Source organism: Notolabrus celidotus, chromosome 19, assembly GCF_009762535.1.
Source record: "Notolabrus celidotus isolate fNotCel1 chromosome 19, fNotCel1.pri, whole genome shotgun sequence".
Lineage (NCBI taxonomy): Eukaryota > Metazoa > Chordata > Actinopteri > Labriformes > Labridae > Notolabrus > Notolabrus celidotus.
The window spans coordinates 17,415,297-17,486,125 of NC_048290.1; the positions used below are offsets into that span (position 1 = coordinate 17,415,297).

Consider the following 70,829-nt stretch of genomic DNA (forward strand, 5'->3'; position numbering starts at 1 on the left):
ATTGAGTATGGACATCTGAAATCTTCCTTTTTAGCTTTGAGTTCAGGAGGAACTGAGCTATACAGACAATCATACACTTGTTATGTTATATGTGCAGCAAAAACACAACCACAAAGCCAACCTGGAGATTAGGATCCCACCTGTCACTCAAAGAGGCTACACCCCTAATTATGTAGAACTGTAAGCCCGTTATATAAGTGTAATATGTGAAAGTTGTCATGAAGACAGAAATGAGCTTGTACCAGGCTGTACACATGTTTATTTCTACTGTAAAGTTGAGTATTTTAACATTGGACTCTATGGGGACTGAGTCACTTTTGGGGGCCGCCTCCAGGGGACACTTGAGGAACAACAGTTTTTAACTTTGGCTTTATTTTTCAGCCCCAGAATTTCCCACTTGAACTGGTCTTGCTGAGTTTCCAAATATCTGAGTGTTTCTGCCCCCTTGTGGAAGTATCTTAAAATACACTTGCATTAGGTAATCCTACATCTGGCAGCTTTTATCTTCATGAAATGTGCAAACGACATCATCTTCACATTATAATCATGATCTGGCTTCTTTGGTTACTTTTCATGAACAGTTAGCTTGAAAAGCTGCTTTGACTTTGTTAGAGGGATTTATTTCCACTGATATAATGTCCATTATATAACGAGTGAAGAAAGATTGTTGCATAATACCAAACTGCAGCTACAAACATAAAACTTACATTTATTCAGTTGCTCTCCCTTGCATTAAATAGCATCACTAACATTATTAGTCCGTCGTGTTATCCTGTTTTGTTATGACTCATCAAAACTGCTCTCTTTGTAAGCATTGGTGGGCAAATTAAATTAGCGGTAGTTAATACCAACAATATCCTCTCAGTGAAAAAGAAAAAAGACATATTTCTAGAGAGTGACATCAGCAGATGATTGTTTTATACATAAAAACTCTACGAGGTAGAGTGAGGTTTGAGTGTAGACTGCACTGACAAAGATTTCCCAAACTGAAGAGGACAGGAGTTGGTTGTTTACAGCTCTATACCACACTGCCCTCCTGTGGAATCATCACAACACTGCAGGACCTTGCAGCTCTCCACTGTAATGCCCACAGAAGCAACAAGAGTACCAATATTTTTAACAAGTGTTAACAAATATTTTTTAGAAACAATAACCATGAAATAAGTGTTTTTGATTTTGATGTGTGCGATTTTTTTTAATGTATTACCTTCATTGACTTTAACTGGCCAATAATGTTTGTGTAAGAAAATCATTTTTACTATAGACTTAGTTCAAAAGCAGTGGTGTTTTTCATTTGTTATGTTTTTTTCAAAGCTAGGATGGAGATTTGTTTTTAGACATGAATGGCAAAAATTTGTATTCATGGAAAAACCACAAGAAATGCTGAAGATCAAAGGTCTATGAATAGAGTTATGTGGCCTACATGACATAAAATATGTTTGTAACATTGTTCATGGTCCCTTCACAAATAAATGAATACATAAATCTTGAAAAGCTTTCATTCGTAATATTTTTAATTTGCTTCAATTTGTTTTCACGACTTCTATTTCTTGATCATTATGATCAGCTGTGGCTCAGTGGGTAGAGTCGGTCATCTATCAATCTGGAGGTTGGCGGTGTGATCCCAGCTCCGGCAGTCACATGCTGAAGTTTCCTTGAGCAAGACACTGAACCCGAATTGGGCCCTCTGTTGTTCAAAGGTGTGTGAATGTAAACGAATGACATTAGCTAACACTGATGGTACCTTACTAAAGCAGCCTCTACCATCAGTTAGTGAATGGGGATGAATGGGTGCATGTGATGAGTACTGTTAAAGCGCTTTGAGTGGTTGAAAAGACTAGAGAAGCGATTTCTAAGTACAAATCCATTTACCATATTTATTACTTTAAATGTAGTTAAAAGTAGATTAGCTAAAATGTATTTCTCTTACCTGATATTAATTCATTTGTATTTCTGGAAAAACAGTACTTTAATACAAAAATGTTGAATACATATATGATCATTTCTCTTAAGAATACTACATACTTCATCATTTCTGTAATTTAACTTGTATTATATATTTTTTTCATTCATAAATCAGAAGATAATATTTACTTTAGAAAGTCTCTAATAGGGTAAATCGTATTATTTGGTTTTCTATTTTTTGTACAAGTTATTCATTTGCTGCCTAATTATTGTTGCAATTTATTTGTTTCTGTTTTTCACATATTTTCTCTGTTTTTTATCAATTTAATTAATTCATTTGTTATTATTATTATTATTATTTTTATTTGTATGTATTGTAAAAAACACAATAGCAGTTCTTTTTTTTTTAAGTGAATAACAAAATTTTACTTTTTTAAGTCTTGTGAACTTTAAAGACTGATGATCTGTGTCCATGCTGCTATATTAAGGCAGTGATGTTACCGTGTTCCGCCAGCACACGGCGCTGATGTCTCTGCTCCGCTCAGGAAAGCAAATAAGGAAATGACGTCAGCGCTCTGCAGAGATGGTCCCAAATAAGGAAATGAACGTCCAGCGCGTCCAGAGATGGTCCCAAATAGAAATCTGAAGCAGTGACACCAGGACCGGGGTCTGAGAGGGTCTGAGAGGGTCTGAGTGGTTGAGGAGGGTGCGGGGACCTGAAGCTGAAATAAACGAGGTTAGTTTGGTTAAATGAATAACTTTTAAAGGATTTTATAACACCAGAGAAGTAATAATGTCACATTTAAAGAGAGAGCTAGCATGGTGGCTAACTGATAGTGACAAGTTGGCACATGGAGGGGCCCTGAAAGCGTCTTTAAAGGTTCATAAAGGCTCAAAAGTGTTAAATATGGAGTTATGTGAACGGTATTAAAAGCTTTTTCAATGTACTGTTAGAAGCTACAGTTCCTAAAAATACCTAATTTAAAGTTTTACTGTTAAAACTTCACACTTAGGCTGTAATTTGAGCTCTAACAGCATAAAAATATATTATTAAACAACATGTAACCGTGTGTAAGTCAGTTTACAGTGATTAAATTACCAAGGTATCAGTCTTTTAACAGTATGAGTATAGTTTGATTTATCATAGTAGGATTTATAAATTATATTTTCATCTTCAACATTTTCCAAACTATATTAACTGCTTTGACACTTTTGGAGTTAAAAACAAAGCCAAAAATTAAATCAACAACAAAAAAACAATACTTAATTCTTCCAGAGAGTTATACATTTTTTAAATTTGGTTAAACTTTATAAAAACACAAGTGCCATGTGCAAATGTGCCTAAAATGTAAATATCTAGCCATAAAACACTTTTTTTATTGTTTTATTTTATTTGACTGATGTTTTATGTCTCTAATAAATAATAAGAATAGTCTTTGAAGTGCTTAATTTAAACAAGATGAGATGTAGGATTATAATCTAATCCCCTTCATGAGTGTTGGTCTGATTCAGTCTGTGCTCTCTGTAATGTTGGTCACAGCCCAGGGGGAATGCGTGTCCTCCTCTGCTCCGTCACATGATGAGTGCTGACAGCTGAATTACTGAGGCCGAAGTCTGTTACCCAAATTTGGCTGACCGAGGGTGTGTGTGTGTTCCATGTGTGTGTGTGTCTAAATAGCTGCCAGGTGATAGACCCCCCCCTTCCTTGATTTAAAACATGGCTGCAGTAGATCTAGAAGAATGTGAGATGAACTGTTCTCAAAGAATGTTCCTGATATATCATCCATAGACTTCCATGTATTAATGTAAGTGCCCCTTGCTGTGGGTTAACTGTCCTTATCTGTGTACCATGTCAGGTGGGGGACACTAACAGAGGTGAGGGGCGCTTCTACACCAACGCAGAGGACTACTGGAGAGATGTGGCCCCCCACAGTGGATGGCATGCTGGGAGGATACGCAGCATCTCCAGCATCGACATCAACGGCTCCAAAGCTTTCCTGAAGAAGTTCCTGGGTGTAAGAAACTGTTACTAATCTTTGGTGGTCACATGTATATGGAAGAATTGATACTCTGAAAAGTATGTAAAAATAGCATACATGTGTTTGAATGGCTTGTTATAAAATATTTAAGTTTCAGAAAAGGACTTGAACAAGACCTCGGTCATGACTTGGAACTTGACTTAAGATCTATTTGTCTTGGTGAACGGTCTTGATTTATGTCTTGACGTCGGACTTCAATGTCTTGATGAGGGACATCAAGGTCTGACTCGTGACCAGCAATATGTTTGGGTTGAATTGTATAAACTTAATCTTGACTTCAGACTATTGTTGTTTTAAGTATGTACGATGTAGACTTGATACTTAATTTGGTACTTGGATATCTTGAATAAAGACTTGAGGGTTGCAAGGACTTGTAACCTCTGTTGGGACTTCAGGGTCTTTATTAAGGACTTGGTAATATCAAACAAGTGGCTTAGGACTTGACATTCAGGCGTAGACATTGGGCTTTACTTAGGACTTGTCATTACTTATTACGGACTTGTTGGTCTTTCCTCAACTTGTGAGTTATTGAGTCTTGACTTGGTACTTTTATGTCTTGACAAGATATTTCAAAGTCTTGCAAGAAGCTTGACCAAAGTTGGGTTTTGTGACATGGGACCTGTCTCAGGATTTGGCCTGGTATTATTTTGAGACAAAGGACTTGTTCTTGATCAAGGACTTCTGACATATTGAGCCTTGTTGGTGTTAAAACGTGTAAAGATGTTGACTTGGGACTTAAATATCTGGACTAGAGACTAGAGGACTTGGGGACTTGTCATTGTTTACTTGGAACTTTACGTTGGGTCCATTTTTCTTGATTTAGGACCTAACTTGACTTGGAACTGTAATTGGGAGTTGTAAGTCCACTTGGGAATTAAATGTCTTGACTAGTGATGTTGAGAATAAGAATAGTTCTTCTTGAATTGGGACTTGTTCTTGTCCAAGAACTTGACTTGTACTTAATATTGACTTAGGACTTTTGGTGTTTAAAGGGTAAAGATGTTGACTTTGGACTCAGATATCTGGACTCAAGACCAGAGGGTTGTTAAAGGGACTTGAAGCACAGCTGAGGACTTCAAAGTCCTTATTAAGGGTTCAAGGCATCACTTGGGACTTTTGATTCGAGTAAGAAGATTAGAGCTCGACCTTGACACATAACTTTTAATTTTGACTTGGAACTTGTTGGTTTAGACTTTGGACTTGACTTGGAGCCAAGTCTTTGCATGGGACCTTTAATGTCTTGATTTGGGACTACAAGGTCTTGCTTGTGACTTGACTATGGATGGAAGACTTAAACGTCTTCATTAAGGACTTGAAGGTATTGCCCTTTGGACTAGGACTCGAGTGACAAGCTTAGACCTTTGAGATTGGACTTGTCATTGTCGATGGGACTCTGTGTAACAGCTTTTGTTTTCTTTCTTCCTAGGAAGGTGAGGGGAAGACCGGGGCGACCTGTGCTCTGGACTGTGGCGCCGGCATCGGGAGGATCACCAAGCGTTTGCTGCTGCCTCTGTTCAAAACCGTGGACCTGGTGGACGTGACGAAGGAGTTCCTGGACAAAGCTAAGACATACCTGGGAGAGGATGGAAAGCGGGTGGGGAACTACCTCTGCTGTGGGCTGCAGGACTTTGTACCAGAGAGTGGACGCTATGATGTCATCTGGATTCAGTGGGTCATTGGTGAGTCTCAGTGCATCAATGGGTTATAGACTTGATGGTCTTCACTGCTGAGTTTTGGGGGGCTTGTTGGAATTGATTTGAGACTTAATTGCTCTTGACTTGGCTTTTTCTTTAGGCATATAGGTCCTGACTTTGGTCTTAACAGGAGACTAAACTTAGAACTAGTTGGTCTCACCTAAGGACACTACTTAGGTTTTGTTGATCCCTTCTTACTACTTGAAAAGGAACTTGATTTTGGACTTGTGGAGCGTGACTCTAAGACTTGACTTAAGATTTGTTGGTACTGACTCAGGTTCTTTTATTGTCTTGACTCAGTTTTTACTAGGGACCTGTGGGTACTTACTTTAGTCTTGAGGGGGGCTTCACTCAGGACTTGTTGATCCTGATTTTGGTCTTAACTTGAGACTTTCGAACCTTGACTTTTCGCTGCTGGTGCTGACTTGGGACTTGTTAATCTTGACTTTGGTCCTGTCTTGGGACTTGACTAATAACATGTTGGTCTTTCTGATGCAGAGTTTGGTTTGACATAGGACAAGACTTGGGACTTGTTGGTACCAACGTAGGACTCATTGGTCTTGATTTTGGCTTTACCATTGGACTTGTCTTCTGACTGAATGATCCTGGCCTTTGACTTGACTGGTCACTTATCTTGGGACTTGTGAACCTTGATTTTGGACTCAACTCAAGACTTGTTGGTACTGACTGGGAGCTTGATTAGGGACTTGTCAACCTTGACTTGGGATTTAATTTAGAACTTGCATAACTTCACTTTGAGGGATTGACTTGAGTCTTCTTCATCTTGACCCTGGTTTGACATAGGACTCAAGACTTGTTGGTCTTGCCTGACGGCTTGACTAAGGACTTATTGATCCTTAATTTGGTCTTGACTTGGGATTTAATTTTAAACTTGTTAGGCTTGACTAGGGACATGACTTGGGTCTTCCTAATGCTGACTTTGGTTTGACATAGGACTTGTTGGTACTAACTTAGGCCTTAATGGTCTTGACTTTGGTCTTAACATTGGACTTGTTGGACTTTTATTTGGACTTAACTCCGGACTGAATGATCGTTAATTGTCACTCAACTTGGGACTTGCAAAAATTGACTTTGGACCCAACTGAGACTCTCAATGAGAGACTTACTGATCCTAATTGTGGTCTTGACTTGGGTCTTTTGGACTTGTTGGACCTCACTTTGTTATTGCCTTGAACTTTAACTCAGGACTTGAAGGTCTTTACCGTAGTCTTGACCTAACACATGTTTGTCTTGATGTGCGACTTGTTGGACTTAACTGGGGACTCGTAGGTCCTAAAAGGGGGCCTGACTCGAGTAGTATCGGTCTTGCCTTCTGTCTTGTGACTTTATAGGTTTTTACCTTCGACTAAATTTGGGATTGTTAAGCTTCGGTTTGGGTCTAATCACGTCCCCTCTGTCCTACCTCCTTAGGTCACCTGACGGACGATCACCTGGTGGAGTTCCTGCGGCGCTGTCAGAAGGCGCTCCGACCGAACGGTCTCGTTGTGATAAAGGACAATGTTTCGTATGAAGGCGTGGTCCCTGACGAGGTGGACAGCAGCGTGTGCAGAGACCTGGACATCGTTCACAGTCTGGTGAGCAGGGCGGGTCTACGGATCGTCCATGAGGAGCAACAAATGGACTTCCCGAAGGAGATCTACCAAGTCCACACCCTGGCTCTCAGATAGAGGACTGAGGGGGGTCAACGAAGGGGGTGACGTTTGCAGCCGTACTCTGCTGTCTGCCTGTTTCTGCATCTTGATGACGCGTACAGGAGGAACTCTTATATCTACCCAGAGCTCTGTTTGACATATATATGACGTCTTAATGACTGATAGGTACACGGCGTATAAAGTGTTCTGACAGCGTGATCAAAACCAGACTTTCTGACCGACTCCAGCCACCAAAGACATTGGATTTCTCCTTCATTTAGCACAAAAATCCTCCCTTCAAGTTCTCTCTTTGAGGCCACCAGACTCCTTTTTAAAACAGTTTCTCCTTCTTAAGCTGCTGTCCATGCACCGCCTTGTTACCTTTGAAAACGCAGCACAATAGCTTTAAAAAAAAAAAGGCACAAATTGAGGTCACAAGAGGTCCCTAGAGGTCAGCGACTCAAGAACCTACTTGGTAAAATCACAGTTTTATGAAGGGAGTCTGGTGTGTTTGTAGAGAGTGATGTAACATCTGTTTCTGATTATAAACATCATCCTCCTCTTCCTCCTAAAGATCTCTCTCTGCAGGGATTTCTCCTCCTTCTATTGTCAGACTCTTGGAGCCTGTCAGGGACAAAAACAAGAACTGTTAGAGGAAAGATGGAGACGATTGAGCTGTGTTTGTTTTTGTCTGCAGGATAACTTAACACCCATCAGTCATTAAGACTCCAAAATATGTCAGTAAGGTTTAAACTCACAGGTAACGTTCAGCAACCATCAGAAGTCTCATTTTGGCATCATGTCGTCACCACACTACACCTGCGGCATCACTCTGAACGACAGTTTGTTTATTTATTCCACACGTGTGAAGTGTGGCGTCCTGTTCTGTATCTACGTGTGATCGATCATTGGACTGAAGGAACCTGAAAGCAACAAGCCATTGCCAAGATGTTTTGCTGATCATGGTTTTAATTCGAGGTGTTTCTGAAAATATGTGTACCTGCAGAACCTGAGTCTGATATTTTAAATCTCTGCTGAATTTCTAAAATCATCTCGACTGAAACACTGAAGTTAAAAAGATGAGTTTTATAACCTGATGTGATTCTTATGACACAGATGATTTTAACTGGTAAACATGAGACGAGGCGAGAAATGATCAATCAACAATCTGATGTCTTTAAATCATTGTTTATTAATAATTACATTTCACTTTATCAATCACGTGTGCTGCATCGTTATTGGTCCTTCAAGTAAAGAGTTCAGTCACCTCTCTCTGGTAACTAAGTGTACTAGGCTTATATCATTTCCTATGTGACAGCTTCAGACAACCAGAAAGTGCATCAAATAAAAAAAGAACTTCCTTTTTTTAAAGACAGGTGAACGTTTTAAAGCATGTGATATGCAGCTAATGACAAGAGGGTCATTTATTTGAGCTTTAAAGGGTCAAATCTAGAGTTTTGGCCAAATTCCACCAGATCCGTGTCCAGTCCATCTCTAAACCGCCACAGCACGGGATATGATAGGCTTCTATTCTAGTGTATGTGTTAACTTCCACTGGATCCGCTCCGTTGCGTTCCGGCTGCGTCTCTTCTAAGACTTCTATTTTTGCCTAATGCCAGAGCACGACGCATCAATCTCAACAGAGCAGATGGAGCGGGACAGGAAGTCAGGCACCAAAACAAAATGAAAACATCCGGTTAATTTTCAGAATAAAACACTGTTATCACCAGATCGTATTTCACTTAACTACAACAACAAACCATCATGATGAGCGGAGCCAGGCCTGGAGTCAACAGGTCAGAGGTTTTCAGAGGACCAGAAAGACAACATGGATGAGGAGAGGAGGAGGAGAATCCTTGATTCAGTGATTACTGATGGAAAACCTCGGTCACATGACTCCAGCTGGAGGTCCTGCTCAGTGCTGCGTTCCAACAAATGCAACCGGTGGTTGTAGACGGATGAGAGAGCACGGAGCCGCAACGGATTGGAGACTCACCGGACACGGATCTGGTGGAAGTCCCATGTTTGGGTAGTCTTGAGTAGTCTGAGGAAGGTCTTTGTCTATTTTAAACACACTAAAGTTGCTAAAATAATCACAGACAGTTTAAAACTGAATTTTAAACAAGTGAAATTTGAAATTACTTGGAAAAAAAGTAAGCTTGTTGGAGTTTGGCAGAGTAGAGGAAAGCTTTCTTGATTATCAGTCGTTCTGAGAAGGCAATATTCAAAGTTTTACTCTGTCTATGGACAGAAAAAAATGTGTTCAAACAAATGAATCTTAAGCTGAAAGTTTCCCTTACTTGGTGTCAAAGACAGAAACAGGAAGTCATTAAAAGAGAGAGGATGGTTGGACGATACTTCCTCCTCGTCTCACATCGGGTCTCTCGTGATCTCACAGAAAGTGGATGATCCCTTTAGATCCCATCATTCAGTCAAAGCAGCTTCATGTGGCTCTGAGAAGGTGTAGAGAGTCGTGTGATCAGGACCAGGTCTCGCTCTGGAACCGTGCAGTCTTCTCCATGACTTCCAGCATTTGCTCCGCATCCTCGGAGGACAGGCCCCCCTCCTGCTGGAAGACCTCCTTCAGAGCGTCGCACACGCTGCCGGGCATCTGTTTGGCATTACTGCAGAAAATATAGAAGACAAGCATGAGACTGTTTCTGTTTCTTCAAACACACTCCCACATCTCGAGTCAGCGTGAGGATGTGAGAGTACATGAAGCCTCTTTATACAAACCTGGACTCTACCTGACTTCAAATCCTCTTAAGGCTACACACTCACATTTGAAGTAAGTGTGTTGAATGCATGTTTGCACCTTCACATCAAAGAGCTCATAGTGCCCGATTACCCCTCTAGAACACTACGCTCCAAACATGCAGGCCTGCTCATCGTACCTAAAGTCTCTAAAAGTAGTATGGGAGGTAGAGCCTTCAGTTATCAGGCCCCTCTCCTTTGGTATCATCTACTAGTCAGGGTCCAGGAGGCAGACACCCTCTCTACTTTTAAGAGTAGGCTTCATACTTTCCTTTTGGATAATGCTTATAGTTAGAGCTCGATAAGGCTTGGACCAGCACCTAGTTATGCTGCTATAGGCTTAGACTGACACACTCGGATCCTGTCATTCCCTCTCTCCTCTCTCTTCCTGTCCCATTAAAGTTACTAACCATAGACCTTTCTGGAGTCCCTGAGCTCCCTTGTCTCGTAGGTTCCTCTGGATCTCTGCCGTAGATTCCTTTTTTGGGTCTGTCATTAATTATTTCTTTCTTCATTTCATCCCTTCTCTCTTTTTTCTTCTTTAATTCATTCCTTCTTTTCTCTTTCCTTCTTTCATTCCTTTCTATGTTTCTTCCTCCTTTATGCCTCATTTTCTTATCTCGCCCTTTCCTAAATGCTACAAAGTGCTCTGCTCATGGTGGATTAAGATGAGATCAGACTGGGTCCTGTGTAAGATGGGACTGGATCTTATCCTGTCTTGATGTTGGGTCTTTGTTAATAATAGAACATAGAGTACGGTCTAGACCTGCTCTGTTTTGAAAGAGTCTGAGGAGAACATTTGTTGGGATTTGGCGCTTTATAAATAAAGATTGATTGATGGTCTCACCCTGCAATGTAGAAACAGGCGTTCTTATTTGCGATCAGGTCCCAGAGGAGCTCTGCGTTCTCCTTCACACGGTGCTGCACGTACACCTTCTCCTCCTGGCATGAAAACATCCTCTTCATTAGGGAGCTGCAGCTGAGGACTGCGTGTATCCATGAATGATTATCAAAGTCCTGTGATGTGTGGCGAGTGTTTGTGTCTGACCTGATCTCTTGAGAAGGCGGTGAGCAGCGTCAGGTGTCCCGCCTTCATCATCTCCTCCCACTCGGACCTGAAGAAAAAGTCTTTGGACTCAGAGCGGCAGCCAAAGAAGAGGACGTTACCTGGAACACGGAGAAAGCATGAAGCTTTTATATTCAGAGAAGAAGAGGATCAAAGTCAGAGAGGTGAAGTCCTCCTCACCATGTTTCCCCTCAGCGTTCCTCTCCTGCAGAGCCGACCTGAACGGAGCCACACCTGTCCCCGGTCCCACCAGGATCACAGGTGTGTTGGGATCTTTGGGAAACTTCAGAGTTCCCTTCTTCACCCACAGAGGAACGAAAACCTCCCCTGAGAAAGAAACATGCAGAACAACAAAATAAAAACTGACATGCTTTTAAAAACGTGTGTGATGTTTTTATCTTCCTCTTTGTGACTCTGAATCGTTTGTTTCTAGGGATAAATATGAAAAACTTGCTCATAGTAATGATTAGAGTTACATTTCCTGTGTTGACAGGAAATGCTTTTATTTTGAAGTACCAGAATCAGGGCAAAAGTCCTGTTTTAACCCTTTCCTGTCTGCAGGTAAACAGAGAAAGTTCAGTTTAAAAGACCTCCGTGTTCTTGCAGATGGTCCTGCAGTCAAGGTGTTATCATGTCTGTGTTTGAGATCTGTCTGTAACACTCAGACCAAACGAGCATCATGTGGGTGTGAGGTGAGACCTTGATCAGGGTCCAGAGAGGCCAACCAGCTGGAGCAGAGACCTCTTCTGGGTTTGTAGAGCTTGGTTTTGTAAGAAACTACAGCGACCAGGATCTGCAGCCTGTTAGGATGAGCCTGAAGAGGAACGAGAGCAAACATTTAATCAACAACAGCAACACAATAACTCTCTGTTCCTTTGAGTCGTTTAGACACAAGAACATCATGACGATGGTCTACCTGCAGAGAGGAGGCGATGGAGAAGGAGCGAGGCTGAATCTCAGGGAACAGATCCAGCAGGTAGTCAGATTTGAGTTCAGCCGTGGTGTGAGGGAAATCTGACAACACCTGCAGCAGAACGAAAGAGAGTAAACACGCCAGATAAGACCGTCAGGTACAGTGGGGCAAAAAAGTATTTAGTCAGCCACTGATTTTGCAAGTTCTCCCACTTAGAAAGATGAGGGAGGTCTGTAATTTTCATCAGAGGTACACTTCAACTATGAGAGACAAAATGAGAAAAAAAAACAGGAAATCACATCGTAGGATTTTTAAAGAATTTATTTGTAAATTATGGTGGAAAATAAGTATTTGGTCAATAACAAAAGTTCAACTCAATACTTTGTAACATAACCTTTGTTGGCAATGACAGAGGTCAAACGTTTCCTGTAAGTCTTCACCAGGTTTGCACACACTGTAACTGGTATTTTGGCCCATTCCTCCATGCAGATCTCCTCTAGAGCAGTGATGTTTTGGGGCTGTCGCTGGGCAACACGGACTTTCAATTCCCTCCACAAATTTTCTATGGGGTTGAGGTCTGGAGACTGGCTAGGCCACTCCAGGACCTTGAAATGCTTTTTACGGAGCAACTCCTTCGTTGGCCGAGCGGTGTGTTTGGGATCATTGTCATGCTGGAAGACCCAGCCATGTTCTATCTTCAATGCTCTCACTGATGGAAGGAGGTTTTGGCTTAAAATCTCACGATACATGGCCCCGTTCATTCTTCCCTTAACACGGATCAGTCGTCCTGTCCCCTTTGCAGAAAAAACAGCCCCAAAGCATGAGGTTTCCACCCCCATGCTTCACAGTAGGTATGGTGTTCTTGGGATGCAACTCAGCATTCTTCTTCCTCCAAACACGGCGAGTTGAGTTTTTACCAAATAGTTCTATTTTGGTTTCATCTGACCACCTGATATTCTCCTAATCCTCTTCTGGATCATCCATATGCTCTCTGGCAAACTTCAGATGGGCCTGGACATGTACTGGCTTAAGTAGGGGGACATGCATGGCGCTGCAGGAGTTGAGTCCCTCTCAGCGTAGTGTGTTACTGATGGTAGCCTTTGTTACTTTGGTCCCAGCTCTCTGCAGGTCATTCATCAGGTCCCTCCGTGTAGTTCTGGGATTTTTGCTCACCGTTCTCATGATCATTTTGACCCCACGGGATGAGATCACGCGTGGGGCCCCAGATCGAGGGAGATTATCAATGGTCTTGTATGTCTTCCATTTTCTTACAATTGCTCTGACAGTTGATTTATTCACACCAACCTGCTTGCCTATTGTAGATTCACTCTTCCCAGCCTGGTGCAGGTCCACAATTTTCTTCCTGGTGTCCTTTGACAGCTCTTTGGTCTTGGCCATGGTTGAGTTTTGAGTCTGACTGTTTGAGGCTGTGGACAGGTGTCTTTTATACAGATAACGAGTTCAAACAGGTGCCATTAATACAGGTAACGAGTGGAGGACAGAAGAGCTTCTTAAAGAAGAAGTGACAGGTCTGTGAGATCCAGAAATCTTGCTTGTTTGTGGGTAACCAAATACTTATTTTCCACCATAATTTACAAATAAATTATTTAAAAATCCTACAATGTGATTTCCTAGATTTTTTTTCTCATTTTGACTCTCATAGTTGAAGTGTACCTCTGATGAAAATTACAGACCTCTCTCATCTTTCTAAGTGGGAGAACTTGTAAAATCAGTGGCTGACTTAATACTTTTTTGCCCCACTGTACATGTTTAGAGATTATTAAAGGTTGTGATATTTTGAGTCTGCAAGACTATTTCTGCGAGCGATGCAAAAGAGCAACTTGCAAATTCTTAGACCGTCTGAGTTCATTGATTTGAGCAGAAAAACATGCATCAATCAGAGTTTAAATCTGAGTCGCAGGACAGTTTTGGTTACCTCCAGCGCGGTACGTCGGGGTCGGTTGCAGTACCCGTGCAGATCGTCCTGCCCGGCCGCTGAGCTGAACTCCTGCAGCTTCTCTCTCTCCAGCTCGTTGGAGGAGAACGTGTACAGGAGCTCAAAGAAGGAGCGGCGGGGCACGGCGGCGATGTCCAGGTACGTCTCCACCAGGTGGCGCACAGAGCACGGCTGAGGGAGCCTGGACGGGACTGAAGACAGAGTTCTTGAGGAAGCTGTGGACCGATTTCTTTAAGTAAACGATAAAGCACTCCGTCTCCTACCTGCTGCGTTGTCTGAGGCTCTGAGGGTGAACTCAGCCTCTGGGTCTAACCTCAGCAGCTGACAGAACTGCTCCACATCCTCAGGTAAGTTCTGAGGATGCATCATCACCACGTCCCCGGCTGCAAACCTGCACAGAAAACACACGACAAGTTCAGGACGCACATCCAGAAGTCTGACTTCACTGAGTCCAGGTTCACGTCCTCGTACTCACTCGATGTTGGACCCGCTGATGTCAAACTCGATGAGCCTCACTTCCTGAAAGTGAGACTCGTCCGTCACTCTCCGGTTGGACACCAGTCTGCAGGGAGAGGGACGAGGCTCAGAGGAGGCGGGGCGACTCTGCAGCCGGTCCTCCGTCTTCTCGTTCACGTCGTCCAAGAAGAGGAAAGTGTACGACGGAGGGAGCCTGCAGAGAAACAAGTTTAACACCTCGCTGTGAAACGCTGCGATGTGAGGCGGAGAGGAAACTCACGGCTCGTCCTCCCTCAGAGGAACCACGTCAGACAGAGACGGGTACACGGCCAAGACCTTCTCCCAGAACGACGTGAGCCACGGGTCGATGACAGCGTCCGACCTGATCCAACGACACAGAGCGGTTAGTTGAGAGTCTGAGTCAGAGCTGAGGGTTCATGAGAGGCATCTCTCACCCGAGGTCATGCTGGTCGTCAGCCAGTCCAGCAGGCAGCAGCGCGCTCGCTCCGAGCTGCACGAGACGTTTCTGAAGCTTCTTCGCCACAAAGTTAAACCTGAGGACGAGAAGAGTCCATGCATTTATAAAACCATGACGATGAAAACCTGCACGCTGAGGAGACTCTCAAACAGGACTGACTTTGGATAGGACGAGTCCCCCAGACCCAGCACGGCACAGTCCAGCCGACCCAGAGAGCCCGCAGGTAAAGACTTCCTGAAGAGAAACCTCCAGAAGATCTAAGGAGAGACGGACAGACGTATGCATCAAGACTGAAAGACACAAGGAGCAGCTGGGTTTGTCTGAGAGGCCATCTTTGTTACCTTCATGTTGTCCGGAGGGTCTCCCTGTCCAGTGGTGGAGCACACAAAGACCACCAGAGCCTCAGAGATCAGGTTGGCCTGTAAGATGAGAGGAAGACGTGTCACACACTCACACCTTGTTTGATTCCTCCCATCCGGACTCCTCACTCACCACATCGTAGCCGTCCAGAGGAAGAACCTGAACCTTCATCCTCCTCCTCTGAGCCTGACGGGCGATCCTCTGAGCCGTGTCCTGAGCCGTCCCGGTCTGACTCCCGTACAGGACCAGCAGAGCCGGACTCGACATGATGCCTGTAAGAGAACATCTCGTATGATACTTTAATTTCTTCTCCCCTCTCTCTGTTCTAAGTTTGAAATCACTCCCACCTCCATGTCTGCTCCAAAAAGCTGAACCATCAAAGTGAACTACCTCCAAACACAGAGACCACTTTACCCCGGTTTAACAGACCTGTACCGACTACCTGCAGGAAACTGTGCTAATGCAAAATAACCCATCGAGAACACCACACTCCCAACACGCAGGCCTGCTCATCGTACCTAAAGTTTCTACAAGTAGTATGGGAGGTAGAACCTTCAGTTATCAGGCCCCTCTCCTTTGGAATCATCTACCAGTCAGGGTCCAGGAGGCAGACACCCTCTCTACTTTTAAGAGTAGGCTTCAAACTTTCCTTTTGATAAAGCTTATGGTTAGAGCTGGATCAGGCTTGGACCAGCTCTTGGTTATGCTGCCAGAGGCTTAGACTGCTCTGGGCTTAGACTGCTATAGGCTTAGACTGTTATAGGCTTAGACTGTTATAGGCTTAGACTGTTATAGGCTTAGACTATTATAGCCTTAGACTGCTATAGGCTTAGACTGTTATAGGCTTAGATTGCTATAGGCTTTGACTGCTACAGGCTTAGACAGCTATAGGCTTAGACTGCTATAGGCTTAGACTTTTATAGGCTTAGACAGCAATAGCCTCAGACTGCTATCGGCTTAGACTGTTTTAGGCATAGACTGCTCTAGGCTTAGACTGTTATAGGCTTAGACTGGTCTAGGCTTACACTGTTATAGGCTTAGACTGCTATAGGCTTAGACTGCTACAGGCTTAGACTGCAAGGGGAATTGACACACTGGGATCCTGTCTTTCCCTCTCTCTCCTCTGTCTGCCTGTCTCTTACTTTAACTTTTCCTGTCCCATTAAAGTTACTAACCATAGACCTTTCTGGAGTCCATGAACTCCCTTGTCTCGTAGGTTCCTCTGGATCTCTGCTGTAGACTGCATGCTGTTGTTTAATTTCCCACATGTAGTGTTTAATAGATAACAAAGTGTATTGATCCTCATATATTTGTCATTGTCACGTTTCATAAGCAACAGTTTCTTGATTTGAAGCTTTATTTCCTTACAGAAGTTTATAAGAATAGCCTTTACAACTTAATATATCACTCACTTTAAAACAGTGAACAGAATTCTGCTGACTAACTCTGACTTTGACATAACAGGACTGAATGGTTAGCGGCTAACAGGCTAATTCGCTAGAAATTATGCTCACTATTTGAATTGTTTCCACTGTCAACCACACACATATCAAAATACACATTAAACACAACACTCACCGCTGCAGTCTTCGTCAATAAGATCCAGTATCGATCATAAAACTGATAGATATCTCCTCTTACTAAACCACCGTGCTTCTGTTATGACACATGAACGTTACACTTTACGGCAGCGGCCCTTGTTCCGCGCTGTGATTGGCTGCTCTGTTGGCGCTGCGTTCATGTTCCAAAAGGAAAATCAGAAAAGCAAGACTCTCAATTTTAAACACTATTGAGTCGAAAAAGACGTCAGGGGATCGCAAAATTTGTGTTTTGAAGAAAGTTTTCGTGTGAGATCTTATAATTTTAATATTGATTGTTTATATTGTGTTATTTTAACGTGTACTGATGTCTTATTATGCCAGTTTTATGTTATTATACATATTAAAAACACTAAACACCATTATATTAGTGCATTTCTAGATCTATCTGCCTCAGTAAGAACAATTTTGATTTTTCAGTCACACAAAGCTAATTTTATGATGGTAATATTTAATTTCTCAGGCATAATAACTTAATTTAGTTTATGTTTTTATGTTTCTGTTTATCTATTTGCGCAATAAAAAAAAATACACACAAAAAAGAGCAAAAATAAATAATATACAGTGCAGGAAGAGGCAGAAAACTCAGAGAGCTTATTTGAAGCCTCCACCCAAATAGTTTTCTAATATCAAAAAATAATTTAAAAATACTAAATTGACACATATAAAGACAATAGTTGATATTAAACATAAAATAACATAATAATATACAAAATCAACAGTTAATATGAATGCAGTTATTACATCAACATAATTTAAAAGTACAGAATGAATATGATGTGTAGTTTGATTAAATATAAATAGAAAAAAAACTACTTTTTTTTAAAATGTGTCCTACTTCTGTGGTATTTAAAGAGGACCTAGGAATAATAGTTTAAACTTTAGATACTGTTTTATTATTGCTTTTTCTTGCATCACTCTTTACTTCCTTAGTGAAAAAAATAATTGACGATATAATAAATGTATAATCTTAACATTAAAGACACTAAACGACACCAGCAGTAGGTTTATATTCTGTTTATTGATTTCAGACACCTGTGCCTGTGTAGGAACAGTGCATATTGTACAAGAAACACAAAGCTTTTACATCGACAGGGCGAGTACATGAAAGTGACACACAGTGTATGTTCAGGTTTATATAGAGGAGTAATCTCTTACACGTTAAACACACACATATACAAATAAGTGAAGATATTTCCTGAAACATGCTGAGATGTTGAGTTAAGAGCACTTGGTTATTAGTGATGGTTTAACACAGGGCGCTGTGTCGTTCGTGATTACACAAATGCATTGGATATAAAGAGAGAGGTCACATAGAAGCTACAGTGAGGTCTGAAGTGGATCACAGCAGGAGAATCAGACTCCTGTCCAGCGAGAGTGGTTAGCATGATTGTTGTGATGTGAGTGATTGTGGTTGTGTTAGTTGAAACAGGAATATATGCACAACCGCAGCACAAGAGCGTACAGAGGCGTAATCTGATCTGAGGCCCTCTGCTGTCTTCCTCCAGTTTCCTTCTCTATGCACGGTCCTATCCTCTCAACAGAGGCATTAAACGCCTCCAAAATAAAAACAAAGAGCTAAAGTAAGAGTCTAAATCTGTAGGACTACTTCACAACTTTAGTATTGCACATTCATTAAGCTTGAGGAGCGACTGCGACCACAGAGCAGAGGACAAAAAAGGTCAACAGGGATTATGATTTTCAGTCCTTAACAAGGGTCGGGTTATGTCATATTGAATACTACATTTCCCATCATGCAACTCAAGAGCTCTTTAAATACAATCCTGCAAGAAGGCTTGTACTGGGTTCCTTCCTCAGGCGTTAAAAATTATAGTTTGAAAAGGAAATAACAAAGAGCACAAACGAAAGATTAAATAAAATGTAGAGTTCCCTCTTTTAGAAATGGCTGATTAAAAGTGAAGCTCCCTCTGCAGCTTCACAAATACACAACAGTTATATTCCAGCATGAGGAGTTATCATAACCCAAACTATATCTCCTTTGACCGATTGATTTTCCAGCAGGTCCAGATGCCTCTGACAGAAGCAGTAAGTATAATGACAGCTTGAAACAGACATGCATTGGTGACACAAAGACGTCGAGTGATAGCACGAATGTAAAACAACCATCAGTGAGCCTGTGACGGGTTTAACAGACGATCATGCAAACAGAGCGTGTTTGGAGTTAAGTGTTCAATATGCTCAGCGCGGTCTGCAGCACATGATGGAGATCACAGCTAAGCATGGAGCAGTCTGTATGTTTAACATCCTTTCATTAAGATAGTATTATTATCATATGTGATTATTTCCCTTTCAGACACCCTAAAGAATCTGGGCTCAGGTTAAAGCTCCTGTGAGGAACTTTCAGTTTGGGGTGAGTTTGGCGCCCCCCTGTGGACAAAGCTGTACCTGCATGTTTCTAATCTGGTCCTGCTCATGTTTAAGAAGTTTCTGTTTAACAAAAAATCTCATCCAGTATTAAAATTCTGATCCCTGGTGCCGGTTGGTCTAAGGGTTTAAGTGCACGACACATTTAGAGGCCATCGTTCGACTCTCAGCCACGACTCTCCACATTTCCCAACATGTCTCTCTCAAGCTGTCCTATCTAATGAAATATAACTCTAAAATCAGCATCATATCGTCCGCAAATATCCCTCATGAGTTGGGCTCATTTTAAAGCTCCTGTAAGTGACTTTCTGTGGACAAAAGGCATTTTTCAACCGGAGGACCTTTACCCCTGAACTACATGCGTTTCGACCGGTTGACCCTAAATTTCTCAAAATTTAGTTCAGGGGTAGAAAATGTCCCCCCAAAAAGCCCCTGCTGGGGGGGGTTGCACAATCTACCCGGGACTTCAGCCCGCGGTTGAAACACACCTAAAGCCGTACCTCCAGCTCTTTTCAAATCTTGTCCTGCTCATGTTGTAGTATTTTTGTAACAAAGAGTCTCATCCTGCTGTCAGTTTAACCGTCACATGACTGAATCTCTGCCATAAAAACATAAAAAGTCTGTTCTACACCCTGCAGCTGATCACTTGGTCCCACACCGACCCTGCGGCGGTGCTTTCAGGGGTTAAAATAACATTATAGTTTGAGACTTTCTCATGAACCAGTCGAAAACTCCTCACAGGAGCTTTAAAGGGTGTTGCTTTGGTTCACGACCGACTAAAGACTTTGTGGAAAGAAGTGATTTCCATGAAAAGGCACACATCATTGAAGATCTACGATAAGGCAAAGAACAGTCTTCAGAAAGTGAGAAGTGGCTCTAAATATATAAAACAGAAACAGACGAAATGAAACAATAAAAATCATCCTCTGTTTCTGCTGTAACTTCACACAGTACTGTTTGGTTAATACGGGACGTGGCTCAGCTAGAAGCTCTTCTACACATGACGCTTTAGCTCGCAGCAGCTTTATTACCATGCATGAATACAGAGCGCTGCAGTCAGATGAAGAGGAGGAGGAAGATGAAGGTGGTTTAGCCGTGAAAGAGGCGGATACGCTGAGATATGTTGCTACGACACAGAGGGCAGTTCTGCAGGGCGTCGTTGCAAACCTGACAGCAGCACACGTGACCACACGGCAGGAAGATGATCTGAGACTGAGAGACGAGAGGGAAACACTCGTCAGTCAGTTTTTCATTTTATACACTTGAATGCTGCAGACTTTCAAGGGTTAATCAGAGCACACAGTTATGAAGAACAACACTGAGAGAGTTTCTTCTCAGGCTTGGACCAGCTCTTAGTTATGCTGCTACAGGCTTAGACTGACACACTGGGACCCTGTCTTTCCCTCTCTCTCCTTTGTCTGCCTGTCTCTTACTTTAACTCTTCCTGTCCCATTAAAGTTACTAACCATAGACCTTTCTGGAGTCCATGAGCTCCCTTGTCTCATAGGTTCCTCTGGATCTCTGCTGTAGACTGCATGCTGTTGTTTAATTTCCCACATGTAGTGTTTAATAGATAACAAAGTGTATTGATCCTCATATATTTGTCATTGTCACGTTTCATAAGCAACAGTTTCTTGATTTGAAGCTTTATTTCCCTCTGCTGCTGTGGACGTGCCAGACTCCAGCTGCTACAATCAACTACTATCTGTCTCACCACTATCATCTCTCTCTCTCTTCGTCTCCCTCTATCCCTCTTTCCAACACGGTCTCAGCAGATGTGTGTCTAACATGAGTCTGGTCCTGCTGGAGGTTTCTGCCTGTTAAAGGAAGTTTGTCCTTGCCACTGTAACTTGCTAAATGCTGCAAAGTGCTCTGCTCATAGTGGATTAAGATGAGATCAGACTGAGTACTGTCTGTAAGATGAGAATGGATCTGATCCTGTCTTGATGTTTGTTCTATGTTAAGTGGTTCTGTAGGTGTTCTTACCCCTGTCTCCATGCAGACCACGCACTCGGAGCTCCCTGGTCCCTCCACAGGGCTTGGGGCTGAGGGGGTGACAGGGGTCCCCGGGGATGGCGGAGGGCTGGGGATGTAGATTGTTGAGGCGTTGGGGATCGATGGAGGAGTGGAGGGAAACGGAGCAGAGGGGGCGACTTCCTCCTCCTCTTCCTCCATCTGAACAGCTTTACAAGCTCCAGCTGGAGGATGAGACAGTTCATGAACATCACCTATAAATATTTGATGAAATAAGAGTTACTAACTTTAACTCCTCTGTGTGTTAGCTGTTAGAGCTCAGCGTGATCGTGGAGAGTTATCTTGCATGTCTTACATCTAGTATAAATGTAATATATATGGTTTTAAACATACCTGCAGGCTTGTGATCTCGAGCCCACTTCAGGAGAGCTTTCTGGATTCCTACTTCACTGATGCCGAGCTGGGACAGAGAGAAAGAGAAGATGATTATTATTTCATATTCATTTCACATTTCTCTGTGCAGCTGAGCTGTCGTTAAAGGAGTATTGCAGCACATATTTGAGGAAACTGTTTAAGAGATGATGCAGCAGACGAACCTTCTTGAGGTCAGAGGAGTTCATGTGAAGCAGCGCCTCAGTGGTCACTCTGTGGTGAGCGAGGACCGGCAGGTAGTGCTGAGAGGACAGTCTGCAGAGCAGGTTCACCAAGTCCTTCTCCACCCCGGCTTCCTGCGATGAGAGAGAGAACAGTTCAGAGAGTTTCAAGATGTTTCTGCTAGAAAATTTCAATTTTTCATTGCTTTTACCGGTGCCTGGTTGTAATATATTATTCCCGCCAGAAGGTGGCTATAGAGCATCTTAAAGCTCTTTGCTAACTGCATTAACTAACTGAAGAAGAAAAAAACTTAAGCGGTAATCGCAGTGATGTTCTCCGTTTCTGAATCTCACACTACCACACACGTATTTCCAGCGACTGAGCATGGCTGTAAAATGTAAACACGCCACGAAGATCGAGTCCAAGGCTGTCAGTGCCCGCTACTAGCAGCACCTCGTCCTGCTGCTGGTAAACGTGACTGCCACACAAACGGGCCAGGTGTCTGTTAGTAATTTGTGGGGGGGAGGTGATTATTCGAATAATCTTTGAATACACGAATATGAATGAATCGAATAGTATTTTGGCTTGAAATGCCCATCCCTAGTTTCTGCGCCCCCCCCTCTCTGATCTGATACAGTACCTGCATGCGCAGAGACAGAGGTTTGGCATCCAGAAGTCTCTGGTACTGAATCATCCAGTAGTTCTGCTGGCTAGACTCAGACTTCTTCTCCATCTCCGCCTGAAAGACAAAAAAACGACTTGTGTTTAAAGACTGCCCACAGTCTGACAGCTCAGAAACAGAAGATGTTTCCTCACCAGAACGCCTCGCAGCTCCTGCTCTCTCTGGTCTCTCTGCTTCAACATCTGCTGCAACAAATCACTGAGAGCTGACCGCTGCTCCACCAGGACCTCCTGCACACACACGTCCACACAAACACAGCATCATGTCAGGTACAAACACACACGAGAGAATCACTGCGCTTCTGAAGTCTGCACAAAGCATACGCTGACATGGAGCAATGACGTGACTTTGCAAAACAAAAGAGAACCAACAGGAAGAAGAAATAATCGGGTTCATGTGGGAGGGCAAAGAAAGAAGGCGTGACACCCACCTGCAGGTTCTCAGCGTCCAGATTCCTTTTTTTAACCTCCAGTTTAGTCAGCTGCATTAACTCATTCTCTATCAGTTTGATCTGGGGACAGTGGAGAGGCAGACATGAAGCGAGCAGGGAGTCAGGATGAGAACACTGATGAAATGAGTCTGTCTGCTGGAAATATTAACGCCTGAGAGTTTGAATAAAACACTCTAGAGACGTGAGTAAAGATGGATTAGTCATGGAGGATGAGGCTGAAAAATAATAGCAAAAGAAACACGTCTCATGATGCAATCTTTCCCTGCTCTCTTTGAATGCTTTTAGAAAGATCATTGTAGCTGCACGAGGGAAGATAAGCACTGCTACACCTCTATCCTGAGTCTGACTCTCCCGTCCTACTGCACCATAAACAGCTGATATAAAAACATGATTCTGAATCCTGCATTTCTTTGTGTAACGTTTCATGGGATGTGCTCTGAAAGAGAAAAGAAACAGAGAGCGCTCAGTCAGCCTCCAGCCGTCAGCACAGACCTGGTTGCGGATGTATCCGTGCACAGCGTCTTTCTGCAGCTGCAGAGCCTGGAAAGCCGCTTTCTGCATCTCCTCCTGCAGAGAGACACAGAAGACAACATCAGTCACATGGTTTCTGCACAGAGTGACGGAGACTCTCAGCTACAAGATGCTGCTCCTTTGTGATTGTTTTCCAGGATATTTTCTGATTTGTGCATCTGAACTGTCTTCACACTCTAGCTGCACATCCTGTTGTCTCTCCATCCTCTACGTCAGCAGCAGGTTTCATGAAGACTCAACATAACACAACTCATGTTTTGAAATGTTTCACTCGATACTCCATTGTTACAAAAGACAATCAGTGTTAGGACGAAGGAAGCTCGCAGATGATGTAACGTTTTGCAAGAATCTCAAACTGAGAGAGTGAAGGAGGACGAAGGAGGAGCCAGCAGCACGTAAACTTTTGAAGCAGTGTATGAAACCCAGACGTCTCTCTCTCTGATCTCCTGCAGAGAATGCATCAGACAATAAACCGGGCTCGACATACCTCCTGTAGGATCTGAGCGATGGCTTTTGATTTGTCCAATACTTGGAGGGAAAGCATCTTATCGAACTTCCTGTCCAGACTCTCCATACTGTGAAGACACGAGGAGACAGAAACATGAAGTTTACAACACGTCCTGAAAGCTGTTTGTTGTGCTGCGTGTGCGTTTGTGCGTGTGTGCATGTGTCTGACCTCCTGTGGGCCTCATTGACCAGGCTCTTTCTGCGGAAGTCACTGGCCTCCTGCAGGAGACTCATGGAACAGCTGTCTGACAGCATCTTCTGCATGGCCGCTGAGACAGAGAGAGAGAGAGAGAGAGAGAGAGAGAGAGAGGAGAGAGAGAGAGAGAGAATAAGAAACAATCAAAGTGTTGGCTCTGCAACTTAAATGACAGTTACACGTGACTTCCACCACATCCATGTCCAGCCGTCTGTGACCCGCTGCGGTCCTCCTCTCCTCATCCATGTTGTCTTACTGGTCCTCTGAAAACCTCTGACCTGTTGACTTCAGGCTTGGCTACGCTCATCATGACGGTTTGTTGTTGTAGTTAAGTGAAATACGATCTGGTGATAACACAGAGTGTTTTATTCTGAAAATTAACTGGATGTTTTCATTTTGTTTTGGTGCTTGACTTCCTGTCCTGCTCCATCTGCTCTGTTGAGATTGATGCATCATGCTCCGACATCCGGCAAAAATAGAAGTCTTGTGTATCTGATTCGGAGGGCTCCGACCTGCTGGATCAGAGACACAGCCGGAAGGCAATGGAGCAGATCCAGTGTAAGTTAACACATTGACTAGAATAGAAACCTATCAGATCTCGTGCTGTGACGGAGCGGAGACGGAGCGGACACGTAACTGGTGGAATTTGGTCATTAGCATAAAAGACATCTTCTGTAAAAGACCGGCGTTGAAGGATGGAGTAAGCTTGCAGAAACTAAACAGGACTAACTTCTCTGGATCTTAAACTTCAGAGAAGTGAAAATATAACATATGTTCTTCTCGTAGAGATGAAATAAGAACTTCTTCCTGTTTTAATAAAAGAGTCAGAGCGTGTGGAGTAAAGACTGAGCTGTCATGGGCATATAGCCTCTCACCTGCCACGTCCCTCCTCCTCAGTGAGTTGGTCTCCTCCTGTGTGATGGCCGTCAGGTGCTCCATACGGATCCTGAGGGACACAAAGTCAACATCATCAGTGTTTACTCCCCGTAGTATCTGATGGACAGGCGTTTTCTGTTTTTCAAACACGTCAAGGGTTAATGAGCCGGTGATTTGCAGAGCAGTCTCTGTCTTCAGACTTTCCTTATCGACACATCACACACACAATTGAGAGTGTGATAGGATGTCACTCAAAGTTGATTAACAGAGACGTCTTTAGTTTCAAAGTTTTAAATCTGAACGATTCGTTTCAAATCAGGAGTTGGAATCTTAAAAGCTCGACCTGCAGATGGAGCACAATAAGTCGAGCTTTTGTCTCTGTTGTCCTCCTTTTTTGTGCATCCTACAGAAACATAGTTCTATAAATAGCTCCGGTCTGCTGATGGTCTGAGTGTTGCTCTCTCCAACAGATCTGGATGTTATGGATCTGTGCACTTACCGATCCTCCTCCATGGACTGAAGAAACTCTGCACTCTTCTTCTGCCTGCAGAGATCAACACAAACACACAGCGTTTAGAGACTCAGATGTCCTCCGTCATGTGACACAGATCAGAGACTCTGCTCTGTATGACTTGCCTGTTTTTGTCCATGAGCATGTTGCTGATGCGGCTGCTGATGTTGTCCTCGGCGTTTCGGACTTTCTCCAGCACCAGCAGCCGGTCGGCCTCCTGAGCACGCTGCTGCTGACAGACGCCCTGAGAGACGCGCTCCTGCTCCTGCACGGCATAGAGATTATACACACATGTGAAGCTTAGATCAACACAGAACAGAGAAACGGCTTCAGAAAACTCCTAAAGATCAACTTCTAACATTTAAACAGCAAAACAGATCCTCTTCAGGTTGCTGTTAACGTCTCTGAAGACTAAAGAGGGATCTGAAGGGTTTTAAAGCTAGATATAAGTCGTGATACAGATTCAGGTTAGAGCTGTTGCGTACCTGTCGCACCGAGTTGATGATGTTCTCCTTGCGAGACGTGTTCATGAGGACAAGCTGCGTGTGCTCCTTCTGCTTCTCCTCCAGGTGGCGCTCGAAGGCGAGTTTCTCCTGCTGCTTCTGCTCCTGAGGGACGGAGAGAGAGACAAGTCTGTTTCAACGTCTGATGCAAAGGAGCCGTCACACCTCAAGTTTCAGACAGTGAGATGAGGAATAAACAAAACGACGACTTAATCTACAGATTCACAAACTTCCACTAGAGTTGAAAATGTGATAAACGATTGTGATGCTTTGGAAGAGAAAACTGTTCTTTAGTCGCATGCATCTTAAAATCATGCAAGATTGGAAAGATAAAACACTTTTGAAATCAAAACTTGGGACATCTCAAATCTAAATATGTGCAGCAGAGAGCGCCTGAAGACGAGCTGACCTTGCAGGAGTCACTCACCTTTCTCTTCTCATAGGCACTGAATTTATTCTGCAGAGGAGAGAAGAGATACAATTCATGTTCTGGTTTCAGCATCAGTTATTGATGTTAAAGCAGCTGTGAATCATGTCCGAGTGTACCTGCCACGCCTCTTCCGCACCATCCAGACAGTCAGCGTTCTGTTTGCCCCAGTCGCTCTCCAGCACAGGGAGGAGGTACTGAGACGGGGGGCGGTACTCCTCTCCCAGCTCTGAAAACCAAGAAGTCAAACATTAGTCCCTTCTTCCAGACTCCAGCTGCTACAACTACTACTATCCGTCTCACCACTATCATCTCTCTCTCTCTTCATCTCCCTCTATCCCTCTCTCCAACACAGTCTCAGCCGATGTGTGTCTAACATGAGTCTGGTCCTGCTGGAGGTTTCTGCCTGTTAAAGGAAGTTTGTCCTTGCCACTGTAACTTGCTAAATGCTGCAAAGTGCTCTGCTTATGGTGGATTAAGATGAGATCAGACTGGGTCCTGTGTAAGATGGGACTGGATCTTATCCTGTCTTGATGTTGGGTCTTTGTTAATAATAGAACATAGAGTATGGTCTAGACCTGCTCTGTTTGGAAAGCATCTGAGGAGAACATTTGTTGGAATTTGGTGCTATATGAATAAAGATTGCAGTATTCATGAGTAACAAAGTGACCCCTCACCGCTGCACAGGAAGCGTTGGATGCTCTCTGTTCCCTCCGTGCACACAGACACCGGAGGATAAGACATGGAGGCAGCATCGAGTGTAAAGCTCTGTGAAAGCATGAACACAGGGTTGGAGTCAAATCAAAGTTCTTATTTTTCTTGTTAGTTTGATTCCAGAGTTACAAACCTCCAGCGTGCGGATGTAGGCCACAGCTTTGGGCAGCTGCTCGATCTTGTTCTCACTCACGTCCAGAGTCCTCAGGCTGCTCAGAGAACCGACGGAGGCTGGCAGCTCACTGAGATGATTACCTTCACAAGATAAAAACATCACAAACATTTACTCATGCTCATGTTCTGTAGAGTGAGCAGGGAGCAGGAAGCTTGGTACCTTTCAAATTAAGAGTCTGCAGCAGCCGCAGGTCAGCGATGGAGTCAGGTAGAGTCTTTATTCGGTTCTTCTCCACATTCAGGATCTGAGAGGAGACACCAGCACGTCCATGACGTCTCGTTCAAACTTCATCTGAGGCAGGAGTAACTTCAGAAAAGACTTACCTGGAGTGATGACAGCTTCCCGATGTCCTCTGGGAGAGAGGCAAGCTTGTTGTTGTGCAGATCCAAAACCTAATGAGGGAGAAACTTCAGTCATGAGTCACAAATCAAATCTCACGCAACAAATGGATCCTAGATATCTCTAAAACCATCACAGGCCCAAAAGAGAGGCTTACTAAACACGCTCATGTTACCTTTAAGGTGAAAAGATTAGTCATGTCACTTCCTTTGGGCACGAATGACCTCAGCTCGTTGCTGTGGAGGATGAGGACCTGAAGGAGAGCAGCAGAGGGCATGAGACAAGGGATGTCCGACAAGTGGATCTGCAGCTGTTCAGTCTTTATGGAAAATGAGTCGACTTGGATCTTGCACACACTCTTTTACTATCTCTTCCCACTACTTTAGTTTATTTGATTTTCCTCATTCCTTCTTTTCCTCTCTTTTCCTTTCTTTTCTTTCTTTTTCTTTATTTACCTCTTTATTTCTCTACTTCCTTATTTTTTTATGTATATATTTTGCTGCCTTGGTCCACAGTATCTTGTAACCTCTTGAGTCCTTTGCCTCCCTCCTCGTCCTTCCACCACAGATTTATCAATGGATAGAAAAGGGTAAAAACACCCTGAACTGTCCCACCAGGATCAAGAATCACCTCACCTTGCCTTAGATCTTGCATGCACGTGTCTTTTAAAGTTTATGCTAACTGGTTTTTTTATCACATGGCCTCAGGATGCTTTCTTTGCATTTTACAGCCAATCTTGTGTTACTCTCACCTTCTTCTGCAGAACCCTGCAAATGGCAAAGGCACCTGAGGGAACCTGTGGAGGAAGAGGTCATAGACATCATTAGGGAGAGAGAGAGAGAGAGAGAGAGAGAGAGAGAGAGAGAGAGAGAGAGAGAGAGAGAGAGAGAGAGAGAGAGAGAGAGAGAGAGTGTGCTTCTGAACAAAGGACAGTTTCATGTTAAATCCACTGCAACAGGCAGATACAAATCGATCACCATGGAACGCTAACTGACGAGGAATCACTGGGACTATCTTTAAAAACTATAAACATCTCAACATAAATTATTTTAGATTAATAAAATAATCTTTAATCAACGTGTTTGTATCTTCAGTCAGTAGCCGGGTAATATGCGAGATAATGTAATCCCCTGACACGCTCTCTCACGGCTGACTGGGACACTTTCAATCAACAGATCTGTGTTTCATGTGATCACTACAAATAAAGTGACTGCACCAGCAACACCTGAGCTTCTCCTACCTTGAAAAGTCCAAATATCTGCTTTCTAAAGGATGCATGATCAGATTAATCGTCTTTCTTTAGCAAACTATTTTACTGAATGAAAGATCTGCTAAGACATCCTTTATGATCCCATTTCACAAATGCCTTCATCGTTTCTTTTGACCTTTGACAGACGTAACATTTGCCAAACCTTCTCAGAGACTTTTACGTCTTCATCTTTATGCTTTAATTACATTTTATAGTCAAAAGTAAAGCAAGTTTGTGAGCATATCATGCAACTTAGTCCAGAAAAACTGATGCATGCTTTGTCTGCAAATGAAAAGGGCTAAGGTGGCTGGAATGTCATATTTGCGTGAATGCCTTTTGACATGCATGATCTATGTGACTCTAAACTACGTCATAATAACCGATAAAGTGATTGATTGATGTTTAGAAAGGTGCCACAGCTAAAAAGGATACATACACATGATTAGAAGTGATAAAAGTCAGGCGTCTGTCTTTCTGCGTTTCTCTCTCAGCAGTAAAAACAAAGATTTCAGTAAAGCGTGCACCATGAGGAAGCAGCTGAAGCTTCATCAAGTTTGACTACAGGATGAAACTCACCTCAGAGAGCTCACACCCTGAGACGTCCAGGATGTCATCAGCACCGGCCTCCTTAGACTGCAGCACAAAGAGAAGGGAGTTAGCATGTTTGGAGAAAGATGCTACGGAAGAAAGCACATCCACGGTTATTATCTCCTCACCCGGGTCAGCTGGTACTCCAGCCTCTTCTGAGAGTCCTCGCTGGGCTTCCTCTTCTTGAAGAACAGAGGCATCGTGAGTTCTGCCAGTTCTGCTGTCTCTCTCTCTCTCTGCCCGCTGAAGCTCCCCTCCTCTGCCCCCACGCTCTTTAATTAGATCTACTCCAGAGGACTGACGGACAGCACTTCCTGCACCGAGGACGGCCTGCCTGCACACTGGAGGCTGCAGAAGAAGAAGAGAGCATGTACATTAGAGCTGAATCATTCGTTTCTGACACTTTGAATCGACAGAACAAGCTCCAAACTAAAAAAAGTGACAGTCATAACTCTGTAAAAAAGCTCGATGATGGATGTGTTTGTGTGCAGGAGAATTAGCATTCAGTCTGAGTCTCATGTCTGGCTGCCTCTGCTTCAAATGTTTGTCCCCACTGGCTCTTAGGAACTAAACCCGTCTCTCTTATTGCTCCACTCTGATCGCCTGCTTGTCTCAAATTGTCTCTAACAAACAGATGGTTTATGGCGTTTTAGCATCTGGAAAAAAGACGTTAGATATCTCTGGATAGCTGACACAGGAGACTTCTTATCAGGATACCACTATCAGCATGTTTGTTTACCAAAATGCACCAAACTTCCTCAGAGCATAAAGTCCAGAAAACTATTATCAGGTGATTCACAAACAAGTGTGCACACTTGACAGTTCTCTCAGCATATTCTGCAGACATCAGTCATCGTTACAAGAATTTATCAACCCTGAATGATCATTTTAAATATTTTTAAAGAAGTTAATTGATGAGAAAGAGCTTTCGAAGAACCTCTGCAGAGTCCTGCATGGTCACAGAAAATATTTAATTTCATTCAAGCACAGACTCAACTCAGCTGTATTTATATAGCACCTTTCATACATGATTATAAATAAAATACTTAAAAAAAAAAAAAAAAAAAATTCAGTAAAATTTATAAAATAAGTAAGAGTAGAAAGAAAAGTTAAAAATAATAAAGTGTTAAAAATATCAGATAAATGGGTCGTTGACAAATAAGCCTCAAAAAAGGTTTTTTTTAAGTATTTCCAGGATGGTCGCAATGCATATTTCTTTGTCGGAGTAATGTGTTCTAACAAGGCTTGTACGTTAAACAGCTTTTTTAAGTGTTTCACTTGTTTTTTTTACCCTTTTCTCAACTTAAACACCCAAAAAATGTCAGGTGGCGCAACCTGATATTTGTCAAAATATATGTACTTACCTATCATTTATTCTAACTGAAACTTTTAGTAAGTATCCCTTAGAGTGGTTACAGTGCTTTACACATTTTTATTTTGTGAATATATTGTTTATTTACAACATATTAGGATTTTTGCATTCTACTGGCCAGGTTTAAAATATAACTTTTACAGTTTTAGGTTGGTTGTACTACCTGACATGGAAAGTGTTAACGTACACCTACAAGTTGATAAAAGCTATTCTATTATCATTTAAGAGACATCTACAAACCTTTTAACTCAGCCATGACAATAAGCTGGGGTCCTCTGAATTATTTCATATGTTGAAGTCCATTATAACTACTTACTTTCAAAATAAAAGCTCCTTAATTCCGGTGGTGCCACCCTGACATTTGAGAACATGCAAATTACCGGAAAAAAGTTTTTAAATAACCTTAGGTGCCTTTAAACTATTGATATTAATGAAATTATGTTTATTTCAAAGCTTGTATATGTAAAATTCTGCCATGGTTGTTTTAATTTGAATTTATTATTATTAAAATACATTTTGTTATAGTGCTTTAAGTCAGTTCCCTTGCTCGGACGGCTGCGCCACCTGACATTTTCAGGGTTTGAGATATATAAATATAAAATAAATCTCAATATTTGAATGTACTGAAATTGTATTTAAAATAACCAGATTTTATAGAATCAATTGATTTATGTCTTAAAAATAACTAATTATTACAAAAGAAAATAATGGATTCGGACACAAAAATATGCACGTCATGTCAATGACCCAAATACAATAAATAAATAGATGAATAAATAAACGATTAAATAAGATAAATAAATGTTGTAAGTAATGTTTAAAATAATAATAACAGACGTATTGTTTACAATCGTAGAAATATATCCTTGCTGAGGCTTTGAGAGGTTTTAAATGTGTTAAATATGAAGTTAAGTAACTCCCATCATTCTGCCATGAATCTAAAATATAAGTAATGTTGACTTCTATCACAACATGTTCATTTAACTCAAGTTCCTTAGTGTGTGACTGTGACGGAATAAGTCAGGATCTTTAACTGATGGTGTTTTTAACACCTAGTATACTTTAGTTAATGAGTATTTAGAGGACAACAGAGAAAACATCCCTGACATGAAACTTCCAGAAACAACCTGTACAGAATGTTTATAACAGCAGAAGAGGAGAATTGTACCTGATTCGGTCGTTACCTTTAAGCCTATCATGTACAATAACAGTTGACCTGAAACATGAACCTGTGAAAGGTTCATGTTTCAGGTGTTAGACCCTCTCCTGTTCACTCCTCATGCTGAGCCGGAAGCCAAACAGAGGCTGGTCTCTCTCTTTTACGCCCATGCTGGGTTATCGTGTATCTTGTAAATGCACGCCTCCTCTCAGACCTCACAGCTCAACACTGAGGTTTATCTTTAACTTTTTAAACTTTCACTCGTCTCTGTTTAGTGTATGAATGTGTTGTTGGTCTTCCCTGTCGACACGTAGACTAAAACACTAACATATCTTTATTTAGAAGTCTATTTCAGGTCCTCTTCCTTCGGTCCTCCTGCCTTTATCAGACAGAAGAGTACGGGAACTTACAATCTTTGTTTCCAGGATTCTTACTGACTGTGGCAAAGGTCAGAGCGTCGCTTTTACTTAAAATGACTTACAAAGAGAGTTGAAGCTGAATGAACGGGTCTTACTGGGTGATGTTAAAGTATTTGGAGGCAGACGCATCAGGCTGCAGGTTACTTGTCATGTATTTAATCTCAGAAAGATGCAGACACTGTAATTCATGCTTTTATTTCCAGCTGTATTGATTATAACTCCTGTTTTACTAGTTTGCCAGTTTCTTTCAGATTGATTTTAAAGTCCTTTTAATTGTTTGTAAAGTTCTTAACAGCCTTGCTCCTCCGAACATCACAGATCTCCTGTCGTTTTATGCTCCTGCTCGATCACTGAGGTCCTCGAATGCTTCTGTTTAAATGTGTTCAACACGAAGAGAGAGAGAATATTCTGACTCTCAACTCTCTGCCTCTGGATGTTTAAAATACAAGCTCCCTGTGAGTTTTTCAATGCAAACTACAAACCTACCTTTTTAATCTAGCTTTTAATTTGGAGGAATCTCATTTTAAACCCTGGACTGCATTACTATAATCTTTATTTTAAAATATATTTAATTATCTTATCTGTATTTCTGCATTTTATAGAGAGGTATCTCCATAAACCTGCAATGTCAAGGATACCTTTATTCTATATTGTTGTTTTTTTTATGATGTGAAAATCAAATCAAATAAATCTATTCATTTCTTATTTTTCTTAACTTTCAGATATTTTTAATTTTGCTTTCTACCCTTACTCATTTTATTGATTTTATTTTATTTTCAAGTATTTTTTTAGGATCACCATCTTCTTTAGTACGCTATTATTTTACCCCTTTCAGTTTTTTTCAATCAATCAATCAGAATTTATTTGTAAAGCGTTTTTCATACAGTGATAATGTAACACAAAGTGCTTTACATAAAAAATTATAATAATAATAATTCATAGGATTTATATAGTGCTTTTCTTGATACTCAAAGTCGCTTTACATAAAATATAAGTAAAAATAAAACAGGTGAATAAAACAGAACAAGGACAGAGGTTGGGCAGGGGTAAAGGTCATGTAATGTATGCTTTTTTGAAGAGGTAGGTCTTCAGGTGGTTTTTGAATGAATAAAATATAATATATTAAAAATATAAAAAAGGACTATAAAAATGTGTGTTAATAATAATAAAATAAATAGATAATTGAACAATAAAAAATAAGTTCCAAAACAAACTGAGGAAACGCTGTCATGATATCTTAATGAGGAAACACTGGAGGAAAAACAAATGTTAAAACTCAACACAGGAAATTGAACTCACCAAAATAAAATATATTAATATGAAATTAAAACACCAAAATGTTACACTAGTAAAATAATCTAAGATGCTACACTAAATGAAAAATAATAAAATATGAAAATGCACAAATGAATTAAATAAATGAAGAAATAATATCAAATTGTGTCTATAATAACTTAAATGAAGACAGTATATACTTTAAAAAGCAACTAAAACTTGAACTAGATAATAGATAAATAAGATTTCTGTCTCTTTTTTTATTTCTAATCTCAATGAGTTCTACTCCTTTCTTAAACACAGTCTGTTAATAAGATTGTATTGATAATCTCACGTTAATTCAGTAAAACAGATATTTATATATTTAACAGATTCTAGTGAGAGTTGGTCAGACAGTGGGTGGGGCATTTACCGTAAATACCGTAACTAATGTTACATCATTAATGTAGCTGGTTAAAGAACAAAAAAGCCTCACATTCCTCTAACATCATATATAAACACGTTATGAGTTACATAAACTAACATTAATATCAATAATGTGAATATTAGCTTCCATGCTAACTCCCATAAGAAACAGAGTGGAAGCTTATATGTTAGCTGTCTCTTTAACACTTCCCACTAAAGCCACAGTTACACAGCACACATACGAACATAAACTACACAATACAACACTTTGTTTTAAGGTAATAAGAACAGAAAGTGAAGCTAGCTCTCATACTCACAGAGTCTCTCCTCTGGAACGATTAACGGTCACTTCCTCGGGTTAAACGTTGAACATTAACATCCAGCTTAACGAAGGTAAGATCCGTGTCAGTTCTTAAAGGTAGAGAGGAATATAGACAGTGTAGTTACCGTTACTGTCCTTTTCTCATAAAGATGATAAACATAAAGAGATATTATTTATCATATTCTGTCTCATCATATCCAGCTGATTCTTCTTCTTCTCTGAAGTGAAATCACAACAACTACAGTAACTACATCGACTCTTCTTCTCCGATTCACTAAAGGTAGACTGTAGCTGGCGGTGAAATCACAGCGCCCCCTGCGGCCAGAGGTGTGAAGTGCATGGCCTACAGTATCATTTTTATACAGTCTATGGTATTATCTTACAACAGCTACAAATAACCTGCAAATAGCGGGAAAACGGATAGTAAACATTATTTACACAGTCTATGTAATAAACACATATTTTAACTAATGAAACGTAGAAATTAACACTGGTAGAGTAAAAGCCGAGTATTGAAAATGTTATTAGAGCGAAAGTATAAGATAAGATAAGATACTCCTTTATTCGTCCCACAATAGGGAAATTCATGGAGTTACAGCAGCAAACAAGAAGATGTACAGTACAAGAATTTCAACAAGAACATATATAGGAAAAAAATGTCTATCAGAGACGACAGATTGGACATAATTCTCCTGTCAGCCACCTCCTCCACAGGGCCCAGGACTGGGCTGGCCCTCTTCACCAGTTAGTTCAGTCTTGCTCTCCTGTATCCTGTCCGCCCACAGCAGGTGAAATCCTTCCAAAGTAAAAGCATTAAAAAGTAAGACGTTTTAATAAGAATCGTAATCAGAAATACTTATCTTATTGATAGAAATAAGGAATAAAATAAGAAAGAAAAGCGAATTAAATAAATCTGTTGATGTTTTTATAGTCACTGTGTTTCTATTTTCTTTATCTTACTCTGTCTTTTAATGTGTGTTGTTTGTGAAGTGTCTTTGAGTTTTTTGAAAAGCGATATATAAATAAAATGTATTATTATTATTATATTATTAAAAGTAAAATAAGTTAAAATATTATAAAGTGAAATAAAATGAAATAAGATAAATACAAGTAAAATAAGTTAAAAAAAATTATAAATTGAATTACAATAAAATACATAAAATAAGTGAAAACATTATAAAGTGAAATACAATAAAATAAATACAAGTAAAATAAGTTACAATATTATAAAGTGAAATGAAATAAAATAAAATAAATAGAATAGATAATTTAAATGAAAAAATGGCTAGAATTATGGTGATACTCAGTAAAGAACACATTTAGGAAGCTTTAACTTGTTCTTGAAAAGAGTCATGTGAATTTAATTAAATTTTATACCAGTAATATTAATATTTTTTATCTACACGTACTGCAAAAAAAGTTTTACAAGGGAGGAATTGATGATTATGATATAATTTATTGGGCTCTATGCACAAAATATACAATTGTATATCTTCTTGTTAATTTGATTAATATTACTATTATTCAGTCATATTATTGCAAATAATTGGAGTCAAAAGTAACTCTAAATGTGAGATAATGTTTAAAATTTAAATTTAAAATTGAAGAAAATAGAAAAAGCTGAAGGAAAATGCTTGTAACACAAAATACACTAGAATTAGAATTACATTCAAGCACTCACTATGTAGATCTAGATTCATTTAAGCTTTCTGGGAATCAGAAAACATGCAGTTTTAAACTTAAATTTTTGAAACTTGAAATTACAGTTTATATCAAGGAAAAACTTAGGTCAATAACTCTTTTAAAAACTGTAAATACATGTCTTCTCACAAGTGTCTCTATTGTGCATAATTTTTTTTCCCCCATAAAAACTTCATATTTAGCGTTATTTGATTTTGCTTTGTGCACTCATGTGAATTCTTCCGGGTTGCATCTCCACACTTTGTCCAGCAGAGGTCCCTCTCTTCATAATTATCACAGTTAGAAACTTAAAACATGCAAACATCTGGTAAAGATTACAGTCCCAGTTTTCTCTCTTATTTATTGACGTGACAAATGAAGCAGAAAAGTAACACATTAATTCTTTTAAAGGAAAATAACTCAGACAGTTTCATGTGTTTGGATGTGGTTCAGAGTCAGACCACATCTTAATGTCATCTGTTTGCATTTGGGTCAGAAACCCAATTTAAAATGTGCTGTGTTGTTCCTGCACATTAGCTGATGTGTAACTGTGGTTCAGACCGCACGAGAAACACAGTCACTATTAATATCCTCATAATTAAAGGTGATGACAGGAAGTGACAGAGTGGTTAAAACTGTTTCCACTAAGATCACCTTCAGTTAGAGACCTCTCATAACACGGCATCATTACATCACTGATTTGTTTTACAGGATGTGCATGTGAAGCTCTGTCTATGGTTTAAATTTAACATCATGTTATTGTGTCAAAAAAATATTTTACCTGAGAGGATGTGATCTAATAAAATAAATTCACCTCTGATAGACAAAGAACGGTCAACAGTGAAGTAAATGTAAATAATATGGCGAGCATTAATTGATTTTATAACTTGACTAAAGAGAACATGCTTCTGCTGATCTACTCCCTGCCTTGTGTGTTTCCCTCCAGTTTGATTGTCTGCAAGTGTAAAAAAAAAATAGCCTCCAGTACCTCAAGTGGCCACTAGAGGCTGGCTCCAAAAGTTAAGGAAACCCCATAGAACTCCATGTTAACAAATGAAATGATCTATAGTTTGTGCAAATTCATTACAAAATAGTTCCAACAGATTTATAGCCTGTAAATGCAGAATTGAAAACAGTGTGCACAGATTAAAAATCCAATCAGTGTGTATAGTCTGCTAATCTATGTGCTTAAAGTACAAACCTGTACCCACTGATTATAAACTGTGTGCATGATGTGAAATCGGCATGTACAGGTATTTAACTGTGCACATGGCGCTTTTTTCTTGACCTGGCGCCTGTAGATTTGACGGATAGGTGAGCTTGTTGTAGCCAGCAAGATTTGCTAGATTTGCAGGATTCATTTGCCACACTTGTTTGCTGAAATCTAGATTAGCCGAATGCAGTGAGCACTTCCAACATGGCGACCACCATCTTTGGACTCAGAGTAAAAATGCCTCTTCAGAAAACAATGACGTGAAACAGTGACGTCACTCGAGCTGTGTTTCAATCAATGTTTCAGTCAGTGGTTCATATATCCAGCCGACAAGTAGCGCCATGCACATATGTTCAGAGTCTTGTCTTTGACCCCTGAGTGAAATCATTGATCTAACTATGAGCTCTGTTTTTGGTCTCCTCCGACTCCTGAGAAACATGCAAACAATTTAAAAAACTTCATGGTCTAGAGTTTGTTGCTCTGTGGGTATTAAAGACTGAGTTTAGAAGATTTTGCTTGGAAATTTCATCCGAAAGATAAAAGGAGACAAAACAACAACATATTGGGCAGTAGAACCAAAACAACGAGCTGAAAGACAAAAAGATTTCAGACTGAATTCGCCATCAGCTCATCCCTCGTTTGTGTAAAAGTTACAACCTGAAGCATGACACTGATACATCCAGTTCAACCCTGCTTGTTTACGGGCACTTAGGTGATGACCCTTGTCCTCTTCTTCCTCTCCTCTGAGGATGCCTCAGGTGGTTTTCGTGTGTCGCTCATCATGAGGCTGATTAGAGTCACTCTGGTGGAGGAAGTGTGGAGCTTTGTTTGGAGTTAGATCAGAGCACCGAGTAGTGAAAGGCATGTTTAAAATTGCTCTCCATGAAAAGCACCCAGAACTTTTCGTCCTAGTATTTTCATCAGTTCCAGTTTTGGAGGATGAAACTGCATGAGCAAAGGAACAAGTCATCAAATTTTGCAGCAGATTAGACACAAAGAAGGATAAGAATGTCATTTTTATATATTCTTTAACGTTAGAGATATATGCAGACATATAAAGAGGTTGTTTGCGCAGATTTGCAAACAAAAGAAGACTCAAAGACTCTATTATTTTGTGTCACATGATAATAATCCAAGAACTCATTACTTCATTCAGTAGATAAGATCATTTTTGGACCTTGAGGGCAGGTTTTTGTTGTATTTTATTGCTGCTGCAGGATGAAGATGATGATGAGGAGGTGCTGTGAGTTTGAAAACTTGTACCTTCTTGAGTGAAACACAGAACATGTGAGAGGAAGTCTGTACAAACAAATCAATGCTGCTGTTGTAGCTGTAAGGAGGTAATTGTGCTTTAATTTGAACACCCCAAAGTGGGAAAAACTCTCCCCCAGCAGTCATTAATTATCCTGACAGGAAGCTGGGGCCACGCCCCCTTCTTACGTCACAGGAGGCGTGTGCTATAAACGCCTTCAGAACATAGACAGGCGCTCGCTGAGCTCTCCGGACTCTGATCTGTACAGGAACAAAAGTCTGGGAGGGGACGGAGAGAAAGGATCGTGAAGGAGAGGAGTTTGTGTCTCTGCTCGGGGGGTTTTTTGTGCTTCGTGGAGGTTTTGAAAGTTTCCTGCTGCCACGCGTAGATCTGACTTCATCTACAGGAGAGAGGAGCAGAGAGCCGCGAATCCAGAAAGTTGTCCTCCAAAGAGATCCAAGTTCACAGCAGGAAGGTGAGTTCTGTACCTGGCTTTATTAGGTTTCTGAAGTCAAACATACATTCTTATTCATGCGTTTTATCTCCTGGTTTGATGGATAACTTTAAATCTAGGGTGAACTTAAAGTCTACTTTGGTCTTTGTACACCTTAATACTGTAATAACATGTGTGCAGCTTCTCCAGAATGAAAATTTAGTGCTTTCTTTTATTCAATTTTTCACTTTATTCCATGCAAGCTGGATATTTTACTCTTTGCAAACTAGAGTTTTGGCTTAATGAGGCATGTAAAGTTGTAATCTTGTGTAGCCCAGTTCTTTTAAGTGTTCCACTCCTGTGTATTAAAAATTGCAGCAGCTGCAGACATTGATTAAAGTAAAAAGTGCAAGAAAGCAGTTTTTAAGGAATTGCTACAGAGCTGGAGAGATGCCTCTTTCTGCAAATCTTGTTTTATGGCGCCCAATTTATGTCAAATATCATCTCATATCATATCAGTGTTTGAGTGTAGGGAAGAAGATGGCAAAAGTTATTCCATCAAAGTCTACTTTGGTCTTTGTACACCTTGATAATGTAATAACATGTGTGCAGCTTCTCCAGAATGAGCATTTACTGCTTTGTTTTATTCAATATTTCATGTTATTCCATGCAAACTGAATATTTTACTCTTTGCAAACTAGAGTTTTTGGGATAAATGAGACATGTAAAGTTGTAATCTTGTGCAGCACAGTTATTCTAAGTTTTGTCAGAACTCCTGTGTATTACATTTTGCAGCAGCTACAGATTTGATTAAAGTAAAAAGTGCCAGAAAGCAGTTTTTAGGGAAGTTCTGCAGAGCTGGAGAGATGCCTCTTTTTGCAAATCTTGTTTTGTGGTGCCAAATATATGTTAAATATCATATCATATCATATCAGTGTTAGAGTTAAAGGAAGATGATGGAATGCAAAATGTATTCCCATCATGTATGAATCTTATCATAATCATAATATCTGTTAAAATTTGTGCAATATGTTTGTTTTTGCATCATCATGTAATCGAACATGCCACTTGTCTTGTAGGTTATTACTCTGTCTTAAATGTTTTTATCTCTCATGATTAAAAAGCCTCTGAACTTGTTTTCTCAGTGGACCTGTAGTCAAGTCAAAGAGCAGTAACAGTGAAATCTGCTGGTAGAAAAACGTTCTCTTCTCAAAGGAAGAGAGGGAGGAGATGAGTCTTAAACAGTGTTGTTCTAAAGAGGAGGCAGGTCTTATTTGAAGCTGCTGCAGGTGAGGAGAGAATACTCTGAGGGCTCCATCCCTCCTGGTTATCAGCCAAGTTAAACGCACTCCAGGAGCAGCTGACTGTCTGATTAAGACCACGATTTAATCAGGATTATTATGATCAATATTCAGGGTTATTCATTCATTTTACTGGACAGTATTTAACTGGTAATTAGTCATTTTTGAAAACATATACATCCTGCGTCTCATTTATTACCAGAGCAGAACCGAGACAAAAATCTGTCCTTGCATTTTTGGACGAGAAAGGTACCAAACATTTTGACAAATACTGCATCAAAGGTTTTTTAAATTATTTTTTAAAGTTATATTTCTAGTAGTTTTCACTTTTATTGAAAGGACAGCTGAAGAGAGAGAGGAAATATGTGGAGTAGAGAGCGAGGGAAGACATGCAGCAAATGGTCGAAGCCGGGAGTCAATCCTGTGACCGATGCAAAAAGGACTATAGCCTCTGCACATGGGGCGCACTTAAACAGCTTGATCAAATGTTTCAGGCGCCCCGAAGCTTCACTTTTATGAGACCTTTCACTTACTTTTGACACAGTTGAACAAAGGACGTTTTCATGTTGTGGTACCAAAAATGTGTATATCATCTGAATGTCCATATGTTTCATGACAGTCTTAAAAACAGGAAGTCTAAAACTAATAACTTTGTGTTTATATTTTATAGTGAGATGCACAAACAGCAGTCATTCGCTCGTTAGCAGCTTCACTGTCCGTGCTCACGCTCTCCTTCTGCTTTACTAACACACACCTTCTCCTCCAGCTCTCAGTTAGAGGCTGTTTACACGTAAATGTACTCAATAAAAAAACAGTAAACTACTGTTGCGTTTCCTTTACACGGGTGGCTTAAGATGCAAACTTAAAAAACCTTCCAGAGTGTAATCTTTTGATAACGCTTCCCCTCCTGTCACTGTGTGAACCAAGATACGTGGATCCTCTAAAAATGATGGCATCAACATTTGGTCATCAGTTATTTGATCGTGCGTTCGCTATCTTATTCTTGTTTTGTTTGTACTCACCGCCCTGTTGGAGACTCCTCTGAGCACAGGTGGTGTTCTCCATTACAAGGTACTGTATATTGCCAACCACTGGCCTGGTATCCAAACTCAAAAACATAATTTTTAATATTTTTCGCAAACCTGCGTGCACACAGATTGTTTTCAAAACATTGTCATATGAACACAGAATACTTTTTAAATGCAAAAGAGAGACTTTTATGTTTTTGATGGTTCTGTTCCCGTCTAAATAAGGCCGTAGATTTGGTTCTTTAAGATTTGTCAGATCATTGGGAACAAGCCTTGTCAACATGCAGATCAGATTTGTGGCAGACTTGATCAAATGTTCAGCTGGGGGGGATTGTCAACAGAGCAGACATGTACAAGTAAAGAGAGAAGAGAGGTGGGATGGGTGAGCAGATTAAAGTTGTTTGATAAAACAATATTATCAGTTGGAAAATAAACAGAGATAATACATAACCTCAAGTAAATCAAAAAGGGTAATGCATTTCTTAAAACGTCTGTAATCACCGTTCTTTAAATGAGGCAAGACAAAAGTGTTTATCTCGATTCATCGTGCAGCCTTCCTTGATGCTCCCACTGGAGTATGAACACCGAGAAGTTGAGCTAAGTAAGATGGTGCAAACCATTATGGGCTCTAAAAGTCATAAACAGAATTTAAAAACGGATCTTGTGAGGCCATAAAGAGAGAGGAGCTCAGGTGTGAAGTGTTCCCTCTGTTTCTCTGCTGTCGGGAGGCAAGCAGCAGATCTTTCCATGAGCTGGGGCGATGGAGAGATGACCGGTCTAAGCACAGATACAGAGAATCAGTAGGAGTCAGGAGTCCAGATGAAATGTTATAAATGCATGATGCATCAGGAGTGTTTGCTCTCTGTGTTGATTAAGAGAAGCACCACAGTGTCTCTTTCTGCAGAGGAGGAAACTGAATCTTCTCCATCAGAGCCGTTGTCCCCATCTGCTCGGTCCTCTCCAAGGCGCTGGACGCTGTGGTGTCTCTGCCGCCTGCAGTCATGCTTACTTAGTTAGAAGCTCCCCTCAGACGTGACTGAGCCGAGGTTATTTGGTAATTATCCCTCGGAAGTGTGTGTGTGTGTGTGTGTGTGTGTGTGTGTGTGTGTGTGTGTGCGTGTGTGTGTGTGGGTGTGTGTAGGATCCATGACTTAATTAGTGTATGAGAGAAGGAGGGAGGTAATAACTTCTGGAAAATGTCGGGCCCTTTGCCTAAATTTCTACATCTCAGTTTCTAACAGGCTGAAAATTAAGATGTAAATTAAAAACCGAGCCCGGCATGAATATTTCAGAGACGTGGCGGACGAGTGTCTGATGGCTGAGACCGATCAGTCCGGCCTTTAACGGACGCTTAAAGCTCACATTTTAAAATAAATCCTACAGTTAAAGTTTGAAAATGGAGGCAGGTTTATTTCGAGAGCACATTTCAACTTGAAGGAGATTTAAACGCCTCCACATGTCAGATTTAAAAGCTGATGGAGTGTGCACGATTTCAGAATCTGTTCCTCGCTTGTGTCCACCATTTTCACTGATCGTAAATCCAAGCAGCGAGACCATACACCCTACTTTTGATACTAAATTAGGTTTTACTTTCATCACACAGTCCTAGTGACTCCCGAGTGAGAGCTGGGGTTGTTAGCAGCATCAGTCAGTTGTGTTTACTTTGGGTTAAAAGAGGCAGTAATGGTTCTGTCGACCTGAAACAGCCTGCAATCCTTCAACGTGTCCAGGCTGCAGTTAAACTGTTTCTCTTCATTAGCTGCTGTTTTTATTGACTTCTGCATCAGTCGGGTTGTAACTAAGAAAGAAAACAAGAAGAAGTTGGTAACTGCTCTGTGTGAGGAGGGTTCAGGTTTCTAACAGAGACAGAACAATGAGGGTCGAACATACAACGTGCAAGAATCCGTGTCAGTGGAATGAGGCTTGTTCCATGTGGGAGCATGAGTATCATCTCAGGATGAGCCCAAAGTGAGCATTAGCGTTACTTTCATGCTGTCTCGTCAAAAAGATGAACACACAGATTGTAGAATGTTGCAAAATTTGAAATAACTCCTCGTAGGTACTGATTCTGACCATTTAACCTCCTCCCAAGAGCCTGGAGTCCCTGTGTTTGATCCCACTAAAGGTGCATTTGAACCAAAAGTACCAAGGAACTAAATGGCTGCTTTGTCGACTGCCACTGTATTCCTGCATCCATAAGTCCTGTGATGATTATGCAAATTAGGCCAAAGACCTACGGAAAAGTAGTCCAGGAGAGTTATTTGGTTAATGAAGTCACTTGCACACGCCTTAATCCAGTCTTTGCTGAACTTTAGTACGATATAAGTAGTCACAAATCATGTTGGCAGCAGGAAAGCTGGTTTAATTATGAATTATGGATTTCCTGTATCAGGACACAGGAAATCCTTCCTCTTGTGCCTCTACCTGTCTGGCCCTCTCTCCGCTCAGATGGTGACATTGTTTCAAGAAAAGACCAACCCTGAAAGCAGAGAGCATCCCCTCATATGGAAGCAAAGTCCTGTAGTTGCGTAGTTTTACTGATCAAGTAACATCAGGTTACACAGGATATTCTTGTGCATCTCCCTCTTTTGTGTACACACAGATACTGTTTTAATGTAAAGGATATTGTTATCAGGCCCTGCCCCCAAAAGTTCCTGGACCCTTGAGCAGGGACTTTTCAAGGGGAGTTCAACTACAACTGAGCTAAATTAAGACCCTGGTTCCTGCTATCGAAAGATTTACCACCGCTCTCTCTCTCTCTCTCTCTCTCTCTCTCTCTCTCTCTCTCTCTCTCTCTCTCTCTCTCTCTCTCTCTCTCTCTCTCTCTCTCTCTCTCTCTCTCTCTGAGACTGGAACAGAATTCATGTTTTCACTTTGCAGACGATGATTAAACGCAGGATTTACATTTTAATTGGATAAGAAATCAGAGATGTGTTGGGCAGATGTGTGGAAACGTCTTAAATCATCACAGGTGTTTGCAGGATGATTACATCGACTGCTTTTCTGAAATTGGTTTCACGTGTGGAACAGAATATTTAAGTTAAAGGATGTTTGAGGTTGTCTCTGTTAGCGTCCTTGCTGTGTTCACAAAAGGATTTTGGTTGAACATGGAGTGCTGAACGATTGGTTAAATGTGTAAGAATAAGACATCCAGATATTTTCTATGAACCAAGCGACCAGTTGTAAGGAATAACCAGTTTCAGAGCCGATCTTGAATAAAAGTGAACCACCAAAGGTCAGGCAAAGGCAGCAGCTGTTCTCACGCTGCTGTTTGATTCAGGCTGAAACGCCTCCACCTCCATCACACAGCGCTGGGAGCCGTGGTATTCACCACGCTCAGCCTGTTAATTGATTTCTCGGCTGGTGATGTGCCGCTCAGAGGAATCTGGCACTGAAGACAGGAAGTAGATCTGACAACAACAGCGAGGCACAGAGTGACATCAGACATCCTGTGCGCTCAGTGAAAAGTTTTAACCATGTTACGAAATAACCGCTTTGATTTCTAACTTTGATTTGTCACATCAGTGATGGTCTTATGATGAATTAGAGAGTGTGAATCAATCATTTGGAGGAACATTCAGTGACTGAGGTGACGTGTTTTTGTCCTGAGAGCGGGAAAAGGATGCCAGCAGTCTGAGGTCACAATCCTGGCTGGGTGAGGCTCTAACACTCATGGGAAATGAAGTGTAAAGTGAGTGATATTTAAAATACAAAGGGCCTAATTCATCCATGTCCTCTGAAGATAAATTGTGTCTTAAGAGAGCTCCAAGAAGATTTATGACCCTGTTCTGAAACTGCAGAATGACATGTCCTTGTAAGTTGGAGCCATAACAGACTTCTAGAAGTGAAGCCAATATATGAAGAGCTCCCTCTAGTGTCCAGCTGCAGTGTAGGTCATAAAGCCCACTTCTCCATGTTAACAGATTGGACATATGTCAAATGGTGCAATCAAATTAAATGGTTTCTGTCATTATAGTTAGTTCTTATCATGCTGATTTATGTCTCAGTGTTCATATTTCTGACTAGTTTACTTTGAATTAGTTATTGATGATATAAAAAGAGGGATAAAGCAGGATCAGTTTAGATCTGACTCTTCTTTAGAATGTTGGCTTTTCTCTTGGAATTCTGACATCAAGACAGAATTCTAGAATGTTGTCTTTGATCCTAAAGGTAGAATTCTAGAATGTTGTCTTTGATCCTAAAGGTAGAATTATAGAATGTTGTCTTCGATCTTAAAGGCAGAATTCTAGAATGTTGTCTTTTATCTTAAAGACAGAATTCTAGAATGTTGTCTTTGACCTTGAAGACCGAATTCTGAGGGTAAAAAAAGGTAGGACATGTTGACTCTGTTGGCCAATGAGGCTCCTGCAGCGCTGTGTGCACCGAGTTATCAGAGTAGAGGAGGAACGGTGAGAGGAAACGTATTAAACACTAACACAAGTGTCATTGAACGCACCATAACCGTGAGTGTCTGCTTCAAACCCACACAAGAATCTGTGCCGCCGTAGACTGGACTCACCTCTGACAGTATTTTGGCTTCACTAATGTACAATAGGTAGGAGAAGGAGGCTGGTCATCCACCAACATACATTAGATGGTTAGAGGCTTGTACCAGTTCCAATTCAACACAGGTACACACCCCTTCGATGCCCATAAAGAGCATGAGACCGCAGGGCTTTATGCACACATTAGCTCCCTCTTCAGGAGAATTTAAAGCTACAATGAGTGACATCATGATTCCAGTGGTTTGTATGATTTATAGTTTTCATCTTGAATTAGTTACTGGACTTCAAGTCATTCATAAATCATCTCATTCATGGATAATCCTCCTCTCATAGCAAGGTTTCGGTCCTTGTGCATGAGTGTGTTTGTGGTTTGAAGCAGCCTTGGACTCCTTAACACGATGTTCTTGTGGCTGATTAGAGCCAGGTGTCTCTGCAGAGCGAGGGTAGCGAGGGCGGCCCGCCTCGCTGCATAGACCAGCTGCTGCTGCGGGCTCACATAATCTGTGGGAAGGCCGCTCGTAAAGCTGAACAACATACCGGCGCTGAAACGAGACGCTCGGAGAGGACAAACACTGCTGCTGCTGCTCGTTTGGAAAATGAAACGTAGACCTGCAATTATTTTATGTTGTTGTTGGCGCTAATTATAAATCCTGGAAGCAGCTGAAGAGACTCTGTGCTGAGTCATTCATGCTGAGAGCACACACACACACACTCACACACACACACACACACACACACACACAGAGCGATGGTTGTACTAAAAAGCTGTATTATTCCCAGCTGTGCATGAAATCAGCTCGGTTCTGTAATGGAAAAACAAAGACTGGTACATGTTTCTGGATGGCAGCTATAGCAACTGCACTCACAATCATTTCAATTTGTCGTACAGTTTGAGTTCAGGTTCTCTGACGTTTGAAGAGATAAAGAGAAGAAGCTGAATGTACTGAAGCAGAAGGTTTGACCCTTCAACTGTCCTCTTACACGTTGTTTTTTAGATTATTTTTGTGGCTTTTTGCATTTAATTGATAGGAAAGCTTGAGGGAGACAGGAAGTGTAAGAGAAGAGAGAGTTGGGATGACATGCACCAAATACTGTCTGTACCAGGAATCAATCTTACAACCAGCATCCAGGACCGTAGCCTTTGTACATGGGCACCCCACTGATCATATTGTGTCTAATCACTCCTTCAGTCACTGTTTCCTACTCACTTTTTAAGAAGTCAAATTTAAAGAGCTCTAAAGTGAGCTTATAATGAACATTTTATTCACTTTTCATCTTATTATCTGTTTCTGTTCCTGTGAAAAATTGTAGATGTTTGAAATAGGGCCGGTGCAGCGCTGTTGGCCTAGCAGTTTAAGCGTGCACCCCATGTACACAACATGGGGTGCACGCTCGACGCTCGGCCTCGACCAGTTGCTGCAGGTCTTCCCCAGCTCTCTCCACCCCACATTTCCTGTCTCTCTTCAGCTGTCCTATCAATCTATTATTAAAGGTGAAAAGCACCCCAAAAATATAACTTAAAAAGATAAAGAAAGAAAGAAAAGTAAGGCAGTCAAATGAAAACATTTTGCAAGATTAATCGCTGAATTTATTAATTTATCGCGATTAATCGCATTTGTAATCGCAAGTCTAAAATTCTTTAACTTTAAATTATAGATGCACTCTTTTTTTTTGTAAATGTCCATATGCCTATTCATACTTTTTTTGTATATATATATATATTTTTTATTTTTTTTTTATTTTACTTTATTATATGGAAAGAAAAAATAAAATACAAATTTGATCACAAAAAAAACCTTTAAATTATAGAAGCAGTTTTTAAGTCCTTATTAATGCTCCTTTGAGGAACTTATAGTTTGTCTTGAATTTGGTGCCCCCTGTGGACATAGCGGTACCTTTATTTATTTCACTCTGGGTTATTCGAACACCTTGAAATGAATCAGTCATCAGAAATCTCTGCTATTAAAAATAAAAAAACAGGCTGTTTCAGTGAAATGCATTCAATCAACTGAAATGTTGTGATGTACAGTTTGTAGCTTTGATGCCTGATCATGTTTCTGGGCTTCGTGTGTCCTCTTCAGAAACAGGTGATGTGTCTAAGACTATGTCAATGTCCTTGTTTTACACAGTTTATGATTAATTATAGTTTCACCAAAACATGCCAAACTAACTTCTATATTCGAGGAGTCAGGATTAAGAACATGTTGCAGAAACATCGTCCTCTTTGTCCTGTCATAGAGCAGACAGATCCAAACCCTGCAGAGCTTCTTAGGGCCGTCTCACGGGACGAATACTCAAGATAAAATAAGACAGATCTGAAGCCCAAAAAAGGAGAGTGTTTGGTTTTGTCTGACACAGCACCAACTCTGTGATTGGAGTATGTGTGTTTCTATGGGGTTTTCACGTTCCCACACCCACACGTCTGAAAAGCCTGAAGCTTTTTTTATCAGGAAATCCAAAATAAAAATCTATTGGCTCTGATGCCAGGAGACAAACTAGGTAAGACAGGGCTGTTGTTTCTGACAGTCATACTTTGTTTTACGTTCCTTTAACAGTGATTGTAAAAGGCCCTGCATTAAACACAGACATGACTCTGTCGTGGAAGTCACTGCATTAAAAACAGACATGACTCTGTAGTGGAAGTCACTGCATTAAACACAGACATGACTCTGTAGTGGAAGTCACTTCATTAAAAACAGACATGTTCCTCAGGGGTCTGTTTTGGGCCCTATCCTGTTCTCATTGTATATGCTGCCCCTGGGATCTATTTTCCAGAAATATGGCATCTCATTTCATTGTTATGCTGATGATGTGCAAATTTATATGCCGTTCAGCTTAAAGAGGAATGGATCCCTGCAGTCCTTGTTCAACTGTTTGAAAGATGTAAAGTTATGGCTGAGCCTAAATTTTTTGCACCTTAATGAGGAAAAGACTGAGGTCATTGTATTTGGACAGCCCCAACAGTTCGATGGGAGCACTCTCGGCCCTCTCGCAGCAAATGTTCACTCCTCTGTAAAGAGCCTTGGAGTTCATTTTGACAGTGCCTTCAAATTTGGAAAACAAATCTCTTCTGTGGTTTAGTCCAGCTTCTTCCAGCTGAGACTCATAGCAAAGGTGAAGGCATATCTCCCTCCTAAGGATCTAGAGAGAGTTGTACATGCCTTTATTACGGCTAGGCTTGATTATTGTAATTCTTTGTATGTGGGCTTAGACATGGCACCTATTCAGAGCCTGCAGCTTGTACAAAATGCGGCTGCTCGCCTCCTGACTGGCAGGAAAAAGAGGGAGCACATCACACCTGTGCTGCGTGCTCTCCGCTGGCTCCCAGTCCGTCACATAATTAATTTTAAAGTTGCACTTTTGACGTACAAGGCCCTAAATGGATTGGCACCATCCTACTTGGCTGATCTTCTCCATGTCGACAACCTAACCCGAGCACTGAGGTCAACAAACCAGCTGCTCCTGGATGTGCCTAAAAGTCGCCTTAAAACCCTGGGAGACCGAGCCTTTGCAGCATTAATATCCTGATATGTTGTTGTTTATTTTTGTCTTCATGTAATTTTTACTTTTTACCTTGTAAAGCACTTTGGCCAACAATGGTTGTTTTTAAATGTGCTATATAAATAAAGTTGACTTGACTTGACATGACATGACTCTGTAGTGGAAATCACTGCATTAAAAGCAGACATGACTCTGTAGTGGAAGTCACTGCATTAAAAACAGACATGACTCTGTAGTAGAAGTCGCTGCATTAAACACTGACATGACTCTGTAGTGGAAGTCACTGCATTAAAAACAGACATGACTCTGTAGTGGAAGTCACTGCATTAAAAACAGACATGACTCTGTAGTGGAAGTCACTGCATTAAAAACAGACATGACTCTGTAGTGGAAGTCACTGCATTCAAAAATGTTTACAGGAACCGTTTGGATGTCTTCTGTTTACACCTGGAGGCCTCACTGGTCTCTCTGTCTCTGTGTCTTCAGTTAGCCATGGTGAACAGCAGGGTGGAGGCGCCCACCTTGGCGGTGATGGGTGGAGTCGGAGGGACACCGAGCAGGTCGTGTGCGGGATGTGGAGGTCGTATCATGGACCGTTTCCTGCTCTTCTCCATGGAGCGGTACTGGCACACGCGATGTCTGAAGTGCTCGTGCTGCCACGCTCAGCTGGGAGAATTCAGCAGCACTTGTTACAGCAAGGGCGGCATGATCCTCTGCAAGAACGACTACATCAGGTGAGACACCAGGGGATAGATACTCTATAAGATACTTCCACAGAGTCTCTTCAGAAATAAGGAGCTGGTCTGTCTTCAGAGTCTGCTACCTCGTGCTATTCATAGATGGTGTGCTGTTCAGTGTATGAGGCGGATCAGTCCAACACATACGGTGGTTTTGTGGTCGCCGTCATCTCCGGGGCAAACACAGATCTGGATGTGGAAAACCGCAGCTGAAGGTCTGCTGAGGAGAGCGGAGACACAGCAGACTTTGTATCATCATCCAGGAATAATACGGCAGCTTCTCAGGACTGCTCCCATGAGATAAATTAATCTAAATCTGAATTTATGGCGGAGTAAGTAGAAGTTAGCACTGTCTCCAAAAAGTCCCACATTTATAGCTCGAGTACAGCCGGCCAGTAATCCTGATGTTTGTTCAGGTGGAGTTCAGAATGCTCCTGATTATCTTTCATGTGGTGTTACTTTGAGGTTTTCTTGCAGCCTGTTGCATCAGCCTGTAAGCATTCAGCTTAAGACCCGTTCATTACAAGAACATCACAAGAACATCAGTTTCTGTTTCAGGTTCATACCGCTGAAGGAAGCCAGAGTGAAGCCTCTGTGGAACTGTTTACAGTGGAATTGAGACTCACCAGAAACAGATGAACGGGCTCTACCACATATATTTCTGTCAGACGATAGCCATTTAAGTTTGCTGCTCTCCAAACAAATGAAAATTAATGTTAAAGATATCTTCCATGTAGCTTCGATGTCTGATCATATAACAGCACGTTGATTCAGTCTGTATCTGTGGTTTGTCTTTCAGGCTGTTTGGACACAGTGGAGCCTGCAGCGCTTGTGGACAGTCGATACCTGCCAGTGAGATGGTGATGAGAGCGCAGGGTAACGTGTACCACCTGAAGGTGAGCGTCATTGAGTTACCGTATCAAAGATTATTTTACAGCTCAGCTCCGTTCGCTGATCTGACTCTGTTACTCTTTCTTCTTCTAGTGTTTTACGTGCGCGACCTGCAGGAACCGTCTGGTCCCTGGGGATCGTTTCCACTACGTCAACGGGACAATTTTCTGTGAGCACGACCGGCCGGGAGGAGGACTGCTCAGCGGACATCCAGCATCCCTGCAGGCCAACAGCATGATGTCGGACCAGAAGGTGAGAGGACAGTTGACGCTCGAGTTTCAGAGTTAGGCTGTTTGAGCTCTCTGTGTTGAATGGCATTCATTTGTCCATGTTCTTCGTGGAATGCCAAAGCCTGAGGCGGGGAGAGCACACCCACCCCCTCTCTTTCATGTGCATGCATGAAAAGCCAAGTTATGGAGAGCAGCAGCAAAGAAGCCCAGGGTACAGAACAGAGTGAGCATCAGTGACGATACATACAACACAGTTAAAGTCAGACACAGCAGAAAGGAGGAGCTGAAGAGGAGGAGGGATGGGAAGCGGTTTGCAGGGAGAGCAGCAAGAGAAGGCAGGCAGAGCACATTAATGCGCTCCGGGAAAAGTGCATCCAGAGTTCTTGTTTTTGTCCCTGACAGACGTAAAGTTCAGAGCCTTGTTGCACCAGCTCTGCAAACATTGTGTCTTAAGTTGGATTGTAAAGTCGTCACTAAACCAAAAGTTGAAACACGTTTTTTTGGTTGCACCATGCAGGGGTGAGGTTCGCAGAGATTTCGTCTTTGCTCCATTTGGCCGATCAGTGAAAAGCTTTTTTCTTCATTACAGTCCTGACAGTCTTTTCATTGACTCATGCATGTAAATTAAAACTAATGCACTTCTGTAAAAAGCTCAGTTTTTATCAGTAACACTTCCCTCTTCTCGTCGCTCTCTGCAGGTCTGCTGAGGATGACGACGATGGAAACCAAACGTGTGCCTTCTCCCCGTCCTCACTCCTCCGTCTCTTTCTCTTCCTCCGCCTTCGGCTGACTGACGGCCTCTCCGCTGTTGGACGACCAGCTGAGAGGAGTTAACCGTGGACGGGTCGAGCAGTCCGCCAGAAAGAGAAGGACACTGAAGACTGGTGGAATTTATTTATACAGATGACTCTTCTCTAAAGTTAACAACGGCGAGATTACTGACACAAACTGGTGCAGGTGATGGAGCCAAACTTGGATTTATTCTCATTATTTGATGCCAGCAAACGACATGGATAGGACATTCAATAAGAGGAGAACAGTTACAGCGATGTGACTCCCAAAATCACCAAACAGGATGAAGCAATTTCACCTGAGTCGTGACTTCAGCTTCTGGACGACTCCTTCAAACGCCAACAGGGAACTGAACGGACTCTTTGTGGAACATGCAGCGACATGTTCGTCTCTGTGTTGTTTTTTGACCACAGTGTGTTTAGGAAGTGCTGATAATTCTACAAGTTTAAGCAGTGCTTTGGTAGAAGTCCAGCTTCAACATCAGGAGATAGCAGCTCGGCGCTCTCTCTCCGTGCAGATGCCGCTCCGTTGTGTTTTTATTCTGCTGATGTTGGCTTCAGGCGTCATGAAAACTTTTTAGTGTTTGAAATTGTGTTTGGAAATAATCTGCCAGAAGAGATTTAGCAGCAGCTCCATGAACTGAACTTTCTAAGTGTTTAATGCAGTAACGATCAAGTTTTTTATGGAAGCCCAAAGCAGACATGCGTCCACGAATCTGATTTACTCTGCGCCCTTGTGAGAACCATCATCCATCGACATGCATGCATGCTTGGATTCATAGCTGGCTACCATTAACTCTTCTGACATCTCTTCTCCCTCATCAGATCATCATCCTTCACTTCAAGGAAACAAAGAAAGTAAATAAACCTCGTGGAGTGCTGGTGCTGTGTCTGTAGGCAAATTGGTCATGGGCTTTTAACATAACGTTACTTTACGTTACTGGTTCCCAAACTTGTTTTGCTGGGCTTTTTTTGGTAGATGCAAATATTTTCAAGCCCCTCCTCCCTTTAGCATACACATCAAACAAACGCACATCCTTTGCCAACGAATTCCTGTACACAGTCTGCAGAAAATACGGAATTGCAACCTCAGAGTGCAACATCCAACTTAAAAAACAACAAGACAAGCAACAGATCGTAACACATGAACACCTGTTTTTTCCAAATGTGTCATTAGCAGGCATTTGTGGATTTATAAGAGCTATAAAGTTTGGAGTAAATTCATTGTTTACCTGGAACTCTTTGGAGAAAGTTGGCCATGAATTGTTTGCGGTGCAAATCGTCTGCATTGTTTTTATTAAGCCTTACTGCACGCTCACAACTCCAGTTGCTCCTCCCCCCAAGTTTGGGAATCACTGCCGTAAGCGGAGTTTCCTGCTATGAGCTTCTGAGACGTTGTCTCCAAAGTGTCTTGTTCAAACACGTCCCTCACAGCGTGAAGTCTTCTCTTAGGAATACGGGAGGTTGGTGGATGGTGGGTGAGTCTAAGGAGGCAGGATAGGACGTCCAAATCAGTCTGTGAAAGCCTCAGTGTGATGTTTACAACATCATGGAGGACGAAGACAGTTTAAGAAAATATCAAAGCTATGAGTAAAGGGATGTGGGCCAAATTCCACCAGATCTGTGTCCAGTCCGTCTCCAATCCGTCACAGCACTGGATCTGATAGGTTTCTATTCTGGTCAATGTGTTAATTCCCACTGGATCCGCTCCGTTGTGTTCCAGCTGCATCTCTGATCCGGCAGGTCGGAGTCCTCCAGATCAGATGCACAAGACTTCTATTTTTGCTGGATGCCGGAACACGACGCATCAATCTCAACAGAGCAGATGGAGCGGGACAGGAAGTCAGGCACCAAAACAAAATGAAAACATCCGGTTAATGTTTTGAATAAAACACTCTGTGTTATCCCCAGATCGTATTTCACTTAACTACAACAACAAACCGTCATGATGAGTGGAGCCAGGCCTGGAGTCAACAGGTCAGAGGTTTTCAGAGGACCAGAAAGACAACATGGATGAAGAGAGGAGGAGGAGAATCCTTGATTCAGGAATTACCGTGGGAAAACCTTGGTCACATGACTCCAGTTGTCCAGCGGTCCTGCTCCGTGCTACGTTCTGAAAACGCAACCGGTGGGTGTTGGTGGACGAGAGAGCACAGAGCCGGACCAAAGCGGATTGGAGATGGATTGGACACAGATCTGGTGGAAGTCCCGTGTTAACCTCAGATGTTTTTATTCATCCTGTTGCATCTTGTTTCTCCAGTTTTGCACTAGCTCCATGTTGTAAACGCTCTGGCGTTGCTCAACCCGACTTCTTGCAGAAATATTAGCAGAGGGCTAAAGATAAAAGTCTGGAGAAATTTCAACTCTTACTGTTCACACGTGCAGCTCATCCGGAGTATGTTTAAGAAGTTTTGAACACTGTAAGTTTGGTTTGTGCTTTCACAACTCCTGGGATACGAGTCAGGTTACGTCAAGATCTCCATAAAATAATCAGAAACTTCTCGTCATCACAGGAAAACAGAATAAATAAAGTTGAAGGATGCATGTCTGCTTCAGGCTTTCATAGTTTTTGAGGTTTCAGCTCACCTGTTAATATTTGATGAACATGTAAAGAATTGGAGAATATGTTTTAAGATGCACTAATATTTTGTTGTGTTTTGTGCTCCAGCGTATGAACAAAGTTTTCTGTGTTGCTATTTGTGTTTTTTTCTAATGAAGTCTCTAAAGCGAGTCTGTCCTCAAAACGACTCAGCCGTTCAGCTGTGTCTTCATGTGATGAATGACTGATTGTGATTTGGCTGAAGCTCCAGTTAGCAGCAGAGTTAGCGTTAGCCGCTGCAGCCCGAGTGAGAGGTAAGAGACGCTCCTCTTCCCTCAGACAAACATGGCTGATTACCCACAGGAATGGGATTTCAAAGGCCCAAGCCGAGGCCATTACAGAAGCAATTAAAGCGGGATGCGCTGCAGGCCTGCATGGGCTTTAGCTGCACTCCAGTGCTGCAGCCTAATGAGGCCTAATCTGGTGAGCTGGTCTAATTAAAAGGGAGGGAGCCTTTTCCTGTGGGCACCAGGCAGCCAACGCTCTCTGCTCCCCGTAGCTGTCTGAGGAGGAAACACAAAAGTCAGAAAAAGAATTGTTCAAACCATAAAACGCTCCTTTATTCTCTGTCCTTTCAAATTAAAACATTTAACTCGACATTTTGAACATGTCTGCCACTCTCTGATCTCTGTGAGCTCTCCTCTGATTGCTTCCTGGCATGAACTCTGCTTTATTTTAATTAGCCTGTTTATTTTTTATATGTACGTTTGGCATGGAAACTCCAGGATCATCTGTTCCTCGCTAATTTTAGGATCACTCCTGTTCCATATTGTGCGTGTTGCTTTCCACGGAGCAGACTGAAGCACACATGAGTAGCCAGCTGTGACTCTTCAAATTAGCGGGGCCGGGAGAGCCGAGCAGCTCCTCTCGCAGGGTTAGTCCAATTAGCTTCACATTCACGGCAACAATGAGGCTTTTAATGGTCCTGTTTCAAAGTGCTCTTTCAGAACGTCGGCGGCTCAACGCATTCCTCTGCTTCCTCACTCATGACTCCAAAACCTGAGTCACACTAAGTTTCCAACCATTCCTCTCTAATGCTTCAGTCTGGCTGAGGCTTCACTCTGAGTACAGTATGAATCTAAGAAAGCACAGCTGCAGTCGCTCATGACCTCCTGAGGTTTTAGGACTTGAGCCTCCTTACCTGGAAATAAAGGATTCAAACCTACAGATGTGTGATTTCCACCTCTGCAGCCTGCACATTAAAGCACAAGTTTGGACTTAACTTCTTTCATTGAATTTCTACAACATGCAAACTTTGTTCCCAGCTTAGTGGGCTTCAAGTCAGAGTGAAGACATCAAAGCTTGGAGCAGGACACGCCAACTGCTCTGCTGTTTGTTGCAAAAACCAACACAAAGGTCTTCATTCTGTCCCAACACAAGAGGCCCAAAATAAAACAGTGGTTGCTTTTTATTTTTAACAACAACGTGTGGCTACAGTCGGTGTTTATTTGTTTGTTCGTGCCGACCACTTCACCTCAAACTGCGACAACAACAAAGGTCCGCCACTTAAAGATATGCACGAAAAGCAACAAAGTAAAAATAACACTCAGATTTTAACGTATCACTCACAGACATGCTGTTGAAACTGTTGCTGCAACTCTTCAACAGTTGCCTCCTCCTGATAGGGGTCAGATGTGTAGCATACTGGTGTAAGTTCTCCTGGAGGGCTCGCCAAGTTTGTTCTGGTCTCTTTCCACCTCTGCATTTGGCTGCACCTTGATTAAAGACAGTTGGGCATGTTGAAAACAGGACCTTTGAATTATTTGGCTGCATCTTTTCAACAGTTGCCTCGTCCTGATCCAGGTCAGATTCTGGATCAGATGGGTAGTGTACTGGCGTAAGTTCTCCTGGAGTGCTCGCCATGTTTGTTGTGGTGTTTTTCCGCTTCTGCATCTGTCCTTACCAGTCTGCAGCCTCCCTCCTCTGGAAACTTTAAAACAGCCAATCAGAGCAGTGCCTCATCATTGCAGCCCTGCCCACTCAGATCACTGCATAGATGATAAGGTTACAAACTGAGAGGCTGCAGATCCTGCTGAATTTGTGACTTTTTTTTTCAACTAAATGAAAACGTTAGAAAGCTAGGACGTGAAAAACAGATAGAAAAATTATGATAAAGGACATTTAGATTACGCAGCTACAACTCTTCAACAGTTTCCTCCTCCTGATGGGGTCAGATATGTAGCATACTGGTGTAAGTTCTCCTGGAGCGCTCTCCAAGTTTGTTCTGGTGTTTTTCCGCATCTGCATTCAAGCAGCCAATCAGCACAGCTCCTCATCATTACAGATCAAAAATGACATTATACCTTTTATAGGACTTTTACAAAGGGACTGAAAGACAATCTGCACAATTGAAATTGTGCTTTAATAAGAAAAGATAAAAATAGAATCATTCTGGTGCCAGAACACTTTAATCTGCTGTCTAAAATAACAAAACAGAACCACATATGTGTGAAATAAAAACAAAAGGTGTTTAATAAAGAAATCTGACACCTAGGGAGAGATACACCTGAAATATGAGCTCTGTTTTATACAATAGTCTGTACAAAAGGTATCAAAAATGCAGCCATTAGCCTAGTGATTGAGATGTGCACCCCATGTACAGAGGCTATAGTCCTCCATCTTCCCCACTTCCCGTCGCTTTTAAGCGGTCCGATCATTAAAAGCAAAATGCCCCTTTAAAAGGAGATATTAACACAAGATGCAGTGAATGGTGTCTAAACATGACTCTGACTGTCGCCTGCGCCCTCTGAAAACTCTGACTCTCCTCGGCTCGTATCTTTGCTCTCTCGCTAATTGCTTCTCGAGTTTGTGGGCTAATTAATGAAATGCAGATGAGGCTTGATTGGTTGGAGTGTGGGATCAAACCTGCACCATGGAGGGCGACAGGAGACCCCCCTCTCTGCTTATCAAGATATGGAGATAATTGCAATTAAAGTAATTTGCATGCGTTAATGAATTTGTCTTATGCTTGTCATGATCACAGACACGGAGTAAATAATTGATTTCTTATCAGCTCTGAGGCTTTGTCTCAATGTGTGAAGTCAACAAACTCAGAGCTGCTTCTTTATTTTCATCAGGAAGGAAGGAAATTCTTAGAATACTCTTAAAGTAACAACCTGAGCCTGCGAGGGACAAAACCAAGAACTGTTAGTGGACTCACTTTGATCCATTGAGGGTCATGTTGCAGACGTTACAGCCTGTTTTAGAGCTGCAGGATGAAGCTGATCTGCTGAAGGAATCCCAAACCTTATTGTTCCTGTAATATACACTGTATACTTACATGCTTAAAACATTTAGTGATGCTTTTTAAGCCATGCATTTCCATTAAAAACATGTTTACTATAAAGAAGCTCCTGTGATGCATAAAGTCCGCCAACATCATCAAACAAAGCTCTTATCACAGGATCGATGCAGATCTGCTGTCCTCAAACATGAGATCTTGAGAGTTGAAGGATGTTAGAGCTGATAAGGAGATATTCCTCTGTTAAGGCATTGAAAACATAGTGAGGAGCTCATGTATGGAGGCCTGGAAGTGCTGCAACCACTGATTTCTGCAGATTTAGAATTGAAGACAATCATAAAGGGAGGAAAGTGAGAAACGTGCAGCTTCTATCCTCATGTAGTCTAACGAACAACGAAATGTGGAGCCACATATCTCAAATTTTTGGCTTTGCATCATCAAAGCGCGTTTGATGTTGATGTATTTCTCATGCAGCTCATGTCCTCACTCTCAGGACGTTTCCAGCGTTGTATTTATTTTGCAGTTTTTGCATGTGTTTGCTGTTTTTGGGTCTGTGTTGCCAGTTTGCCCTTGAACGCCACCTTACACATCCTGCCGGTGTTTGGATGACAGATTAGAGCAGCTCTTTCCTTCAGCTCCTCTGATTTGAAATGGATCGGCTGTGAAGTGAAGAGCGAGGAACGTCTGCAGCGGGGATGTTTTTAGTGGTTGATGAGGGAGGGGGGGGATGGTTCATAATTTCATCCAATCAGAATAGTTTGAATAATTAAACTGATCAACTTAATTAGCTCAATTAAGTTGATTTGACCACGGAACATTGCCATATGGCGCAAGGAAACAAAAGAGGGGGGAACTAATTAAAAGTAAAATAATGAGGATTTTAATTAACTGGTTCCCCAGACGTCAGCGAGCGGGGCTGTGGAGTTGTAATTAAAAAGTCCTGTAGAGCTGGCAACACTCTCTCCCTCTCTGTTTTAATAACGGCGAGGGCTCCATCCATCTAATTAAATCTGTAAATGAATTAGCAACATTCAGGGTCCCTGCTTGAGTTTTACACCCCGAACCTCCCACAGCAGAGCTCCCAGAAAGTTCTCATGGAATAACAGAGAGGAAGAGAGGCAGAAGATCAAAGAGGACGAGAGACGAGTCACGCAAACATGTGAGCTCACGTATGACCGGCCGCTGACTTGTCTGCATCTAACATGGATGATCCCGTGAAGAGAGGGAGCTCGATATCACTGAAACACAGAGGGGGAGCTGCAGAGGTTACCTGGATACAACAATGACATGTGGAGGAGCAGTGCATGCTGGGTATTGAAAGCTTACCTCATGATAAAGAAGGGGCCCAACGCGAAAACAGGAATCTGACCCTTTTAATGATCATTCCATATTTCTTATTCCACATTATAAATCATTTATTATTTTTTAAAACACAAATGTATGAAATAGTTCAATAATTCAAAACACAGGTTTATTTTTTAATATTTTAATAATTCATCAGATTTCAAATCTGTGGATGGATTAGCATTGCATTGAGGAAGTAAAAATTGGATTTGGGGAATAAAATCTCAACTTTGTGAGGATTGAGTGCCTGGATTTGAATGATAAAGTTGAAAATTTAAAAAAAGAATACATTTATGAGAATAAAATTGTAATTTTAAAAGGAATAAATTCAAAAGAGAAAAAAGTCTTACATTTGCAAAAATAAGTTGTAAAATTAAGAGATTAAAGTTGTTAATTTAAGAGAGTAAAGTATTTATTTTTCTGTAATGTAGCTAAAAGAAAAAAGTCTAAATATAAAAGATTTAAGTTTAAACATTATGAGATTAAAGAAGTAAATATAACAGGATAAAGTTGAAAAAGTCAATAGAAAAAAATCATAAATTAATGTGAATTTGGTTGAAATATTATGCGTCACAAATTTCTGAAAATAACGATATAATTTTGAGAATAAATTCATAAGAAATAATATCTGGAAATTAACAGATATTAACCAGATGTAACATTTTGAGAATAAAGGTCTAATCTTACGAGAATAAGATCATATGACAAAAGTCAAGATTCATTAGAATTAAGTTGTAATATTATCTGATTTATGTTTTGTTTCATGAGAATAAAGTCATAAGACAAAACAATAATTGCTGTGCGAGTATTAAGTTTTAGTATTATGAAATGATTAAGAAGCAAATTTATTAGAGAGGAACGTAATTTTACAAGAAAAAGTCGTAAAAGAAAGAAAAAAGCCTAGAGAAATAACTTTTACACATTTATGAGAATTTGGTTTTAATATTAAAGAAGTAAATTGACGAGATTAACGTTGTGATTTATTGAGAATTAAGTCATAAGAAAAAATGAAAATAAAGAGATAACTCCGGCTCCTGAGAATAATGAGCTGAAAGCTAACTCCAGAAAGAAAAAGAAATAAAGGTTAGAAATATGAATCTCCCCTCCAGAGCTGCTCAAAGTGGGACAACAAATACAGGCTGAGGGATGTTGGTGATCTATTTTCTAGTTTCTGAGTGCTCACTAACACCGAAGTAGAAATTTTTTTGTACTAGGCTGTAAATATGTTTATTCCTGCTGTAAAGATGAACATTTTAACGTGGGGCTCTATGGGGACTGACTCGCTTTCGGAGCAAACCTCTAGTGGACACTTGAGGAACTGCAGTTTTTGTTACTTTGGCATTGGCTTCATTTTCGATCCAGGAAGGAGCTCTTTCTTCACTGTCTTTAAGGAGGAGTTAGAGAGGAAGGAAAAACGTCTTGAAACAGATTTAAAGGAACATCTTTGATCAGATGTCATAAGGTGATGGTAGAGTGTTGATTTTTGGAACTGGAATTTAGCTCACCTCTAACGATGAATCTGTTTCAGAGTTTTGAGTGACATCTGGGATGATAAAGTTTTGAGAGTCCAGCAGCTTTCCTTCAATGAGCCCCCCATCACCTCTCTCTCTCCGTCCATCTTCACCTTGTTCTGTATTTCATTCTGTTTATGACTTCTGCATGTCATCACTCTCCTCCCTCCTCTGAGCGGTGGCGGTGGTGGTGGCGGCGGCGAGGTGCCAAACCCCGTCCTCAGCAGGCCCACCAGGAGTACAGGCTTTCATTAGCACTCTGTAATTAGGAACAGATGCAATTTGCAGCACGGCACTCAGCTCACACAGCGGCTCACACACACAGACACACACGGACCTACACACAGAGTTCAACTCACACGTACTGTAGTTCAGTCCCTGACACAAACCTGAGCTCTGGTTCATCCTGGACTAACTCAGAGACATTAATACTTGGTCACTCAAGGTTTCAGAGATCCTGACTGAAGAAGTGTTTGACTCTTTCAATCCTAAAGAAGACTGTATGAAATAAAATGGATGTATCCTTTGGGCCTGCAAAGTTATGAAGAGCCAGCAGGGGGTGACTCCACTGATGCAACTGATTTTATAGAAGTATATAAGAAAATGTTTCTCCTCCTCCTCAGCTGATTCATTCCCTCAGTAAACTTTTAGCAAGTTACAGTGGCAAGAACAAACTTCCTTTAAAGGTCTATGTAAAGAGAAAACTGAGGGAGATGAGAAGAAAGAAAAAGAGTAGAATACATGGTGAAGGAATGACGGGATGAGAAAAGGAGACATAAAGGATGAAGAAACATGGAAAGAAGAAAGAGGGAAAAAAAGAAAGAAAGTAAGAAACAAACAAACAAAGAAATGAAAGCAAAAAGGAATAAAAGAAAGAAAGAAGGAATGAATGAAAGAAAGAAAGAAAGAAAGAAAAAAGTAATAAAAGAAAAAAAGAAAGAAATGAGAAAAGAAAGAAAGCAGAAAGGAATGAAAGCAAAAAGGAAAGAAAGAAAGAATGAAAGAAATGAGAAAGAAAGAAAGAAAGAAAGAAAGAAAGAAAGAAAGAAAGAAAGAAAGAAAGAAAGAAAGAAAGAAAGAGAAATCTACGGCAGATCCAGAGGAACCTACGAGACAAGGGAGCTCAGGGACTCCAGAAAGGTCTATGGTTAGTAACTTTAATGGGACAGGGAGAGTTAAAGTAAGAGACCGGCAGACAGAGGAGAGAGAGGGAAAGACAGGATTCCAGCAGGAGGAACATTTTAGTAACTTCTACATGTATAATAAAACATCTTTTTGTAACAAGTGGAGTCGCCCCCTCCTGGTGATTGGAAGGAATGCAGATGTGGGAGACGTTAAAGTCTCTTTAAAAATCAAAGTAAAAACGAGAAAAGGCCTTTATTTTAGCAAAATTACATTTGTAGATATTAAAGTCTCACACTTTGCCTGTGTTATGATATTTTCTATAAACTGCACAGACTGATGTTCCCATCTTTAACTCTATAATAAACATTATTTACTCTCTGAACAGCTGGTCACTGCTGGAGCTGCATCAACACGTCTGCAACCGTACACCCCTGTCCTCCCGCTGCCCCCTCAGCCAGCACTACACTACCCAGCACCCCCCAAACCTCCTGATAGTCCAGATACAATATCACTAATATCCCTAATTGGCTCATTAAATTGACACACAAGCCCGGACCAAGGCTGAGGCAGGGACCCTAATTAGACACCTAAACATGAAGCCAAGGGCGTTTTATGGAGGGGCACTTTGGGGAATGTTTTAATGAGGACACGGTGCTGAGAATAGCTTTAGAGTCATTTGTTGACGCAGGAGCTGCACCCGGTGGCCAGCACTCCCTAACCTTACTCACACACACACACACACACACACACACACACACACACACACACACACACACACACACACACCAGGACTGAGCCGGCAGAGTGAAATAAAGGACAGAACCTGGAGTCTAAAAGCCTGCTAGATTCACAGAATCTGGTCTTTACATGTGAAAGTCCTGAGTGCAGCTACCTGCAAATGGAATAACAGCGTTAGCCTTTAGTAACTCTTAGCAGCATCACTGTTTAAAGGCTCACATCACTTATTGAGCTCTATGTGTCCACAGAGTCCAGCGTCTAACTAGAGACTGACTCCTTTTAGAAATAGTTCAAAAAGCAACAGAGGCCAATTGAGAACAAAACCACTAGTCTGACCGAAGCATTTCAGAAACACACCGCTCTTGGGGCACGAATTTTCTCTTTAACCGGAGCCCAAACCGACTTCCTTTTCTCTGCCTTGAGCACCACAAACGTCACGGCACATAAACAGTGCCAGTTCTTATTCACCATCCACATATGTCATATACAAGATGGAGAAGTCTGAGTATTGGTTCTTTTGGTGATTTTGGACATTTGTATATTTTTTTTTACTTGGGACTTCCACCAGATTCATGTCCCATCTGTCTCCGAAACCACTGCCATCCGGCTCCATGCTCTCTCGACTGTCAAGGTCGACATCCACCGGCTGCAGGACCGCCGGACAGCTGGAGTCATGTGACTGACGTTTTCTTGCAGTAATTACTGAATCTCCTCCTCCTCTCCTCATCCATGTTGTCTTTCTGGTCCTCTGAAAACCTCTGACCTGTTGACTCGTGGCCTGGCTCCGCTCATCATGACGGTTTGTTGTTGTAGTTAAGTGAAATACGATCTGGTGATAACAGAGTGTTTTATTTTGAAAATGAACCGGATGTTTTCATTTTTGTTTTGGTGCCTGACTTCCTGTCCCGCTTCATCTGCTCTGTTGAGATTGATGCGTCATGCTCCGGCATCTGTCAAAAATAGAAGTCTTGTGTATCTGATACGGAGGGCTCCGACCTGCCAGATCAGAGACACAGCCAGAACGCAAAGGAGCGGATCCAGTGGAAGTTATCACATTGACTAGAATAGAAACCGATCAGATCAGGTGCTGTGAGGGATCGGAGACGGATCTGGTGGAATTTGACCGTTGAACACTTCCATTATTTTATTCTATGTTCTCTTATAAAAATATGAGCACTTGTGAGGAAACTAAGTGTTTCATGGTGAACGACTTCTCCACTTGAATAGTCGTGGGCACTAATGATGAAGTCAGAGAGCTAAAGGTCGGGCGATAAGCTGATATCTGCAACAAACAGAGGTCAGTATTTTCATCTCTCCTCTTTAACCTCAACCTCCTCCGTCTGTCTGTTATCTGTTCCTCTGTCAGCGGCCTACATACAGAGAACAGCTCTCAGGATCCTTCAGAGTCTCTGCAGCCGAGTGCAGGGCACAAAGAGCCCATTCACAGGAGCAAAACAGGAAACAGACATACATCATGCTTCCTCGCGGAGCCGGGAAACATCCAAACCTGCAAACCACTCAGGGCTCAGCCTGTGGAGGAGTCACTGAACTGTGTTTCACCTACACAACAGATAACTTTAACATCATGAAGAGGGATTCATTACTTTTATAAGTGATGCAGACTCTCTTCTTTATTAATACACAGCACATCTACTTTCTTTGTCTTAACTTTCAGACTCTGCGCGTTTAACTGAAAAACACACACACCTGACCTTACTGTGAAAAGCCATTAAAAGAGAAAGTGAGGGAACCTGCAGGATCCAGAGAGGCACGTTTCACATTTCCCTGGGATAAGGCGGCCATCTGTTGAGTAAATAAACCTCTTCATTGGGTGTGAGGTAACGCTGTTTAATTTGATGTAATGTGATAGTCATCTGTAGGAAATTGCTTTTGAGCATCAAAAGCCTCTGAAGCGTTATGAGAGTAAGCAGCTGGGTGACCAGATGAGTCTGCGGCTCAGGAGGAGCGTTCAGCTTCTATAAGATTACCTGTCGAAGGTTCTCACTGATCAGCAGGGTGTGAAAATATGGAGGCTGCGAGACACTGAAAGGGAACCTAACTCACATCCCGAGATCCCGCTGTGTTCTTTCTCTAACAGCGGAGGAGTCAGTAATCTTATAAAGCCATGACTTTATTAATAAGGGCCGAGTCGGACTAATGGTTCTTTGATTTGTGAAGTAAATAGAAAAACAGTCTGTATGGAGAGCAAAAGCAGGAGGAACACAATCCAGCGTAATCCCGGTTCCCATGGTTGTTGATCTCAGGAGGATTTCTTTCTCTCTATAGACAGATATCTGCATGAAGAGCAGCTAACAATTTGTTCTATATCAAACATTTACACTGAGAAACAAATCTGCTTGATGCTGTCACCAAAGACAATCAGCATTTAGATTTCCTGTCTTCCTGGAACGCAGCATCAGAAATGATGGATCCCTCCCTAAATCCAACAAACAAACATTGTAAAAGTAGTTTTCTTCTCCTCTTGAGGACAGACCTGACAAAGCTTGACTTTTGGCTTTTGACTAATCTGCATCATGATGTTGTTATTTCAGCAAACTTAAGACCCGTTAATTACAAGAACATCACATGAACATCAGTTTCTATTTCAGGTTCATACCGCTGAAGGAAGCCAGAGTAAAGCCTCTGTGGAACAGTTTACAGTGAAACTGAGACTCATTAGAAACAGATGAAAGAGCGCAACTTTGGCGTATGTAATGAACCAAGAATGAAGTCTTGCCTGGAAGTTGTTAATCGCTAACTTCTGGCTACAAGAAAACATCATACTGAGATAATGCTGTTGACACACAATAATCCAAACTGATTGTCATGGTAAAGGAGAACTGTGGGAATAATAATAATAATAATAATAATAATAATAATAATAATAATAATAATAATAATAATAATAATAATAATAATAATAGTAGTAATTTAATGTACAATAATGATTGTCCTGAATCATCACATCATTTGTTTTTTTAAATGAAGAATCCTGAGTGAAGCTCTGTAATGAGTGCTCCATTTGTGTTTTCATTTGTTACTCATAGCCTGAATTCCCTCTTTAAGGAGCTTTAAATGGATCCAATTAAGTTTATTCCTCTAATCTTTATAAAGCGCCATAAAAACACAAGTTCAGGCTGGACATTTCTAAAAGCAGCAACTTTAACAAGTCAGCTGTGTCCGCAGCGGTCACACTTTACGAGAATGTCTCAATGCTTTTCCAGGCTTAAATGAGTCTGAATACCAAGACTCACCAAATCTCCCTTTAACCACCAACATTACATTTAAAGTGTTTATTATTAGGCTTAAATGGGCCCTGTCTTGGCTCTGTTTGTGGGCCTGTGCTGCTCTTCCTTATCACGGCCTCAGAGAACATTTCAGCCTGTGTTAGTGAGCTGAAGAGCTGTTTCTGAGACTGGCTGCATTTTAAACCCACGTGTCAGTAATGGTAGCAGCAGGTCTGAGGCTGCTTCGGGAGCATTAATAGAAGAATGAGCTGTAGATCTGAGAGGAGCAGGAGTGTATAGATTATTTCACACATCTGGAAACAGACGCAAATGTACTCCTGCAAGTACATCAACCTTTAAACTCAAAACAGCAAAGTTATTGAGCTTCTTCTTTTCTGTCACGCTCACCAGTTTAAGACGAGCTTTAAGATATGTATACATTTAGAATAGAATAGACTGTGGTGGACAATAGGGGGTGGTATTTTCACACCAGAACAAGTGAGGGAGGAGAAGAGGAATTGAGGTGGATAAATAGGAAGTAGTAAGTGGTTTTGGTATGTATTTGTATGTTGGAAGTCCGGAGCAAAGACTGACCTCACTCAGGCCTGCCTAGTCTCATTTCGTTCCTTTCGACTTCCACAAGACGTTTTTTATTTTAGGCATTTCAGTGGAGCAGCCTCAACTTCCTTTTTCATGTGCTGAGTTGTTTACAGGCCAATAAGCAGCTTAAGAAGTGACCATGAGTTCAGATTAAAGAGAAGAGGAATTCATCCCTTTGAATATATCTGCAAAATAAAATCATTTCACAAATTTCTTGGTTCACTACATCCACCAAAGTAGTGCTCTTTCATGTGTTTGTTGTGAGTCTCATCTTCACTGTAAACAGTTCCACAGAGGCTTTACTCTGGCTTCCTTCAGCGGTATCAACCTGAAACAGAAACTGATGGTCTTGTGATGTTCTTGTAATTAACGGGTCTTAAGTTTGCTGAAATAACAACATCATGATGCAGATTAGTCAAAAGTCAAGCTTTGTCAGGTCTGTCCTCAAGAGGAGAAGAAAACTACTTTTACAATGTTTGCTGGTTGAATGGAGGTCTATGAAAGAGGATTATAGACACTGATGTTTTTAGATCTGACCTTCTTCACGGAGTGTTCCATTTGTTCTCAGAATTCTAGAACTCCTGCTGCCCACCCTGATGGTGGGATCCATCATTTCTGATGTGTTCAAGGAAGTCAGGAAATCTAAACGTTGATTGTCTTTAGTGTCACAGCATCAAGCAGATTTGTGTCTCAGTGTAAATGTTTGATCTCGAACAGATTACAATATTGCATATAATGTCTTATATGTGGAAAATTGCGCACAGCCTCTCTTGATAGATCTGCCATGGTAATCTGTGTAAGTTCACTTTATTTCTGACACCAACACAGGGAGGAACATCTCAGGTTAAGGCTGAATTCAGAGAGCTGCTATGATATCCGTCCAAGGCTATAACTAAAGATAAGAAGTTAACCTTCCAACATGTTGGTATTGAGCAGAAACGACTCCTTTTGTTTTGCTGGCCTCATGTTTTCTCCCTGAGGAGGAAACGTGTGCACACTGAATGTTAAAATGCGTCTAAACCCTGAATAAAAGCTCTAAAACGGCGGGTAATAAAAGGGCAGTTGTCCTGTGTGGAGGCCCAGCTGGACACCAAGAGGGCGCTCTGTATTGACTCATCTGATAGAAATCTGCTCTGACATTTCCCTCTCTCTTCTATCTGAAAGAGCCCAGCGCTGACATTACAGCTCAGCATTTCAAAGGAACAGTCAAATTGCTCTTTTTGATATTCAGACAAGGTCGGCCCTCCAGGGACCCGTAGCTGTGGGAGTCGTCCAAAAGAGGAGATGACAAGGAGACCCAAACATTTTACAACAAAGCAGGAGAGAAGCTGCATAAAGAAGAGCTGCGGCTGAAAAACAAGACCTCTGTGACTCCGTGGACTCGGTAATCGCATGTGTCCGAATGAAAAAGTGAAAACATATTTACCTGAGAAGACTTTGAAAGATGTCAGGCTGAACTTTGCAGATACTTTTTGTTGAATGTTTGTTTTCATGCTGAGGAGAGAAAAGGTCTGAATCCTGGCTGAAGAAACATGAGATGAGCGTGAACTCTGGGAACTCTGGAGTAGCCTTTGCTACAAGTCAAGACCCGATAGCAACAGTGATTAATTTCCAACAACAAAAGCCAGGCACAACACGTCGTATCAAATCAATCCTCAGAAAAGAGTCTGGTACACTTAACCTCTGCCTGTTGATACTGTGGTGAAAATGTTAGAATTGAGGGATAGAATAGAATGGAATTCAAAGGAATGGAACAGAATAGTCTGATAGGTCTAAACCCCATAACAGTGGTGATTAACTCTCAACATCAAATGTGATGCTTAAGACAGCCTGATCACACGTCATGTCAAATCAATCAGCAGAAAGGAGAATAGAACGGAACGGAACATAGGAGAACGGAATGGAATGGAACACATCAAAGCAGAATGGAATGGAATGCTTCTGGTTGATCAACACCAAATAGAACCGTGCTTCATTCTAGAATGCAAAAGCAACACCAGGGATGACCTGACCACACTTAATAGCAAATCAATCCACATAAAGCAGTGCATCTCATTCCCCCTCTGCCTGTTGACACTGTAGTAAAAACACAGTGTGGTCTCAGGCTGCGATAATGTATAGTGAGGATGTGATTATGCAAATTAGAGTCATGTTCACCATGTTGAAGTCTCTTAAGAAACATCAGAAACATGGGTAAAATGCCAAAGTGTTGTTCTCACGTCTTTAGGCCCCAGTCTTTCACACTGCGTAGCTAAACTGATGCCATGCTCACTCATGGGAAGCTGGTGTTACTGTTTGAAGAGTGACCCTATAATCTGGCACCTTTCACCTGAATGTGTTTTAGTAACTAAAGCTGTTGAAACATGGAAAAAATCTTTGCAAATATGTCTTAGCTTGTTTATTATAATAACGTCAAAATGATAGACTGTATAAATAATGGACGTAGTCTCCGTGACATCACCCATCTGTCTCTGAAGTCCTAATATGAGGTGGCAGCCGTATTGGAAATGTTGAACTCAACGTAACTGCTGTGGAGCTAGTTTGAGGTAAAGAGACAGGCTTTGAGCCTCCTAGCCAACAGCTACAGCGTTCCTGCCTGTCAATCAAGTCAGCCACGCCCTTATTTAGGCTACATTTGTAAGTTTAATATCTTCAAAAATAACAAGTTATAATAAATTCACCCCGTACAGTGTGTGCTGATACAGAAATGAGCTATTCAGACTACACTCGTTTTTTGTACCAGGCTGTAAACATGTTTATTTCTGCTGAAAAGATCGGCTTTTTTGAATTGGTGTGTATGTGATTTCCGGTACTTCCAGCCCCAGCCCCAAGCAGACACTCGATTAACTGCAGTTTTTAGCACTTCCTCATTGGACTCATTTCCCCTGGCCATAGGTTGTCGAACATAACCGTCAGATATTAGTTAAATGAAAAACAAAAGGCATTTGTGAGAGCTGATTTGGCTGAGAGTCGTTAGTTGACAGGGTCACCATTTATACCATAACACCACTTCAAGGCATGAACTAGATATATGCCTGTGACATTTCCAAGTCGTCTGATGAAACCAATTACCTCCACATGTCACACACACAGTATCTGTTCAGATTGCTCCATGCTGCCCTCTGCTGGTCTGGTACACATCTGCCCCCTAAACATCACACACTGGACCTTTAAAAAGTTGAAGATTTTCAGGAATGCATGCAAATATATTATCACAGTTTGTGCTCCAGTGTTTCCAGAAGATACAGTCTTATTACAAGTATATAATAACTCAAATTTTAAGAAGAGTATAATCATATTTCTGCAGCTGAAGCCACCTATGAGAAAAGCACACGGGCACATAAGAGAGTCAAAGATTTCGTGACACAGAAGGAATTGTCTGTTTTCTGCTCCACTGCAGCGACATAATGAGGCGTATCTTTTCACACTTAAAACCATAAACACAAAACTTTAATGTCTCAGGGGAGGTGAGGGTTGCACAAAGAGAGACCGGAGCTCTGATGTGGTTTTTGGTTTGTCCAGATGCCCCTCGTGTGCTCTGAACCTCCTCTGGTCTCAGACACGAAGGCAGGGAATAAAACGGGTCATTACAGTCGTAGTGAACGGAGACATTTCTCCTCCATGCTGCTGATTCCTCTGAGCGATGTAACACACACACACATGTACACACACTAACACACACAGGGAGCGCCGCAGGACTCTGACAGCTCCTGTGTTTGTGCCCTTTGATTGATGAGCCCTATCCCAAATGTTTTTTCACGCTGATCAGTGGGAGTTAAAGTGCCTGCTTCATGTTAATACCAAACAAAACATTAGCCGGCGTGGTCCCACAGCTCACTCCTCTCTGCTGCTCTCATCACTCATCTCTGTGTGGATCCACACGACTCCTCCACTCACGGGGAGGAGATGAGGAGAGAGGAAACTCAGGGAACATTAGAGGTTTGTAATTTTACTCACACGCTGCTTTGAGATCTGATTCACGGAAACTATCGTCTCATCTGATTCGGGTCAGTTACTCTGATGCTGTGTGGGATTTCTGAAGTGACGCCAAATGAGAGCTGAACATTCGGTGAAGGCTGGAAAGAGACAACGACGGCTTCTTCATCAGTGCTGTGGTCAAATCACCAAACCTCCAGTCCAAGTCGAGTCATGAGTCTCAAATGTTCAAGTCAAGTTCCAGACCGCAGGACGAAGCTGAGCATGATGTTTTTATACAACAGTTCTCTAACAAGTAGCACATATTAGTCGTTTCAACTCTTTGAAAGCAAAAAACAGGATTTGTGACAACTCTGCAGAAACTGTTGCTTAACAAGAAACGCGTGAATGCACATGTAGGCAAACTTTCGTGCCAGCTGC

At 41.5% G+C, this 70,829-nt stretch overlaps 4 protein-coding genes across 5 annotated transcripts; 2 read left to right on the top strand and 2 right to left on the bottom strand.

Annotated features, from left to right (window-relative positions):
* The first annotated feature begins 3,622 nt into the window (after positions 1–3,622).
* ntmt1 (N-terminal Xaa-Pro-Lys N-methyltransferase 1) lies at positions 3,623–8,511 on the top strand. The gene is given in 6 exon segments (XM_034710204.1): positions 3,623–3,631; positions 3,762–3,827; positions 3,829–3,859; positions 3,862–3,920; positions 5,371–5,623; positions 7,070–8,511. Coding segments are annotated over 6 exon segments (675 nt in total). The 3' UTR covers positions 7,327–8,511.
* ndor1 (NADPH dependent diflavin oxidoreductase 1) lies at positions 8,460–16,973 on the bottom strand. Its single transcript, XM_034709212.1, has 15 exons — positions 16,853–16,973; positions 15,407–15,546; positions 15,256–15,333; positions 15,074–15,171; positions 14,892–14,990; positions 14,717–14,818; positions 14,456–14,650; positions 14,244–14,371; positions 13,960–14,171; positions 12,027–12,134; positions 11,810–11,924; positions 11,291–11,437; positions 11,093–11,211; positions 10,892–10,986; positions 8,460–9,914 (listed from the first exon to the last, which is right to left on the bottom strand). The coding sequence occupies exons 2-15, from the start codon at positions 15,539–15,541 to the stop codon at positions 9,770–9,772; spliced, it is 1,776 nt and encodes a 591-aa protein (XP_034565103.1). The 5' UTR covers positions 15,542–15,546; positions 16,853–16,973; the 3' UTR covers positions 8,460–9,769.
* Positions 16,974–17,874: 901 nt separating this feature from the next.
* Positions 17,875–34,790, bottom strand: lrsam1 (leucine rich repeat and sterile alpha motif containing 1). Of its 2 annotated transcripts, none has more exons than XM_034709589.1 (25): positions 34,522–34,790; positions 29,703–29,922; positions 29,563–29,619; positions 28,489–28,533; positions 27,913–27,990; positions 27,722–27,790; positions 27,558–27,642; positions 27,357–27,478; positions 27,187–27,277; positions 26,629–26,738; positions 26,510–26,539; positions 26,065–26,187; positions 25,705–25,844; positions 25,568–25,612; positions 25,068–25,138; positions 24,166–24,265; positions 23,977–24,064; positions 23,451–23,525; positions 22,938–23,018; positions 22,642–22,737; positions 22,466–22,564; positions 21,828–21,959; positions 21,625–21,691; positions 21,244–21,455; positions 17,875–20,469 (listed from the first exon to the last, which is right to left on the bottom strand). In XM_034709589.1, the coding sequence occupies exons 2-25, from the start codon at positions 29,772–29,774 to the stop codon at positions 20,347–20,349; spliced, it is 2,211 nt and encodes a 736-aa protein (XP_034565480.1). In that variant the 5' UTR covers positions 29,775–29,922; positions 34,522–34,790; the 3' UTR covers positions 17,875–20,346. The 2 variants fall into 2 exon arrangements, with proteins under 2 accessions (XP_034565480.1, XP_034565479.1); XM_034709588.1 differs by having other exon boundaries at positions 21,244–21,485.
* A 4,074-nt stretch (positions 34,791–38,864) lies between these two features.
* Positions 38,865–57,190, top strand: lmo4a (LIM domain only 4a). Its single transcript, XM_034710439.1, has 5 exons — positions 38,865–39,146; positions 49,926–50,173; positions 50,976–51,072; positions 51,161–51,319; positions 51,996–57,190. Exons 2-5 carry the CDS (start codon positions 49,932–49,934, stop codon positions 52,002–52,004), a joined length of 507 nt encoding a protein of 168 aa, XP_034566330.1. The 5' UTR covers positions 38,865–39,146; positions 49,926–49,931; the 3' UTR covers positions 52,005–57,190.
* Positions 57,191–70,829: the final 13,639 nt, after the last annotated feature.

Bases quoted from the DNA above. Each gene is read 5' to 3' on its own strand.
- ndor1 (XM_034709212.1), bottom strand. From the start codon at position 15,541: ATGTCGAGTCCGGCTCTGCTGGTCCTGTACGGGAGTCAGACCGGGACG. The intron at 14,819-14,891 runs GTGAGAGATGCC...TCGTTGGATCAG, and splicing joins GACGACCAGCATGACCTCGG to GTCGGACGCTGTCATCGACC. The intron at 12,135-13,959 runs GTAACCAAAACT...GTTCTGCTGCAG, and splicing joins CCCGACGTACCGCGCTGGAG to GTGTTGTCAGATTTCCCTCA.
- lrsam1 (XM_034709588.1), bottom strand. From the start codon at position 29,774: ATGCCTCTGTTCTTCAAGAAGAGGAAGCCCAGCGAGGACTCTCAGAAG. The intron at 27,479-27,557 runs GTACCAAGCTTC...TATCTTGTGAAG, and splicing joins GCAGACTCTTAATTTGAAAG to GTAATCATCTCAGTGAGCTG. The intron at 21,960-22,465 runs GTACTGTATCAG...CTCTCATCGCAG, and splicing joins CTCTGTCTCTGCGCATGCAG to GAAGCCGGGGTGGAGAAGGA.
- lmo4a (XM_034710439.1), top strand. From the start codon at position 49,932: ATGGTGAACAGCAGGGTGGAGGCGCCCACCTTGGCGGTGATGGGTGGA. The intron at 50,174-50,975 runs GTGAGACACCAG...TTTGTCTTTCAG, and splicing joins TGCAAGAACGACTACATCAG to GCTGTTTGGACACAGTGGAG. The intron at 51,073-51,160 runs GTGAGCGTCATT...TTCTTCTTCTAG, and splicing joins GTAACGTGTACCACCTGAAG to TGTTTTACGTGCGCGACCTG.